This window comes from Paramisgurnus dabryanus, chromosome 10, assembly GCF_030506205.2.
Source record: "Paramisgurnus dabryanus chromosome 10, PD_genome_1.1, whole genome shotgun sequence".
Classification (NCBI taxonomy): domain Eukaryota; kingdom Metazoa; phylum Chordata; class Actinopteri; order Cypriniformes; family Cobitidae; genus Paramisgurnus; species Paramisgurnus dabryanus.
This window is the reverse complement of record NC_133346.1, coordinates 37,682,387-37,754,475: the sequence shown is the minus strand read 5'-3', so window position 1 is coordinate 37,754,475 and position 72,089 is coordinate 37,682,387.

The window sequence follows — 72,089 nt, the reverse complement described above, 5'->3', positions numbered from 1 at the left end:
CGGAGATATTCGCGCGTGCTTTTTAAGTGCTGTTTTGCTGCGCAGGGCTAACCGTAAGGCGAAATCTGGCATGTTTGGTATCGTTGGACTCGGCGACTATTCAGGACTCCTAAAAATCAAGTCCCGTCAAAATACGTTGATCACAGCCAAAGTTATAGGTGTAAAAAACATCTGTCTGGCCACTAGGTGGCGCTGCGACGAAACTGTGCATGCACACTCAGTTCCTGACTGGCATCACAAGTACCAAGTGTCGTGTCAATAGGCCTAAGTTTGACGAAGATACAGCCTAAAATCTGTTTTTTTGCGCTCTACGTAAAATTCGTTAAGGTGGTATTTGACAACGGATTGCTGTATCGAAATTCTTTTGATAACTTTTTGCCATGAGTGTCTCAAGATAATACATACCAATTTTCGTGGCAATCGGACAAAATCTCTAGGACGAGTTCGAAAAAGTAGGTTTTACGAATAATTCAAAATAGCGGAAAAAATTTTCATGAGTCCAGTCGAATTGTCTTGAGCCAAGGAATCAGAGGAAGCAAGAATTTTGTTTCTAGGACCTGCGGATCAGAACTTATAAGCAAAAACATAAGTGCAACTTTGGACTGTTGGTGGCGCTAGCGGGTTAGAGATAGAGACTCCAAATTTGCTGTGGGGACACATTGGACGGTCCTCTATCAGTGTGCCAAATTTCATAACTTTCCTACGTACGGTTCTATGGGCTGCCATAGACCGCAATGGCGGAAGAAGAAAAATTTACTAACAGAAACAATTGCCAATATAGCTGCAAGCAGCAATGCCGGGGTCAAGCCAAAAAGGGCACAGAAGAAAGTAAAGTTGAATTCAAATGAGCAGTTTAAAGAACCTAGGAAAATCTCTTGATTTCAGACTAAATAATATAACAGTTATCAGCAAAAAAGCTGTGTTTTCATTCAGTGTAATCTCTTCCTCTCCTCTCGAGGAGCATTGACAACTAGAACACTGAAGAAAATGGGAGTGGTGCTTGCAGTGGCAATTCTCAGCTCACAAAATGTTACAGTGGTGTTAATGAGTCAAAAGAGACCACCCCCATGTCTCTACGATGTTCTGATGCAGAGATATAGCTCTTGTAAAAAGGGTTGATAAGGTATCCTAATTGGTTGCTAAGGAGTTAATTGGCATGCACCAATGATCTCCAAGCCATGAAAGGAATAATACATGATGACCCAAGATTTTAGATGTACTGTTGGAGTAGTTTTAGGCAAAAATACTATATTTCTATCTCAAAACCATTAGGTGGCGCAATGACAAAGTTGTGCATGTAATCTCAGGTCATAACTGTGTTACATCTAGCTAGTTTTATGACTATACACTTTAGTTTAGTGAAGAAACAGTTGTATGACCATAGGGTGGCTTGATTTCAAAGGTTTTGTTCAATTATAGGGCCACCTACTGGTGCAGGTATACCATTTTTTTTGTGTGGCTTCGGACTCTGCTCATACATCAGTGTATCAAATCTGGTGAAAAAATCTCTTTTCGTTGCGAAGTTATAACCATTTATGTGTAAAAATACAAAATTTCAAGGTAATTTTTCGTTTTTTGCATTTTTCGGCCATTTCTGATAAAAATTTTAATATAACGCCAATAGAACTTTTTGTTCAGAAGGTAACGCAATATTCTTCCTATGGTGTTTTCGAGTCGATCGGAATAACGCTCGCCGAGATATTCGCGCGTGTTTTTTAAGTGCTCTTTTGCTGCGCAGGGTTAACCGTAAGGCGAAATCTGGCATGTTTGGTATCGTTGGACTCGGCAACTATTCAGAACTCCAAAGAAACAAGTCCAGTGAAAATACGTCAATTGGAGCCAAAGTTATAGGCGTTTAAAGCATAAGTCTGACCACTAGGTGGCGCTGTGACGAAACTCTGCATGCACCCATAGTTCCTGACTGGCATCACAAGTACCAAGTATCGTCAATAGGCTTAGGCAATAGGCTTAAGTTTGGCGAAGATACAGCCTCAAATCCGTTTTTTTGTGCTCTACTTAAAATTCGTTGACGCGGTTTACGGAAACGGATGGACGAATTGACATGAATTCCATAACTTTTTGCCGTGAGGGTCTGTAGATCCTACATACCGATTTTCGTGGAAATCGGGCAAAAGCTCTAGGAAGAGTTCGCAAAAGTAGGTTTTACGAATAACTCAAAATGGCGGAAAAATTTTCATGACGGAAAATGACGTCATAGGGTCCAATCGAATCGGCTTGAGCCAAGGATTCAGAGGATACAAGAATTTCGTTTCTAAGACTTACGGATCAAAAGTTATAAGCAAAAACGTAAGTGCAACTTTGGACTGTTGGTGGCGCTAGAGGGTTGGAGTTAGAGACTCCAAATTTGCTGTGGGGACACATTGGACTGTCCTTTATCAGTGTGCCAAATTTCATAACTTTCCTACGTACGGTTCTATGGGCTGCCATAGACCGCAATGGCGGAAGAAGAACCAGAATAATAATTATTATAATAAGAAAACTAACAAATACAATAGGGGTCTTCGCCCCTTCGGGGCTTGACCCCTAATAAATATAGCTGCAAGCAGCGATACCGGGGTCAAGCCGAAAAGGGCACAGAAGGGTGTAAAGTTGAGTTTGGATAAGCAGACCAAAGAACCTAGGTAAACCTAATGATTTCAGATGAAAAAACGCAAAAGTAATCAACAAAAATAATCTATGTTCTAATCCACTGCAATCGTCCTTCTGTTATTGCCAGTCATGGAACATTAGAGCACAGAAGGATATGTGAGTGATGTTTGCAGTGGCATAACATGGGTCACAACATGTTACAACAAGTTAAATCAGTCAAAAGAGACCATCCCCATGTCTCTACGATGTTCTGATGCAGAGAAAAAGCTCTTTCAAAAACGGTTGATAAGGTATTCTCATTGGTTGCTAGAGAGTAAATTCACATCCACCAGTAATTACAGACCAAGCCATATGAAATGAAGAATCCATGATGATTCATGGTTTTAGATGTGTTGTTGCAGTAGTTTTAGGCAAATATAGCTATTTTCTATCTCCAAACCACTAGGTCGCGCTATGACAGAATCGTGCATGCAACCTCGGGTCATATCTGCCTTACATCTAGCTAGTTTCATGACTATACACTTTAGTTCAGCAAAGAAATAGTTGTATGACCATAGGGCTTGCTTGATATGAAAGATTTTGTTCAATTATAGGGCCACCTAGTGGTTCAGGCATACCAATTTTTTTGTGTGGCCTCAGACTCTGCTCATACATCAGCGTATCAAATCTGGTGGAAAAATCTCTTTTCGTTACGAAGTTATAACCATTTATGTGTAAAAAACACAAAATGTAAAGGTAATTTTTCGTTTTTTGCAATTTTCGGCCATTTCTGATGAAAATTTTAATATAACGCTAATAGAGTTTTTTGTTCAGAAGGTAATGCAATGTTCTTCCTATGGCATTTTCGAGTCGATCGGAATAACGCTCGCGGAGATATTCGCGCATGTTTTTTAAGTGCTATTTTGCCGCGCAGGGTTAACCGTAAGTCGAATTCTGGCATGTTTGGTATCGTTGGACTCGGCAACTATTCAGAACTCCAAAGAAACAAGTCCCGTGAAAATACGTCAATCGGAGCCAAAGTTATAGGCGTGTAAAGCATAAGTCTGACCACTAGGTGGCACTGTGACGAAACTCTGCATGCACTCGTAGTTCCTGACTGGCATCACAAGTACCAAGTATCGTGTCAATAGGCTTAAGTTTGCCGAAGATACAGCCTCAAATCCGTTTTTTTACGCTCTACGTAAAATTTGTTGACGCGGCTTACGAAAACAAATTGACGAATTGACATGAATTCCATAACTTTTTGCCGTGAGGGTCTGTAGATGCTACATACCGATTTTCGTGGAAATCGGGCAAAAGCTCTAGGACGAGTTCGCAAAAGTAGGTTTTACGAATAAATCAAAATGACGGAAAAATTTTCATGACGGAAAATGACGTCATATGGTCCAATCGAATCGTCTTGAGCCAAGGAATCATAGGAAGCAAGAATTTTGTTTCTAGGACTTACGAATCAGAAGTTATAAGCAAAAACATAAGTGCAACTTTGGACTGTTGGTGGCGCTAGCGGGTTAGAGATAGAGACTCCAAATTTGCTATGGGGACACATTGGACTGTCCTCTATCAGTGTGCCAAATTTCATAACTTTCCTACGTACGGTTCTATGGGCTGCCATAGACCGCAATGGCGGAAGAAGAAGCAGAATAATAATAATAATAAATATAGCTGCAAGCAGCAATACCGGGGTCAAGCCGAAAAGGGCACAGAAGGATGTAAAGTTGCGTTTGGATAAGCAGACTGAAGAACCTAGGTAAACCTAATGATTTCAGATGAAAAAATGCAAAGGTAATCAACAAAAATAATCTATATTCTTGTCTACTGCAACTGTCCTTCGGTTATTGACAATCATGGAACATTAGAGCACTGAAGGACATGTATGTGATGCTTACAGTGGGCAAACATGGGTCACAACATGTTACAACAAGTTAAAAGAGTCAAAAGAGACCATCCCCATGTCTCTGTGATGTTCTGATACAGAGAAAAAGCTCTTGTAAAAACAGTTGATAACGTATTCTCATTGGTTGCTAGAGAGTAAATGGACATCCTCTAGTGATTATAGTCAAAGCCATGAAAGGAATAATCCATGATGACTCATGGTTTTAGATGTGTTGTTGCAGTAGTTTTAGGCAAAAAATGCCATATTCTATCTCAAAACCAGTAGGTGGCGCAATGACAAAATTCGTGCATGCAACCTCAGGTCATAAATGTGTTACATCTAGCTAGTTTTATGACTATACACTTTAGTTTAGTGAAGAAACAGTTGTATGACCATAGGGTGGCTTGATTTCAAAGGTTTTGTTCAATTATAAGGCCAACTAGTGGTGCAACCATACAATTTTTTTTGTGTAGCCTCAGACTGTGGTCGTACATCAGCGTATCAAATATGGTGAAAAAATCTCTTTGCGTTACGAAGTTATAACCAATTTTGTTATTAAAACACAAAATTTTAAGGTAATTTTTCGTTTTTTGCAATTTTCGGCCATTTCTGATGAAAATTTTAATATAGTGCCAATAGAACTTTTTGTTCAGAAGGTAATGCAATATTCTTCCTATGATGTTTTCGAGTCGATCAGAATAACGCTCGCGAAGATATTCGGGCGTGTTTTTTAAGTGCTGTTTTGCTGCACAGGGCTAACCTTAAGGCGAAATCTGGCATGTTTGGTATCGTTGGACTCGGCGACTATTCAGGACTCCTAAAAATCAAGTCCCGTCAAAATACGTTGATCACAGCCAAAGTTATAGGTGTAAAAAACATCTGTCTGGCCACTAGGTGGCGCTGCGACGAAACTGTGCATGCACACTCAGTTCCTGACTGGCATCACAAGTACCAAGTGTCGTGTCAATAGGCCTAAGTTTGACGAAGATACAGCCTAAAATCTGTTTTTTTGCGCTCTACGTAAAATTTGTTAACGCGCTATACGACAACGGATTGGTTTATCGAAATTCTTTTGATAACTTTTTGCCGAGAGGGTCTCTAGATGCTACATACCAAATTTCGCGACAATCGGGTAAAAACTCTAGGACGAGTTCGCAAAAGTAGGTTTTACGAATAATTCAAAATGGCGGAAAAATTTTCATGACGGAAAATGACGTCATAGGGTCCAGTCGAATCGTCTTGAGCCAAGGAATCAGAGGAAACAAGAATTTCGTTTCTAGGACTTACGGATCAGAAGTTATAAGCAAAAACATAAGTTCAACTTTGGACTGTTGGTGGCGCTAGCGGGTTAGAGATAGAGACTCCAAATTTGCTGTGGGGACACATTGGACTGTCCTTTATCAGTGTGCCAAATTTCATAACTTTCCTACATACGGTTCTATGGGCTGCCATAGACCGCAATGGCGGAAGAAGAATAATAATAATAAATATAGCTGCAAGCAGCAATACCGGGGTCAAGCCGAAAAGGGCACAGAAGGATGTAAAGTTGCGTTTGGATAAGCAGACTGAAGAACCTAGGTAAACCTAATGATTTCAGATGAAAAAATGCAAAGGTAATCAACAAAAATAATCTATATTCTTGTCTACTGCAACTGTCCTTCGGTTATTGACAATCATGGAACATTAGAGCACTGAAGGACATGTATGTGATGCTTACAGTGGGCAAACATGGGTCACAACATGTTACAACAAGTTAAAAGAGTCAAAAGAGACCATCCCCATGTCTCTGTGATGTTCTGATACAGAGAAAAAGCTCTTGCAAAAACAGTTGATAACGTATTCTCATTGGTTGCTAGAGAGTAAATGGACATCCTCTAGTGATTATAGTCAAAGCCATGAAAGGAATAATCCATGATGACTCATGGTTTTAGATGTGTTGTTGCAGTAGTTTTAGGCAAAAAATGCCATATTCTATCTCATAACCAGTAGGTGGCGCAATGACAAAATTCGTGCATGCAACCTCAGGTCATAAATGTGTTACATCTAGCTAGTTTTATGACTATACACTTTAGTTTAGTGAAGAAACAGTTGTATGACCATAGGGTGGCTTGATTTCAAAGGTTTTGTTCAAATATAAGGCCAACTAGTGGTGCAACCATACAATTTTTTTTGTGTAGCCTCAGACTGTGGTCGTACATCAGCGTATCAAATATGGTGAATAAATCTTTTTGCGTTACGAAGTTATAACCATTTATGTGTAAAAACACAAAATTTAAAGGTAATTTTTCGTTTTTTGCAATTTTCGGCCATTTCTGATGAAAATTTTAATATAGTGCCAATAGAACTTTTTGTTCAGAAGGTAATGCAATATTCTTCCTATGATGTTTTCGAGTCGATCAGAATTACGCTCGCGGAGATATTCGCGCGTGTTTAGTAAGTGCTGTTTTGCTGCGCAGGGCTAACCGTAAGGCGAAATCTGGCATGTTTGGTATCGTTGGACTCGGCGACTATTCAGGACTCCTAAAAATCAAGTCCCGTCAAAATACGTTGATCACAGCCAAAGTTATAGGTGTAAAAAACATCTGTCTGGCCACTAGGTGGCGCTGCGACGAAACTGTGCATGCACACTCAGTTCCTGACTGGCATCACAAGTACCAAGTGTCGTGTCAATAGGCCTAAGTTTGACGAAGATACAGCCTAAAATCTGTTTTTTTGCGCTCTACGTAAAATTTGTTAACGCGCTATACGACAACGGATTGGTTTATCGAAATTCTTTTGATAACTTTTTGCCGTGAGGGTCTCTAGATGCTACATACCAAATTTCGCGACAATCGGGTAAAAACTCTAGGACGAGTTCGCAAAAGTAGGTTTTACGAATAATTCAAAATGGCGGAAAAATTTTCATGACGGAAAATGACGTCATATGGTCCAGTCGAATCGTCTTGAGCCAAGGAATCAGAGGAAACAAGAATTTCGTTTCTAGGACTTACGGATCAGAAGTTATAAGCAAAAACATAAGTTCAACTTTGGACTGTTGGTGGCGCTAGCGGGTTAGAGATAGAGACTCCAAATTTGCTGTGGGGACACATTGGACTGTCCTTTATCAGTGTGCCAAATTTCATAACTTTCCTACGTACGGTTCTATGGGCTGCCATAGACCGCAATGGCGGAAGAAGAATAACTAATAATAATAATAATAATAATAATAATAATAATAATAATAATAAAAAGAAAACTAACGGATACAATAGGGGTCTTCGCCCCTTCGGGGCTTGACCCCTAATAAAAAGAAAACTAACGGATACAATAGGGGTCTTCGCCCCTTCGGGGCTTGACCCCTAATAAGAAAACTAACAAATACAATAGGGGTCTTCGCCCCTTCGGGGCTTGACCCCTAATAATAAGAAAACTAACAAATACAATAGGGGTCTTCGCCCCTTCGGGGCTTGACCCCTAATTATAAGAAAACTAACGGATACAATAGGGGTCTTCGCCCCTTCGGGGCTTGACCCCTAAATATAGCTGCAAGCAGCAATCACCGGGGTCAAGCCAAAAAGGGCACAGCAGAAAGTAAAGTTGACTTCGGATGAGCAGTTTAAAGTACCTAGGAAAATCTCTTGATTTCAGACAAAACAATCTAACAGTTATCAGCAAAAAAGCTGTTCTCATTTAGTGAAATCTCTCCCTCTCTTTCGTCGAGCATTGATAACTAGAACACTGACGTAAAAATGAGTGGTGCTTCTAGTGGCAATACTCAGCTCACAAAATGTTACAGTGGTGTTAACGAGTCAAAAGAGCCCACCCCCATGTCTCTGCGATGTTCTGATGCAGAGAAAAAGCTCTTGCAAAAACAGTTGATAACGTATTCTCATTGGTTGCTAGAGAGTAAATGTACATCCACTAGTGATTATAGTCAAAGCCATGAAAGGAATAATCCATGATGACTCATGGTTTTAGATGTGTTGTTGCAGTAGTTTTAGGCAAAAAAATGCCATATTCTATCTCAAAACCAGTAGGTGGCGCAATGACAAAATTGTGCATGCAACCTCAGGTCATAACTGTGTTACATCTAGCTAGTTTTATGACTATACACTTTAGTTTAGTGAAGAAACAGTTGTATGACCATAGGGTGGCTTGATTTCAAAGGTTTTTTTCAATTATAAGGCCAACTAGTGGTGCAAGCATACATTTTTTTTTGTGTAACCTCAGACTGTGGTCTTACATCAGCGTATCAAATCTGGTGAAAAAATCTCTTTTCGTTGCGAAGTTATAACCATTTATGTGTAAAAAATGCAAAATTTAAAGGTAATTTTTCGTTTTTTGCATTTTTCGGCCATTTCTGATAAAAATTTTAATATAACGCCAATAGAACTTTTTGTTCAGAAGGTAACGCAATGTTCTTCCTATGGTGTTTTCGAGTCGATCGGAATAACGCTCGGCGAGATATTCGTGCATGTTTTTTAAGTGCTATTTTGCTGCACAGGGTTAACCGTATGACGAATCCTGGCATGTTTGGTATCGTTGGACTCGGCGACTACTCAGGACTCCAAAAAATCAAGTCCCGTGAAAATACTTTTATCGCAGTCAAAGTTATAGGCGTATAGAACATTCGTCTGGCCACTAGGTGGCGCTGCAACGAAACTGTGCATGCACCCTCAATTCCTGACTGGCATCTCAAGTACCAAGTGTCGTGTCAATAGGCTTAAGTATGGCGAAGATACAGCCTAAACTCTGTTTTTTTGCGCTCTATGTAAAATTCGTTGACGCGCTATACGAGAACGGATTGGTTTATCGAAATTCTTTTAATAACTTTTTGCCTTGAGTGTCTCTAGATGCTGCATACCGATTTCCGTGGCAATCGGGTAAAAACTCTAGGACGAGTTCGCAAAAGTAGGTTTTACGAATAATTCAAAATGGCGGAAAAATTTTAATGACGGAAAATAACGTCATAGGGTCTAATCGAATCGTCTTGAGCCAAGGAATCAGAGGAAACAAGAATTTCGTTTCTAGGACTTACGGATCAGAAGTTATAAGCAAAAACGTAAGTGCAACTTTGGACTGTTGGTGGCGCTAGCGGGTTTGAGATAGAGACTCCAAAATTGCTATGGATATTATTTAGACTGTCCTCTGTCAGTGTGCCAAATTTCATAACTTTCCTACGTACGGTTCTATGGGCTGCCATAGACCGCAATGGAACAGGAAGAAGAATAATATGTAAGAAAAAGAAAAAGAAGAAAACTAACAGATACAATAGGGGTCTTCGCCCATTCTGGGCTTGACCCCTAAATATAGCTGCAAGCAGCAATACCGGGGTCAAGCCGAAAAGGGCACAGAAGGATGTAAAGTTGCGTTTGGATAAGCAGACTGAAGAACCTAGGTAAACCTAATGATTTCAGATGAAAAAATGCAAAGGTAATCAACAAAAATAATCTATATTCTTGTCTACTGCAACTGTCCTTCGGTTATTGACAATCATGGAACATTAGAGCACTGAAGGACATGTATGTGATGCTTACAGTGGGCAAACATGGGTCACAACATGTTACAACAAGTTAAAAGAGTCAAAAGAGACCATCCCCATGTCTCTGTGATGTTCTGATACAGAGAAAAAGCTCTTGCAAAAACAGTTGATAACGTATTCTCATTGGTTGCTAGAGAGTAAATGGACATCCTCTAGTGATTATAGTCAAAGCCATGAAAGGAATAATCCATGATGACTCATGGTTTTAGATGTGTTGTTGCAGTAGTTTTAGGCAAAAAATGCCATATTCTATCTCAAAACCAGTAGGTGGCGCAATGACAAAATTCGTGCATGCAACCTCAGGTCATAAATGTGTTACATCTAGCTAGTTTTATGACTATACACTTTAGTTTAGTGAAGAAACAGTTGTATGACCATAGGGTGGCTTGATTTCAAAGGTTTTGTTCAATTATAAGGCCAACTAGTGGTGCAACCATACAATTTTTTTTGTGTAGCCTCAGACTGTGGTCGTACATCAGCGTATCAAATATGGTGAAAAAATCTCTTTGCGTTACGAAGTTATAACCAATTTTGTTATTAAAACACAAAATTTAAAGGTAATTTTTCGTTTTTTGCAATTTTCGGCCATTTCTGATGAAAATTTTAATATAGTGCCAATAGAACTTTTTGTTCAGAAGGTAATGCAATATTTTTCCTATGATGTTTTCGAGTCGATCAGAATAACGCTCGCGGAGATATTCGCGCGTGTTTTTTAAGTGCTGTTTTGCTGCACAGGGCTAACCTTAAGGCGAAATCTGGCATGTTTGGTATCGTTGGACTCGGCGACTATTCAGGACTCCTAAAAATCAAGTCCCGTCAAAATACGTTGATCACAGCCAAAGTTATAGGTGTAAAAAACATCTGTCTGGCCACTAGGTGGCGCTGCGACGAAACTGTGCATGCACACTCAGTTCCTGACTGGCATCACAAGTACCAAGTGTCGTGTCAATAGGCCTAAGTTTGACGAAGATACAGCCTAAAATCTGTTTTTTTGCGCTCTACGTAAAATTTGTTAACGAGCTATACGACAACGGATTGATTTATCGAAATTCTTTTGATAACTTTTTGCCGAGAGGGTCTCTAGATGCTACATACCAAATTTCGCGACAATCGGGTAAAAACTCTAGGACGAGTTCGCAAAAGTAGGTTTTACGAATAATTCAAAATGGCGGAAAAATTTTCATGACGGAAAATGACGTCATAGGGTCCAGTCGAATCGTCTTGAGCCAAGGAATCAGAGGAAACAAGAATTTCGTTTCTAGGACTTACGGATCAGAAGTTATAAGCAAAAACATAAGTTCAACTTTGGACTGTTGGTGGCGCTAGCGGGTTAGAGATAGAGACTCCAAATTTGCTGTGGGGACACATTGGACTGTCCTTTATCAGTGTGCCAAATTTCATAACTTTCCTACATACGGTTCTATGGGCTGCCATAGACCGCAATGGCGGAAGAAGAATAATAATAATAAATATAGCTGCTAGCAGCGATTATCGGGGTTCAAGCCATTTAGATCACAAGACGTTTAAGGACATGGCCATATAGATATTCTGCATTGTATATTGTACACACACACATTTACCTGAGAAAGGAGAAACAAGACTGTTAAAGAACAAGACTTAATATTGACATGGTTATACACTCATTTGGTATGTAGTTTTTTTTATAAAAAACAATAAATATATAATTCTTATATATTTATAAGAAGTAGTCTTTCACTAAATGTGATTTTAATATTATAACAGTAAAATCATGAAGTTAAAGGTGCAGTGTGTACATTTTAGCGGCACCTAGTGGTGAGGTCACGAATTGCAACCAATGGCTTAGTCCACTGCTCACCCCTCGCTTTTGAAACACATAGAGAAGCTACAGTAGCCGCCACCAGACAAACATGTCATCGTCTGAGACAACTTAGTAAAAAAAAATTGTCCATTAAGGGCTTCTGTAGAAAAATGGCGGCACAAAATGGTGACTTATATGTAAGGGGACCCTTAGTGTATGTAGATAAAAAGGTCTCGTTCTAAGGTAATAAACACATACCGGTTCATTATGAAAGGTCTTTATACACCCCTGATAATATAGTTTTGTATATCATTTTGCATTTTCGTCAAGAGATCCTTCTAAAAATTACACACTGCACCTTTAAATGTGTACAGAGTTCTATTAATAGTAGACTTAGTTAAAGAGTAATCATCTTCTGTGTTTTCTGTGAGTGCAAATGTCAGCCAGTGATTGATCCTCTACAGCCGTCTAGTGGACATAACGGAAAATTGCACCTAAAAACCACAATAAGGAATTTGAGTATATTGTCTGATCTCAATAATACTTGTATGCTTTGTCATAAGCTTTAGGGGCCGTTCGTCAGGGCTGTTTTCAAAATGACTGTGTGATAGCTATACTTCTGCAAAGTTGTTTTTGTATTTATATTATACAGTGTAGAGAAAATTGTACTGCACTGGCTTTACTGTTGTTGAGTGTAAGAACTGAAACAATTTAATAAAACAAAACCAGATACGTTATCTGAATGGTGGATGGTGTTATTAAATTGTGTCAATAACAAATATCATTTCATTTAGCAGATTCATGTTCATGTCCTTTAATCGAGTACCATGAAGGCTTTCTGTTTTAATTAGGTAAATAAAGTGAGGTATGCAAGTTATTAAACCGTATATATCTTTGTGGACAAAAGGAACATATACACAAACATGCTCTGCACATTTTGTATGTTTCTCTCATCTGAAACAGTCATTTTAATTCATAGAGATCTAGGTCTTACTAAATGGTTGCTTGTTTAAATCTTTTAGACTATTTTTTTAAACAAAAGTAATTGTTCTTATAGAACATATATATTCTTTGACATAGATATGATGTGCAAACATACAAGTTTTTCAGATGACAGCCTCTGTCATATTATAGTAGGCCTAAAAATAGTACTAAAGCTGTACATTTTTTATATTTAACAACTGGCTATGTCCATACATAACTGATCCAGATGTGTTGTTTATATCAAATGGAGTTAATAACAAATATGATGTCATTAAGCAAATGTCAGTCAGATTTGCTATTAAGCACTTATTTGTAAATAGAAAATAGATTAGAATACTAACTTTTAAATCTAGATTAAAAACACATCTGTTTAACTCTGCATTTACTGAATGAGCACTGTGCTGCTTTACACTGACTGCACCTTTAACTCAAGCCACTATTACTCCTGTTTTATTCTGTTTAACATTTTAAACTGTTTTTATTAAAATCACATTCATTTTCTTTAATTGTTATTCAAAATTCTCATGTATCTTTTTTTATTGTGATTTTATTGTGTATCTATTATTTTTAAATTTTCTTTTTTCTCTTTTATATATTGTTTTCTCATTTCTATGTAAAGCACTTTGAATGACCTCTGTGTATGAAATGTGCTATACAAATAAACTTGCCTTGCCTTGCCTTGCCTTGTGTTCACACACGTGCTGTGCTAGAGTAAGTTTTCAGTAAACATTTATATTTAAAATAACCAAGTGTATCATAACATTACAATTTCATTGCAATAATTCTATAAACAATTATTGAAAACTTTATAAGACACAGCATGACGTGTTTATGTTATGGAAAATAGATTAGAATACTAAAGCTACTGATAACCAAATATTTATTCTCTTTATGTGTGATTATTAGTTATTATTTCTAATGTTGGCCTATTATTGTTCTTTAAGGATCCACATATTTACAGCAATCTTTTTCATACCTTTAAGGCCAGTTCACACTGGTCAGACAACTACCAACTCCAACAGACACCAACAGACACCAACAGACAACCACATTCTAAAGTCTCATTTACTTTGATCCAACAACTTCCAACAGGGGTTTCACACTGGTCAGACAGACTCCAACAGACGCGTCTGTTGGAGTCTGTCTGACCGGTGTGAAGTGACCTTTAGGATTTGAAGAATTCTAAGACAACATTTGAAGCTTTATAACTTCATAGGGTTGTTTCCCACAGGTTTAAATTGATGCATGACTAGCCATTAGTTATGTAAAAACATTTAGGTACTTTTTACAAACAAACCTTATAAAAAACATTACTGGTGTACATCTTAAGACAAAACTATGGCCCAGATATATTTAAAGGTAGGCCAGTGTAAGCTATTTTCAAGTAAGATAACTAAAACTTAAGCCTTAATTTTAGTCTGTAACTACACTTAAACCAATGGTAAGTAACATGAATCTCTAAGACTAGTATTCAAAGTTAGTCATACATTTTTGTCTTCATGATTAAACATAACTGCTTTAAGTATCATATGAAAAAAATATTTAAATTATTTAAATTATATTTAAATCCAAATAGTAAGACTGATTAGCCCTAACTAACTACTAGTTCTTCAGACTAGTCCTTAAAACACAGTCTTTACTTAATGGCTACTGTATGTTTATTCAACCAGCCCTAGTCTTGGAAAGACATATATTGTCTGATCTTAATAAAACTGTTAATATTTTGTCATAAGCTTCACATTACTAGTTAATTAGTTAGATATACTTAGTCTGGCCCATTTTGAAAATGTCACATTTCAAAATGCTTGAATTGATTACCTCAAGTCTTTTAGTTTTAATGAGGTAAATGACTGCAAATCATTAAATCTTATAATAATTTTCATGCAGATGCAAACCCATGGACAAAAGGAACATAACAGCAGCTACAAATGAAATAAAGAATACAGGTTACAAATGGTGCCCACCTCACTATGTGACATCACATCAAATCCAGTAATACAACGACAAAATTTTATTTTATGTTTCATATTGATATTTGCCCAGATAGTACAGCAAATTCATAAAATTGTTTTTCATATAAACATAAACATCTAGAGCAGTACTTTCAACTCAGTGAACCGCATTGGTTTCTCAAGACCCAATGCTCGGAACATTTTGTATGTTTCTCTCATCTGACACAATCAGTTCAGTTCATACAAATCTCTACTGATGATTAAAGTAGATTTGTTTAAAATAGAAGACTTTCGTATATGTGCAGAGCAGTGGGCCTCCAGGAATAATTTTGAGAACCATTGATCTAGGGCACAGTTAACGTAACTCCCGTTGTTCTAGATGCAAATATTTCCGGAATGATGAGCCAAAAATCATCAAAGACACTTGAGAACATAAGACAAACAGGCCCATCAGTTTAGTTGTAATGGCACACCATTACGCTGGACTCGTACATGGTTAATGCTGGCTGGCTGTTGGTCGGCATGTTTTCTAAGATATGTAATTATCCTAAAAGACCCTTATAAGAATCTGAAAGCAGATGTTATGTGCAAAATAAAAAGTAGGTCAGACAAATATTTATGTGTTGTATACATATGCTATAGTTATCGTTATTTTTTCTTAGGTTATAGCGCCACCTAGTGGACAATCTCTGCAATTTTTTGCATGTGACCTTGGCCTGGGTCTATACATATGTGTACCAAGTTTCGTGTTGATATCTCATTCCTATCATAAATGATAGCCATTGTAGTATTTGTGGCACCGCCTCTTCGTACTTTTGACCGTGGTGTTGCGACAATGAGTGCAAAGTTCAACTTTTTTTTGATAGTTATTGATAATCAGTGTCTAAGGACTATTCCAGCACTGGATCGGTTCAGATCGGTCAAAAAACCTAGGACTAGTTCGCAAAAGTAGGTTTCAAAGAAAATGATGAATATCTAACAAACGATTCGACTGAGACAAGTGCTGCTTGAGGAAAAGTTGTTCATTTTAAGTACCTCTATTAAATGATATGAGGATCTTGTTGATATCTGAAACACTGCATAATACACAATCACTTAAACACTGAAAAAACGTGATAGCGCCCTCCGGAGTCCGAATTTTTTCTTACTCTGCACAGACCTTCATGGCCAAGAGACAAACAGGCCCACCGCGTTTCATTTCGATCGGCCTCCGTTAACCCTGTCTAATAGCTGCTTTTTCTTGATTGGCCGATGGCGGCCATGTTTTTTGAGTTACGCAAAATTCCTTTTAAACATAGATAGTACCCCAGACCAGGAGCACACCTGTCAAATGTCAAGTTGATCGGTCCCATATTTCCGTAGTTACAGCCCTTCAAAGTTGAGGTGGTGTTATAGCGACAACTAGTGGTCAAGCGGCGCAATTTTTTGCACCTGACCTCAGAATAGTCGTGTACTACGTGTAATATATGTGTACCAAATTTGGTGTCGATACCTCCTTCCCTTCCTAAGTTATAGCCGTTTAAGGTCAAGAGGCTCCGCTCATTGGGGGCGTTTGGGCGTGGCTTGACGACGGCGAGTCGAAAGTTCAACTTTTTTTTGATAACTTTTGATATTCACACTCCAAGGAATATTACGGCACTGGAACGGTTCCGATCGGACGAAAAACCTAGGACGAGTTCGTTTTTATTTTTTTTTACAAAATCGAAAATAGCGAAAAAAAATTCATGACGGAAATGAAATCGGAGATATACGTTTTGTTCGCCTTGACGCAAGGAATCCAGGGATATAAGACACTTGACATTTGGATAAGATTTGTGGAAGTTATGACCATCAACGCGTTTGTTATCGCTATAGCGCCACCTATGGGCCAATCGGGTTGATACTCTATCAACCTCTCCCCAAATTGGGTCCTACCATTTGGCCAAGTTTCAAGTCTCTAGGCCTTACGGTTTGGTCTGCACGTTCCGTTTTACGGCAGAATAATAATAACTAATAATAATAATAATAATAATAATAAAAACCTTGGCAATTACAATAGGGTTTCAGCACTTCGTGCTTGAACCCTAAATATAGCTGCAAGCAGCAATACCGGGGTCAAGCCGAAAAGGGCACAGAAGGATGTAAAGTTGCGTTTGGATAAGCAGACTGAAGAACCTAGGTAAACCTAATGATTTCAGATGAAAAAATGCAAAGGTAATCAACAAAAATAATCTATATTCTTGTCTACTGCAACTGTCCTTCGGTTATTGACAATCATGGAACATTAGAGCACTGAAGGACATGTATGTGATGCTTACAGTGGGCAAACATGGGTCACAACATGTTACAACAAGTTAAAAGAGTCAAAAGAGACCATCCCCATGTCTCTGTGATGTTCTGATACAGAGAAAAAGCTCTTGCAAAAACAGTTGATAACGTATTCTCATTGGTTGCTAGAGAGTAAATGGACATCCTCTAGTGATTATAGTCAAAGCCATGAAAGGAATAATCCATGATGACTCATGGTTTTAGATGTGTTGTTGCAGTAGTTTTAGGCAAAAAATGCCATATTCTATCTCAAAACCAGTAGGTGGCGCAATGACAAAATTCGTGCATGCAACCTCAGGTCATAAATGTGTTACATCTAGCTAGTTTTATGACTATACACTTTAGTTTAGTGAAGAAACAGTTGTATGACCATAGGGTGGCTTGATTTCAAAGGTTTTGTTCAATTATAAGGCCAACTAGTGGTGCAACCATACAATTTTTTTTGTGTAGCCTCAGACTGTGGTCGTACATCAGCGTATCAAATATGGTGAAAAGATCTCTTTGCGTTACGAAGTTATAACCAATTTTGTTATTAAAACACAAAATTTAAAGGTAATTTTTCGTTTTTTGCAATTTTCGGCCATTTCTGATGAAAATTTTAATATAGTGCCAATAGAACTTTTTGTTCAGAAGGTAATGCAATATTCTTCCTATGATGTTTTCGAGTCGATCAGAATAACGCTCGCGGAGATATTCGCGCGTGTTTTTTAAGTGCTGTTTTGCTGCACAGGGCTAACCTTAAGGCGAAATCTGGCATGTTTGGTATCGTTGGACTCGGCGACTATTCAGGACTCCTAAAAATCAAGTCCCGTCAAAATACGTTGATCACAGCCAAAGTTATAGGTGTAAAAAACATCTGTCTGGCCACTAGGTGGCGCTGCGACGAAACTGTGCATGCACACTCAGTTCCTGACTGGCATCACAAGTACCAAGTGTCGTGTCAATAGGCCTAAGTTTGACGAAGATACAGCCTAAAATCTGTTTTTTTGCGCTCTACGTAAAATTTGTTAACGCGCTATACGACAACGGATTGGTTTATCGAAATTCTTTTGATAACTTTTTGCCGAGAGGGTCTCTAGATGCTACATACCAAATTTCGCGACAATCGGGTAAAAACTCTAGGACGAGTTCGCAAAAGTAGGTTTTACGAATAATTCAAAATGGCGGAAAAATTTTCATGACGGAAAATGACGTCATAGGGTCCAGTCGAATCGTCTTGAGCCAAGGAATCAGAGGAAACAAGAATTTCGTTTCTAGGACTTACGGATCAGAAGTTATAAGCAAAAACATAAGTTCAACTTTGGACTGTTGGTGGCGCTAGCGGGTTAGAGATAGAGACTCCAAATTTGCTGTGGGGACACATTGGACTGTCCTTTATCAGTGTGCCAAATTTCATAACTTTCCTACATACGGTTCTATGGGCTGCCATAGACCGCAATGGCGGAAGAAGAATAATAATAATAATAATAAAAAGAAAAAGAAAACTAACGGATACAATAGGGGTCTTCGCCCCTTCAGGGCTTGACCCCTAATAAAAAGAAAAAGAAAACTAACGGATACAATAGGGGTCTTCGCCCCTTCGGGGCTTGACCCCTAATAATAATAATTATAATAATATAGCTGCAAGCAGCAATTGCGGGGTCAAGCAGCTTCAGCGCAATGAGCACCCAAAGCACAGCAAAAACCACACGACGCAGAAAATGCGCAAAGCGCAGAAAGCGCGCAATACAGAGCCCAAACCCGAAGCAAAGCAAATGCAGAGCAGAACCACTGCAGTGCGGAGCAACAACAGTAAAGATGGCAAAAATATAACACGTGTGGAAAACCAGACAGGTCGAGAAGAACGTGTTAAAGGGAACACAAAAGGAAATCTCAATAAGTGAAAGTAAGAGCTGGGATTCGAACCCATGACCTCAGGTTCCCAAAGCAACGCACTTACCGCATGCGCCACTGAGTAAACGATTAAACCACTGAGTTGGTGTGTCCAAGCTATAGAATAGAGATTTAGAGCTGTAAACATTGATATCCAGCAATTACCAAAAGTGCAGAAATGACAACAGAGAGCACAAATAACTGAAATACAATGTATAGTATGAAAATCACAAAACTTAAGTGAGATAAAAGTTAAGACAAAATATCACTGCACATGGGATTTGAACCCATGACCTCAGAATCTCATGGCATGTGGTTAACCAGATGCGCAACTCAGCTAACACAGCTCAAAGGGCAGCAAAAAACAGCTTAGGTGCTGCAAGGATTGACATATGCCAATCACCAAAGATGCAGAACTGACAGTGCAGCGCAGAACTAACAGAAATACAATGTATATGAGAATCAAAAAGCTCAAGTGAGATTAAAGACAAGAAGATCATTCTGTATAGTAATGCTATACAATGTAATATACAGTCACATTAATTTACTATGACAAATAGACAACGTCACAGGCACGGTCAACTTTGGAGTGGTATTTCTTAGAAAGAGAACAGAATATCAAAAATCTGTTCAGTCATTTCTGTGCGGATTGCTCCAAACATTATACAAGCAGAACCTGGCATAAAATAAACAAAATTTCTAAAAGGAGTAGCGAAAAAATCATTTACCATATGCTTTACAATAATACATGAACAGAATGTTGGAAAATGACAAACGAGGTATCGTTGCAATCGGCATAAACCAGTGAATACAATTTCACAAAGAAATTAATATCAGACAAAGTATTCAGAAGTTATAAGCAGTTCCATAAGAACTGTTATAGTTTATAACCCCAAGGTGGCGCTGTACTCTGACTTCCCAGGTACCTTCAGGACATCATGTCGAAGCTCCTTACTAATTTTTGCGCGGATATGTCCAATAGTTCAAAAAATATAACAAATTATGTGAAATTTCAAAATGGCGGACAGGCGGTTCGGTCAAACCCGGCATAATACACATCGACAGATGCGGCATGAGGTAAGCAATCCATAGACATTAAGATCATAATTTTCTGACAAACAGTTCAGAAGTTATGGGCAAAAATAGCCTATTTTATTATCTCATGACCCATAGGTGGCGCTGTCACCAAATTTGGCATGGACCCCAAGTTCATGGTCCACATGAAGTGTACCAAATTTCATTTCAATTGATCAAAGAATGACTGAGCTACAGCTTCAGAACCATTTTTGCGTCAACCTGGTTAAGTTTGCGCATTTATTACTTTTGAACAAAGATAAATATCAAAATTCTGTTCAGTCATTTCTATGCGGCTTACTCCAAAGATCATCTGTGCCAAATCTCATAAGAATTGAACAACATTTGAAGGAGGAGTAGCGAAAAAATGGAATACTGTACATTTCAAAATGGCCGCTACTGTAATGGGTGGAGTTTTACTGTAAGGTATTAAAAGCAACAAGCATGAGGAGTGCAATCACGTGTACTAAGTAGAATTTTCATAGATCAAGCGGATCAGAAGTTATAACCCTTTGAACATTGAATTTTTGCACTGCTGGTGGCGCTATAGAGTTAGTACTAGAGACCCCATTTTTGGTCACATGACTTTTTAAGACCACCACTACAACGGTGCCAAATTTCATCATTTTCCTATGTACGGTTCATAGGGCTGCCATAGACACCTATGGCTAAGAAGAAGAAGAAGCAGAATAATAATAATAATAAATATAGCTGCAAGCAGCAACTCGGGGCCAAGCACCTTCAGCGCAAAAATTAGCACCAAAAGCATGCACACAAAACACAGCAAGCTCACAAATCACAGCAAGCTCACAAAGCACAGCAAGCACACAAAGCACAGCAAGCTCACCAAGCACACAAAGCACAGCCAGCACACAAAGCACAGCAGGCACACAAAGCACAGCAAGCACACAAAGCACAGCAAGCTCACAAAGCACAGCAAGCTCACAAAGCACAGCAAGCATTCAAAGCACAGCAAGCTCACAGAGCACAGCAAGCTCACAAAGCACAGCAAGCTCACAAAGCATAGCAAGCACACAAAGCACAGTAAGCTCACAAAACACAGCAAGCACACAAAGCATATCAAACACACAAAGCACAGCAAGCTCAAAAAGCACAACAAGCTCATAAAGCACAGCAAGCTCACCAAGCACAGCCAGCACACAAAGCACAGCCAGTACACAAAGCACAGCAAGCTCACATAGCACAGCAAGCACACAAAGCACAGCAAGCACACAAAGCACAGCAAGCACACAATGCACAGGAAGCTCACAAAGCACAGCAAGCACACAAAGCACAGCAAGCACACAAAGCACAGCAAGCACACAATGCACAGGAAGCACACAAAGCACAGCAAGCTCACATAGCACAGCAAGCACACAAAGCACAGCAAGCACACAAAGCACAGCAAGCACACAAAGCACAGGAAGCTCACAAAGCACAGCAAGCACACAAAGCACAGCAAGCACCATAAAGTGCATCAAACACGCAAGGCTCAGGAATCACAGAGCAGAACCACCACAATGAAGCGCAACAACAGTAAACATGGAAAAATAGAACATATGTGAACTACAGACAGGTTGAGAAGAATTGATGAGGAAGAACAAAACATTAATAGAAAAACCTAATACATGACTCATGTGGGATTCGAACCCAAGAACTCAGAATCTCAATGCAGGTAATTAACTGGATGCGCCACTCAGTTGACACAGTTCATGGGGCAGCAGAAAAAGATTAGATATCTGCAAGGATTGACATATGTCAATCACCAAAAATGCAGAAAAGACACAGCAGAAGCAGAAATAACAGAAATACAATGAACATGAGCTCAAGTGAAATTGAAGACAAGCAGATCATTATGTATAGTAATGCTATACAATGTAATATACAGTCACATTAATTTGCTGTGACAAATAGACAACGTCACAGGCACGGTCACCTTTGGAGTGGTTTTTCTAAGAAAGAGAACATAATATGAAAAATCTGTTCAGTCATTTCTGTGCGGATTTCTTCAAACATTATACGAGCAGAACCTGGCAAAAAATAAACAAAATTTGTAAAAGGAGTAGCGAAAAAATCATATACCATATGCTTTACAATAACACATGAACAGAATGTTGGAAAATGACAAATGAGGTATCGTTGCAACCGGCATAAACCAGTGAATACAATTTCACAAAGAAATTAATATCAGACAAAGTATTCCGAAGTTATAAGCAGTTCCATAAGAACTGTTATAGTTTATTACCCCTAGGTGGCGCTGTACTCTGACTTCCCAGGTACCTTCAGGACATCATGTCAAAGCTCCTTACCAATTTTTGCGCGGATATCTCGAATAGTTCAAAAAATATAACAATTTATGTGAAATTTCAAAATGGCGGACAGGCGGTTTGGTCAAACCCGGCATAATACACATCGAAAGATGCGGCATGAGGTAAGCAATCAAAAGACATCAAGATCATAATTTTCTGACAAACAGTTCAGAAGTTATGGGCAAAAACAGCCTTTTTTCATATCTCATGACCCATAGGTGGCGCTGTCACCAAATTTGATATGGACCCCCAGTTCATGGTCCACATTAAGTGTACCAAATTTAATTTCAATTGATCAAAGAATGACTGAGGTACAGCTTCAGAACCATTTTTGCATCAACCTCGTTAAGTTCATGCATTTCTTTCTTTTGAACAAAGATAAATATCAAAATTCTGTTCAGTCATTTCTATGCGGCTCACTCCAAAGATCACCTGTGCCACATCTCATAACATTTTAATCAAATTTGAAGGAGGAGTAGCGAATAAACAAAATACTGTACATTTCAAAATGGCCGCTACTGTAATGGGAGGAGTCTTACTGTAAGCTAATAAAAGCAATAAATGTGAGAAGGGCAATCACGTGTACTAAGTAGTTTTTTCATAGTTCAAATGTATCACCAGTTATAACAGTTCGAACATTGAATTTTTGATCTGCTGGTGGCGCTATAGAGTTACTGCTAAAGACCCTATTTTTGGTCACATGACTTTTTAGGACCACCACTACAACTGTGCCAAATTTCATCATTCTACTACTTACGGTTCATAGGGCTGCCATAGACTCCCATTGGACAAGAGTAAGAATAATAATAATAATACTAACAATAGCAATAGGTGTCTCAGCACCTTCGGTGCTTGACCCCTAAATATAGCTGCAAGCAGCAACACGGGGTCAAGCACCTTCGGCGCAATGCACACACAGCACAGCAAGCACACACAGCACAGCAAGCACACAAAGCACAGCAAGCACACAAAGCACAGCAATTACACAAATCACAGCAGGCACACAAAGCACAGCAAGCACACAAAGCACAGCAAGCACACAAAGCACAGCAAGCACACAAAGCACAGCAAGCACACAAAGCACAGCAAGCTCACAATGCACAGCAAGCACACAAAGCACAGCAAGCTCACAATGCACAGCAAGCACACAAAGCACAGCAATTACACAAAGCACAGCAAGCTCACAAAGCACAGCAAGCACACAAAGCACCGCAAGCACACAAAGCACAGCAAGCACACAAAGCACAGCAAGCTCACAATGCACAGCAAGCACACAAAGCACAGCAAGCTCACAATGCACAGCAAGCACACAAAGCACAGCAATTACACAAAGCACAGCAAACTCACAAAGCACAGCAAGCACACAAAGCACAGCAAGCTCACAAAGCACAGCAAGCTCACAAAGCACAGCAAACTCACAAAGCAAAGCAAACACACAAAACACAGCAAGCTCACAAAGCACAGCAAGCACCCAAGGCACAGTAAGCACACAAACAACAGCAAACTCACAAACAACAGCAAACTCACAAAGCACAGCAAGCTCACAAAGCACAGCAAGCTCACAAAGCACAGCAAGCTCACAAAGCACAGCAAGCTCACAAAGCACAGCAAGCTCACAAAGCACAGCAAGCACACAAAGCACAGTAAGCACACAAAGCACAGCAAGCACACAAAGCATAGCAACAAAAAAGCACTGCAAGCACACAAAGCACAGCAAGCACAGCAAACTCACAAAGCACAGCAATCTCACAAAGCACAACCAGCACACAAAGCACAGCAAACTCCCAAAGCACAGCAAGCACACAAAGCACAGAAAGCACAGCAAGAACCCCCACAATGCAGAGCAACAACAGCAAACATGGAAAAATAGAACACATTTGAACTACAGACAGGTTGAGAAGAACTGATGAGGAAGAACAAAATACCTGACTCAGGTGGGATTCAAACCCAGGAACTCAGAGTCTCAATACATATGATTAACTTGATGCGCCACTCAGATGACACAGCTCATGAGGTAGCAGAAAAAAGATTAGAAAGCTACAAGGATTAACATATGTCAAATTAGTTTATAAACCCTAGGTGGCGCTGTACTCTGACTTCTCAGGTACCTTCAGGATATCATGTCAAAGCTCCTTATCAATTTTTGCGCAGATATGTCCAATAGTTCAAAAAATATAACAATTTATGTCAAATTTCAAAATGGCGGACAGGCGGTTCAGTCAAACCTGGCATAATACACATTGACAGATGCGGCATGAGGCAAGGTATCCATAGACAGCAAGTTCATAATTTTCTGACAAACAGTTCAGTAGTTATGGGCAAAAATATAATTTTTTTAAATCTCATGACCCATAGGTGGCGCTGTCACCAAATTTGGCATGGACCCCAGGTTCATGGTCAACATTAAGTGTACCAAATTTTATTTAAATTGATCAAAGAATGACCGAGCTACAGCTTCAGAACCATTTTTGCGACAACCTTGTTAAGTTTGTGCATTTATTACTTTTGAACAAAAATAATTATAAAAATTCTATTCGGTCATTTCTGTGCGGATCACTCCAAAGATCATCTGTGCCAAATCTCATAAAAATTGAACCACGTTTGAAGAAGGAGTAGCGAAAAAACGAAATACTGTACATTTCAAAATGGCCGCTACTGTAATGGGTGGAGTCTTACTGTAAAGTATCAAATTCAATAAGCGGGATGAGAGCAATCACGTGTACTAAGTAGAATTTTCATAGATCAAATGGTTCACCAGTTATAACAGTTTGAACATTGAATTTTTGGACTACTGGTGGCGCTATAGAGTTACTGCTAAAGACCCCATTTTTGGTCACATGACTATTTATGACCACCTCTACAACTGTGCCAAATTTCATCATTTTCCTATGTACGGTTCATAGGGCTGCCATAGACTCCCATTGGGGAAAAATAATAATAATAATAATAATACTAACAATTACAATAGGTGTCTCAGCACCTTCGGTGCTTGACCCCTAAATATAGCTGCAAGCAGCGATTCGGGGCCAAGCACCTTTAGCGCAATGAGCACCCAAAGCACAGCAAGCAACCTAGAAGGTATCAATAACCCAATGCTCACTAACCACCCAAGGTGCATCAAGAACACAAAGCGCAGCAAGTACCCAAAGCGTTGCAATGACAGAGCAGAACCACCGCAGTGCAGAGCAGCAACAGAAAACATGGCAAAAATAGAACATATGTGAACTACAGACAGGTCAAGAAGAATAGGTGGGAAAGAACAAAACTTTAATAGAAGAAACTAACACCTGCCTCAGGCTGGATTCAAACCCATGAACTCAGGATCTCTATGCATACGACTTAGACAGATGTGCCACTCAGTAGACACAGCTCAAGGAGCAGCAGAAAAGAGCTTACATGCCATACAAAGAATTCAGAAGTTATAAGCAGTTCTATAAGAACTGTTATAGTTTATAACCCCTAGGTGGCACTATTCTCTGATTTCCTCAGGACATCATGCCGAAGCTCCCTACCGATTATTGCCCCGATATATCCGATACTTCAAAAGTTATAGCAAATTATCACAAATTTCAAAATGGCGGACAGGCGATTCTGTCAAAGCCGGCATAATACATATCGACAGATGCGGCATGAGCCAAGGAATCCGTAGACACCACGATCATAATTTTCTGACAAACGATTCAGTAGATATGGGCAAAAACAGCCTTTTTTCATATCTCATGACCCATAGGTGGTGCTGTCACCAAATTTGACATGGACCCATAGTTCATGGTCGACATGAAGTGTACCAAATTTCATCTCGATTGATCAAAGAATGACCGAGCTACAGCTTCAGAACCATTTTTCTGTCAATCTCGTTAAGTTCACGCATTAATAACTTTTGAATAAAAAAAAATATCAAAATTCTGTTCAGTCATTTCTATGTGGCTGACTCCAAAGATCACCTGTGCCAAATCTCATAAGAATTGAACCACATTTGAAGGAGGAGTAGCGAAAAAACAAAATACTGTACATTTCAAAATGGCCGCTACTGTAATGGGTGGAGTCTTAATGTAAAGTATCAAATTCAATAAGCGGGATGAGAGCAATCACATGCACTAAGTAGAATTTTCATAGATCTAATGGATCATGAGTTATAACCATTTGAATATTGAATTTTTGAGATAATGGTGGCGCTATAGAGTTACTGCTAGAGACCCCATTTTTGGCCACATGACTATTTATGACCACCACTACAACTATGCCAAATTTCATCATTTTCCTACATACGCTTCATAGGGCTGCCATAGACTTCCATTGGGGAAGAAGAAAAATTTACTAACAGAAACAATGACCAATATAGCTGCAAGCAGCAACTCGGGGCCAAGCACCTTCAGCGCAAAAATTAGCACCAAAAGCATGCACACAAAACACAGCAAGCTCACAAATCACAGCAAGCTCACAAAGCACAGCAAGCACACAAAGCACAGCAAACTCACCAAGCACACAAAGCACAGCCAGCACACAAAGCACAGCAGGCACACAAAGCACAGCAAGCACACAAAGCACAGCAAGCTCACAAAGCACAGCAAGCTCACAAAGCACAGCAAGCTCACAGAGCACAGCAAGCTCACAAAGCACAGCAAGCTCACAAAGCATAGCAAGCACACAAAGCACAGTAAGCTCACAAAACACAGCAAGCACACAAAGCATATCAAACACACAAAGCACAGCAAGCTCAAAAAGCACAACAAGCTCATAAAGCACAGCAAGCTCACCAAGCACAGCCAGCACACAAAGCACAGCCAGTACACAAAGCACAGCAAGCTCACATAGCACAGCAAGCACACAAAGCACAGCAAGCACACAAAGCACAGCAAGCACACAATGCACAGGAAGCTCACAAAGCACAGCAAGCACACAAAGCACAGCAAGCACACAAAGCACAGCAAGCACACAATGCACAGGAAGCACACAAAGCACAGCAAGCTCACATAGCACAGCAAGCACAGCAAGCACACAAAGCACAGCAAGCACACAAAGCACAGGAAGCTCACAAAGCACAGCAAGCACACAAAGCACAGCAAGCACCATAAAGTGCATCAAACACGCAAGGCTCAGGAATCACAGAGCAGAACCACCACAATGAAGCGCAACAACAGTAAACATGGAAAAATAGAACATATGTGAACTACAGACAGGTTGAGAAGAATTGATGAGGAAGAACAAAACATTAATAGAAAAACCTAATACATGACTCATGTGGGATTCGAACCCAAGAACTCAGAATCTCAATGCAGGTAATTAACTGGATGCGCCACTCAGTTGACACAGTTCATGGGGCAGCAGAAAAAGATTAGATATCTGCAAGGATTGACATATGTCAATCACCAAAAATGCAGAAAAGACACAGCAGAAGCAGAAATAACAGAAATACAATGAACATGAGCTCAAGTGAAATTGAAGACAAGCAGATCATTATGTATAGTAATGCTATACAATGTAATATACAGTCACATTAATTTGCTGTGACAAATAGACAACGTCACAGGCACAGTCACCTTTGGAGTGGTTTTTCTAAGAAAGAGAACATAATATCAAAAATCTGTTCAGTCATTTCTGTGCGGATTTCTTCAAACATTATACGAGCAGAACCTGGCAAAAAATAAACAAAATTTGTAAAAGGAGTAGCGAAAAAATCATATACCATATGCTTTACAATAACACATGAACAGAATGTTGGAAAATGACAAATGAGGTATCGTTGCAACCGGCATAAACCAGTGAATACAATTTCACAAAGAAATTAATATCAGACAAAGTATTCCGAAGTTATAAGCAGTTCCATAAGAACTGTTATAGTTTATTACCCCTAGGTGGCGCTGTACTCTGACTTCCCAGGTACCTTCAGGACATCATGTCAAAGCTCCTTACCAAATTTTGCGCGGATATCTCGAATAGTTCAAAAAATATAACAATTTATGTGAAATTTCAAAATGGCGGACAGGCGGTTTGGTCAAACCCGGCATAATACACATCGAAAGATGCGGCATGAGGTAAGCAATCCAAAGACATCAAGATCATAATTTTCTGACAAACAGTTCAGAAGTTATGGGCAAAAATAGCCTTTTTTCATATCTCATGACCCATAGGTGGCGCTGTCACCAAATTTGATATGGACCCCCAGTTCATGGTCCACATTAAGTGTACCAAATTTAATTTCAATTGATCAAAGAATGACTGAGGTACAGCTTCAGAACCATTTTTGCATCAACCTCGTTAAGTTCATGCATTTCTTTCTTTTGAACAAAGATAAATATCAAAATTCTGTTCAGTCATTTCTATGCGGCTCACTCCAAAGATCACCTGTGCCACATCTCATAACATTTTAATCAAATTTGAAGGAGGAGTAGCGAATAAACAAAATACTGTACATTTCAAAATGGCCGCTACTGTAATGGGAGGAGTCTTACTGTAAGCTATTAAAAGCAATAAATGTGAGAAGGGCAATCACGTGTACTAAGTAGTTTTTTCATAGTTCAAATGTATCACCAGTTATAACAGTTCGAACATTGAATTTTTGATCTGCTGGTGGCGCTATAGAGTTACTGCTAAAGACCCTATTTTTGGTCACATGACTTTTTAGGACCACCACTACAACTGTGCCAAATTTCATCATTCTACTACTTACGGTTCATAGGGCTGCCATAGACTCCCATTGGACAAGAGTAAGAATAATAATAATAATACTAACAATAGCAATAGGTGTCTCAGCACCTTCGGTGCTTGACCCCTAAATATAGCTGCAAGCAGCAACTCGGGGCCAAGCACCTTCAGCGCAAAAATTAGCACCAAAAGCATGCACACAAAACACAGCAAGCTCACAAATCACAGCAAGCTCACAAAGCACAGCAAGCACACAAAGCACAGCAAGCTCACCAAGCACACAAAGCACAGCCAGCACACAAAGCACAGCAGGCACACAAAGCACAGCAAGCACACAAAGCACAGCAAGCTCACAAAGCACAGCAAGCTCACAAAGCACAGCAAGCATTCAAAGCACAGCAAGCTCACAGAGCACAGCAAGCTCACAAAGCACAGCAAGCTCACAAAGCATAGCAAGCACACAAAGCACAGTAAGCTCACAAAACACAGCAAGCACACAAAGCATATCAAACACACAAAGCACAGCAAGCTCAAAAAGCACAACAAGCTCATAAAGCACAGCAAGCTCACCAAGCACAGCCAGCACACAAAGCACAGCCAGTACACAAAGCACAGCAAGCTCACATAGCACAGCAAGCACACAAAGCACAGCAAGCACACAAAGCACAGCAAGCACACAATGCACAGGAAGCTCACAAAGCACAGCAAGCACACAAAGCACAGCAAGCACACAAAGCACAGCAAGCACACAATGCACAGGAAGCACACAAAGCACAGCAAGCTCACATAGCACAGCAAGCACACAAAGCACAGCAAGCACACAAAGCACAGCAAGCACACAAAGCACAGGAAGCTCACAAAGCACAGCAAGCACACAAAGCACAGCAAGCACCATAAAGTGCATCAAACACGCAAGGCTCAGGAATCACAGAGCAGAACCACCACAATGAAGCGCAACAACAGTAAACATGGAAAAATAGAACATATGTGAACTACAGACAGGTTGAGAAGAATTGATGAGGAAGAACAAAACATTAATAGAAAAACCTAATACATGACTCATGTGGGATTCGAACCCAAGAACTCAGAATCTCAATGCAGGTAATTAACTGGATGCGCCACTCAGTTGACACAGTTCATGGGGCAGCAGAAAAAGATTAGATATCTGCAAGGATTGACATATGTCAATCACCAAAAATGCAGAAAAGACACAGCAGAAGCAGAAATAACAGAAATACAATGAACATGAGCTCAAGTGAAATTGAAGACAAGCAGATCATTATGTATAGTAATGCTATACAATGTAATATACAGTCACATTAATTTGCTGTGACAAATAGACAACGTCACAGGCACGGTCACCTTTGGAGTGGTTTTTCTAAGAAAGAGAACATAATATCAAAAATCTGTTCAGTCATTTCTGTGCGGATTTCTTCAAACATTATACGAGCAGAACCTGGCAAAAAATAAACAAAATTTGTAAAAGGAGTAGCGAAAAAATCATATACCATATGCTTTACAATAACACATGAACAGAATGTTGGAAAATGACAAATGAGGTATCGTTGCAACCGGCATAAACCAGTGAATACAATTTCACAAAGAAATTAATATCAGACAAAGTATTCCGAAGTTATAAGCAGTTCCATAAGAACTGTTATAGTTTATTACCCCTAGGTGGCGCTGTACTCTGACTTCCCAGGTACCTTCAGGACATCATGTCAAAGCTCCTTACCAATTTTTGCGCGGATATCTCGAATAGTTCAAAAAATATAACAATTTATGTGAAATTTCAAAATGGCGGACAGGCGGTTTGGTCAAACCCGGCATAATACACATCGAAAGATGCGGCATGAGGTAAGCAATCAAAAGACATCAAGATCATAATTTTCTGACAAACAGTTCAGAAGTTATGGGCAAAAACAGCCTTTTTTCATATCTCATGACCCATAGGTGGCGCTGTCACCAAATTTGATATGGACCCCCAGTTCATGGTCCACATTAAGTGTACCAAATTTAATTTCAATTGATCAAAGAATGACTGAGGTACAGCTTCAGAACCATTTTTGCATCAACCTCGTTAAGTTCATGCATTTCTTTCTTTTGAACAAAGATAAATATCAAAATTCTGTTCAGTCATTTCTATGCGGCTCACTCCAAAGATCACCTGTGCCACATCTCATAACATTTTAATCAAATTTGAAGGAGGAGTAGCGAATAAACAAAATACTGTACATTTCAAAATGGCCGCTACTGTAATGGGAGGAGTCTTACTGTAAGCTAATAAAAGCAATAAATGTGAGAAGGGCAATCACGTGTACTAAGTAGTTTTTTCATAGTTCAAATGTATCACCAGTTATAACAGTTCGAACATTGAATTTTTGATCTGCTGGTGGCGCTATAGAGTTACTGCTAAAGACCCTATTTTTGGTCACATGACTTTTTAGGACCACCACTACAACTGTGCCAAATTTCATCATTCTACTACTTACGGTTCATAGGGCTGCCATAGACTCCCATTGGACAAGAGTAAGAATAATAATAATAATACTAACAATAGCAATAGGTGTCTCAGCACCTTCGGTGCTTGACCCCTAAATATAGCTGCAAGCAGCGATTCGGGGCCAAGCACCATCAGCGCAATGAGCACCCGAAGCACAGCAAGAAACATACAACCTATCAATCAACCAGGGCGAATTGACCACCCAAGGTGCATCAAGAACACAAAGCGCAGCAAGTACCCAAAGCGTTGCAATGACAGAGCAGAACCACCACAGTGCAGAGCAGCAACAGAAAACATGGCAAGAATAGAACAAATGTGAACTACAGACAGGTCAAGAAGAATAGGTGGGAAAGAACAAAACTTTAATAGAAGAAATTAACACCTGCCTCAGGTGGGATTCGAACCCAAGAACTCAAGATCTCTATGCATACGACTTAACAGATGCGCCACTCAGTAGACACAGCTCAAGGGGCAGCAGAAAAGAGCTTACATGCCAAAGAATTCAGAAGTTATAAGCAATTCGATAAGAACTGTTATAGTTTATAACCCGTGGTGGCGCTGTACTCTGGTTTCCCAGGTACCCTCAGTACATCACCCCGAAGCTCCCTACCGATTTTTGCGCCGATATATCCGATACTTCAAAAGTTATAGCAATTTATCACAAATTTCAAATTGGCAGACAGACGGTTAGGTCAATCACGGCATAATACACATCGACAGATGCGGCATGAGGCGAGGAATCCGTAGACACCAAGATCATAATTTTCTGACAAACGATTCAGAAGTTATGCACAAAAATAGCATTTTTTCATATCTCATGACCCATAGGTGGCGCTGTCACCAAATTTGGCATGGACCCACAGTTCATGGTCGACATGAAGTGTACCAAATTTCATCTCGATTGATTAAAGAATGACCGAGATACAGCTTCAGAACCAATTTTGCGTAAATCTCGTTAGGTTCACGCATTAATTACTTTTGAATAAAGAAAAATAACAAAATTCTGTTTGGTCATTTCTATGCGGCTCACTCCAAAGATCATCTGTGCCAAATCTCATAAGAATTGAACAAAATTTAAAGGAGGAGTAGCGAAAAAAAGAAATACTGTACATTTCAAAATGGCCGCTACTGTAATGGGAGGAGTCTTACTGTAAAGTATCAAATTCAATAAGCGGGAAGAGAGCAATCAGGTGTACTAAGTAGAATTTTCATAGATCTAATGGATCACCAGTTATAACCATTTGAAAATTGAATTTTTTAGCTGATGGTGGCGCTATAGAGTTACTGCTAGAGACCCCATTTTTGGCCACATGACTATTTATGACAACCACTACAAATGTGCCAAATTTCATCATTTTCCTACATAAGGTTCATAGGGCTGCCATAGACTCCCATTGGGGAAGAAGAAAAATTTACTAACAGAAACAATGACCAATATAGCTGCAAGCAGCAACTCGGGGCCAAGCACCTTCAGCGCAAAAATTAGCACCAAAAGCATGCACACAAAACACAGCAAGCTCACAAATCACAGCAAGCTCACAAAGCACAGCAAGCACACAAAGCACAGCAAGCTCACCAAGCACACAAAGCACAGCCAGCACACAAAGCACAGCAGGCACACAAAGCACAGCAAGCACACAAAGCACAGCAAGCTCACAAAGCACAGCAAGCTCACAAAGCACAGCAAGCATACAAAGCACAGCAAGCTCACAGAGCACAGCAAGCTCACAAAGCACAGCAAGCTCACAAAGCATAGCAAGCACACAAAGCACAGTAAGCTCACAAAACACAGCAAGCACACAAAGCATATCAAACACACAAAGCACAGCAAGCTCAAAAAGCACAACAAGCTCATAAAGCACAGCAAGCTCACCAAGCACAGCCAGCACACAAAGCACAGCCAGTACACAAAGCACAGCAAGCTCACATAGCACAGCAAGCACACAAAGCACAGCAAGCACACAAAGCACAGCAAGCACACAATGCACAGGAAGCTCACAAAGCACAGCAAGCACACAAAGCACAGCAAGCACACAAAGCACAGCAAGCACACAATGCACAGGAAGCACACAAAGCACAGCAAGCTCACATAGCACAGCAAGCACACAAAGCACAGCAAGCACACAAAGCACAGCAAGCACACAAAGCACAGGAAGCTCACAAAGCACAGCAAGCACACAAAGCACAGCAAGCACCATAAAGTGCATCAAACACGCAAGGCTCAGGAATCACAGAGCAGAACCACCACAATGAAGCGCAACAACAGTAAACATGGAAAAATAGAACATATGTGAACTACAGACAGGTTGAGAAGAATTGATGAGGAAGAACAAAACATTAATAGAAAAACCTAATACATGACTCATGTGGGATTCGAACCCAAGAACTCAGAATCTCAATGCAGGTAATTAACTGGATGCGCCACTCAGTTGACACAGTTCATGGGGCAGCAGAAAAAGATTAGATATCTGCAAGGATTGACATATGTCAATCACCAAAAATGCAGAAAAGACACAGCAGAAGCAGAAATAACAGAAATACAATGAACATGAGCTCAAGTGAAATTGAAGACAAGCAGATCATTATGTATAGTAATGCTATACAATGTAATATACAGTCACATTAATTTGCTGTGACAAATAGACAACGTCACAGGCACGGTCACCTTTGGAGTGGTTTTTCTAAGAAAGAGAACATAATATGAAAAATCTGTTCAGTCATTTCTGTGCGGATTTCTTCAAACATTATACGAGCAGAACCTGGCAAAAAATAAACAAAATTTGTAAAAGGAGTAGCGAAAAAATCATATACCATATGCTTTACAATAACACATGAACAGAATGTTGGAAAATGACAAATGAGGTATCGTTGCAACCGGCATAAACCAGTGAATACAATTTCACAAAGAAATTAATATCAGACAAAGTATTCCGAAGTTATAAGCAGTTCCATAAGAACTGTTATAGTTTATTACCCCTAGGTGGCGCTGTACTCTGACTTCCCAGGTACCTTCAGGACATCATGTCAAAGCTCCTTACCAATTTTTGCGCGGATATCTCGAATAGTTCAAAAAATATAACAATTTATGTGAAATTTCAAAATGGCGGACAGGCGGTTTGGTCAAACCCGGCATAATACACATCGAAAGATGCGGCATGAGGTAAGCAATCCAAAGACATCAAGATCATAATTTTCTGACAAACAGTTCAGAAGTTATGGGCAAAAATAGCCTTTTTTCATATCTCATGACCCATAGGTGGCGCTGTCACCAAATTTGATATGGACCCCAAGTTCATGGTCCACATTAAGTGTACCAAATTTAAATTCAATTGATCAAAGAATGACTGAGGTACAACTTCAGAACCATTTTTGCATCAACCTCGTTAAGTTCATGCATTTCTTTCTTTTGAACAAAGATAAATATCAAAATTCTGTTCAGTCATTTCTATGCGGCTCACTCCAAAGATCACCTGTGCCACATCTCATAACATTTTAATCAAATTTGAAGGAGGAGTAGCGAATAAACAAAATACTGTACATTTCAAAATGGCCGCTACTGTAATGGGAGGAGTCTTACTGTAAGCTATTAAAAGCAATAAATGTGAGAAGGGCAATCACGTGTACTAAGTAGTTTTTTCATAGTTCAAATGTATCACCAGTTATAACAGTTCGAACATTGAATTTTTGATCTGCTGGTGGCGCTATAGAGTTACTGCTAAAGACCCTATTTTTGGTCACATGACTTTTTAGGACCACCACTACAACTGTGCCAAATTTCATCATTCTACTACTTACGGTTCATAGGGCTGCCATAGACTCCCATTGGACAAGAGTAAGAATAATAATAATAATACTAACAATAGCAATAGGTGTCTCAGCACCTTCGGTGCTTGACCCCTAAATATAGCTGCAAGCAGCGATTCGGGGCCAAGCACCTTTAGCGCAATGAGCACCCAAAGCACAGCAAGCAACATAGAAGGTATCAATAACCCAATGCTCACTGACCACCCAAGAGGCATCAAGAACACAAAGCGCAGCAAGTACCCAAAGCGTTGCAATGACAGAGCAGAACCACCGCAGTGCAGAGCAGCAACAGAAAATATGGCAAAAATAGAACATATGTGAACTACAGACAGGTCAAGAAGAAAAGGTGGGAAAGAACAAAACTTTAATAGAAGAAACTAACACCTGCCTCAGGCTGGATTCAAACCCATGAACTCAGGATCTCTATGCATACGACTTAGACAGATGTGCAACTCAGTAGACACAGCTCAAGGAGCAGCAGAAAAGAGTGTACATGCCATACAAAGAATTCAGAAGTTATAAGCAGTTCTTTAAGAACTGTTATAGTTTATAACCCCTAGGTGGCGCTATTCTCTGATTTCCTTAGGACATCATGCCGAAGCTCCCTACCGATTTTTGCCCCGATATATCCGATACTTCAAAAGTTATAGCAAATTATCACAAATTTCAAAATGGCGGACAGGCGATTCGGTCAAAGCCGGCATAATACATATTGACAGATGCGGCATGAGCCAAGGAATCCGTAGACACCACGATCACAATTTTCTGACAAACAGTTCAGAAGTTATGGGCAAAAATAGCCTATTTTATTATCTCATGACCCATAGGTGGCGCTGTCACCAAATTTGGCATGGACCCCAAGTTCATGGTCCACATGAAGTGTACCAAATTTCATTTCAATTGATCAAAGAATGACTGAGCTACAGCTTCAGAACCATTTTTGCGTCAACCTCGTTAAGTTTGCGCATTTATTACTTTTGAACAAAGATAAATATCAAAATTCTGTTCAGTCATTTCTATGCGGCTTACTCCAAAGATCATCTGTGCCAAATCTCATAAGAATTGAACAACATTTGAAGGAGGAGTAGCGAAAAAATGGAATACTGTACATTTCAAAATGGCCGCTACTGTAATGGGTGGAGTTTTACTGTAAGGTATTAAAACCAACAAGCATGAGGAGAGCAATTACGTGTACTAAGTAGAATTTTCATAGATCAAGCGGATCAGAAGTTATAACCCTTTGAACATTGAATTTTTGCACTGCTGGTGGCGCTATAGAGTTAGTACTAGAGACCCCATTTTTGGTCACATGACTTTTTAAGACCACCACTACAACTGTGCCAAATTTCATCATTTTCCTATGTACGGTTCATAGGGCTGCCATAGACGCCTATGGCTAAGAAGAAGAAGCAGAATAATAATAATAATAAATATAGCTGCAAGCAGCAACTCGGGGCCAAGCACCTTCAGCGCAAAAATTAGCACCAAAAGCATGCACACAAAACACAGCAAGCTCACAAATCACAGCAAGCTCACAAAGCACAGCAAGCACACAAAGCACAGCAAGCTCACCAAGCACACAAAGCACAGCCAGCACACAAAGCACAGCAGGCACACAAAGCACAGCAAGCACACAAAGCACAGCAAGCTCACAAAGCACAGCAAGCTCACAAAGCACAGCAAGCATACAAAGCACAGCAAGCTCACAGAGCACAGCAAGCTCACAAAGCACAGCAAGCTCACAAAGCATAGCAAGCACACAAAGCACAGTAAGCTCACAAAACACAGCAAGCACACAAAGCATATCAAACACACAAAGCACAGCAAGCTCAAAAAGCACAACAAGCTCATAAAGCACAGCAAGCTCACCAAGCACAGCCAGCACACAAAGCACAGCCAGTACACAAAGCACAGCAAGCTCACATAGCACAGCAAGCACACAAAGCACAGCAAGCACACAAAGCACAGCAAGCACACAATGCACAGGAAGCTCACAAAGCACAGCAAGCACACAAAGCACAGCAAGCACACAAAGCACAGCAAGCACACAATGCACAGGAAGCACACAAAGCACAGCAAGCTCACATAGCACAGCAAGCACACAAAGCACAGCAAGCACACAAAGCACAGCAAGCACACAAAGCACAGGAAGCTCACAAAGCACAGCAAGCACACAAAGCACAGCAAGCACCATAAAGTGCATCAAACACGCAAGGCTCAGGAATCACAGAGCAGAACCACCACAATGAAGCGCAACAACAGTAAACATGGAAAAATAGAACATATGTGAACTACAGACAGGTTGAGAAGAATTGATGAGGAAGAACAAAACATTAATAGAAAAACCTAATACATGACTCATGTGGGATTCGAACCCAAGAACTCAGAATCTCAATGCAGGTAATTAACTGGATGCGCCACTCAGTTGACACAGTTCATGGGGCAGCAGAAAAAGATTAGATATCTGCAAGGATTGACATATGTCAATCACCAAAAATGCAGAAAAGACACAGCAGAAGCAGAAATAACAGAAATACAATGAACATGAGCTCAAGTGAAATTGAAGACAAGCAGATCATTATGTATAGTAATGCTATACAATGTAATATACAGTCACATTAATTTGCTGTGACAAATAGACAACGTCACAGGCACGGTCACCTTTGGAGTGGTTTTTCTAAGAAAGAGAACATAATATGAAAAATCTGTTCAGTCATTTCTGTGCGGATTTCTTCAAACATTATACGAGCAGAACCTGGCAAAAAATAAACAAAATTTGTAAAAGGAGTAGCGAAAAAATCATATACCATATGCTTTACAATAACACATGAACAGAATGTTGGAAAATGACAAATGAGGTATCGTTGCAACCGGCATAAACCAGTGAATACAATTTCACAAAGAAATTAATATCAGACAAAGTATTCCGAAGTTATAAGCAGTTCCATAAGAACTGTTATAGTTTATTACCCCTAGGTGGCGCTGTACTCTGACTTCCCAGGTACCTTCAGGACATCATGTCAAAGCTCCTTACCAATTTTTGCGCGGATATCTCGAATAGTTCAAAAAATATAACAATTTATGTGAAATTTCAAAATGGCGGACAGGCGGTTTGGTCAAACCCGGCATAATACACATCGAAAGATGCGGCATGAGGTAAGCAATCCAAAGACATCAAGATCATAATTTTCTGACAAACAGTTCAGAAGTTATGGGCAAAAATAGCCTTTTTTCATATCTCATGACCCATAGGTGGCGCTGTCACCAAATTTGATATGGACCCCAAGTTCATGGTCCACATTAAGTGTACCAAATTTAAATTCAATTGATCAAAGAATGACTGAGGTACAGCTTCAGAACCATTTTTGCATCAACCTCGTTAAGTTCATGCATTTCTTTCTTTTTTTTTTTTTTTCAATTATCTTTTTATTGATTTTTAACATTTTGTTAACATAACAGACAGAAATAAAAGGAATACAATTACAAGAAATAAAAATGAATAAATAATAGTAATAAACAAAAACAAAACAAAACAAAAAAATATATAAAGCAAATTAAATCAAGTCAGTCCATGGTCACAAATCACGATTCATTACAAGTTATGTAAACATGCCAAACCCTGTTATGACATGGTAGCGTCAGAGGTCCATAAGCGGTTCCCATATCCTTCGGAAGGCGTCTCCCTTATTTTTTAGGGTGTATGTGCGTTGTTCCAGTCTTAAAGTTTCATTTAGGATTCGTTTGAACAGTTTAAATGATGGGGGTCTTTGTTGGTTCCAATTGAGCAGAATGCATTTCTTTGCTATATAGGAAATTATGATAATCCTTTTCCTGCATGTGGTATCCAGTGTCTTGTCCAATTCCGTACCAAATAGGTACAGTGTTGGTGCAATGTCCAGGGGGGTTTCCACAATCTTAACAGTTAGATCATGTACCGCCTTCCAGAAATGTTTTAATTTCCTGCATTCCCAAAAAACATGCATATTTGAACCTTTACACGTTTTACAACGATGACATCTGGGGGAAGAGTTAGGAAACATTTTACTTAATCGGAGTGGAGTAAGGTACATCCTGTGCATGAATTTGTAATTTTGTTCGATTATCTTATTACAGGACAGTGAGGAAAAAACATTCTGGCATATCGTGTCCCACTGATCTTCATCAAAAGTACGCCCCATATCCTTTTGCCATATGTTCTTAAGTGAGGTCAAGGAAGAACTGCAGTGGTCCAACAAAGCACTATAAATTTCAGAGATTTTTCCTTTTAATGATGTTGATTTTACCAGAATCTCCTCAAGATTTGTTAGCCCTAAGGACAAACGTTTCTCCCCTTTTAGGGTATTTATTAAATGGCGGATTTGTAGGTATTTATAAAAGTCCTGTTTCGGAATTTCGTATTCTAACATTAGAACTTCAAATGACTTTAGTGTGTCCCCATCAAATAATTGTTGGAATTGATGTACACCCCTTCCTTTCCACTTCGCTAACAGGGAACCACCAATAGATGGTGGCAGATCTGGATTTAAAGATAGAGGGGAGAGCCTGGAGATTTTGCCAAAGTTTCCACAGAACTTATTTACATCTTGCCAAACCCGAAGAGTATTGTAAACTACATATGTTTTTGTTATATGATGCATTGCTTTTATGTTGTTAATAAATGGTAGCAAGTTTATAGAAATAGGAGTACAAAGTTCTTCTTCTATGTCTATCCAATGTGCATTATCACGTCTTTGCACCCAACTAATCAGGCCCTTTGTCTGGGCGGCCCAGTAGTACATCTGTAAATCTGGTAACGCCAGTCCCCCTTTCTCTCTAGATTTAGTTAAAGTTTTAAAAGCTATTCTTGGTAAAGAGTTTTTCCAGATGAAAGAGGTTAACATTTTGTTTACAGATTTAAAGAATGTTTTATCCAAATAGCAGGGCAGTGACTGAAATAAGTAGCTGAAGCGGGGAAGAACATTCATTTTAATTACATTAATTCGTCCAAGAAACGAGATTGGGAGCATTTTCCAATGTTCTAGTTCCTCCTTAATCTTTGTAAGCAATGGAATGTAATTTATGAGGTAAAGATCTTTGAGTTTCGGAGCCACATTCACCCCAAGATACCTAAAGCTGCTTTGGGCCCAGGTGAAAGGTGAGATTGTTCTGAGTCTATTAGAAACTGACGAATTAAGTAATAGAGCATTGGATTTTGTCATATTGATTTTATAGCCTGATATTGTTCCAAATTTAGTAAGGAGGTCTACTACGGCTAGGATTGATTGCTCGGGGCTGGTTAAGTATAGGATTATATCATCCGCATATAGTGAAATTTTATTCTGTGTTTTCCCGATGTTGATGCCCGCAATCTCATCATCAGCACGTATGGCTTCTGCAAGTGGTTCGATTGCAAAGTTAAATAAGAACGGAGATAGAGGGCATCCCTGTCGGCAGCCTCTAAACAAATCAAATTTTTCAGTGAGGGTACCATTTATGCAAATTTGGGCTTGTGGGTTACTATACATACTTCTGATCCATCCAATGCATTTTTCACCAAGATTGAACTTCTTCAGAACGGCAAACAAATATGGCCACTCCACCCTATCAAACGCTTTTTCTGCGTCGAGTGAGAGTAGTAGGGCTTTTCTGTTGTGTAGGGTGGAGTGGTCGATTACATTTAATAGCCTCCGGATATTATCAGATGCATAGCGTGCCTTCACAAAACCGGATTGATCAGGATTAATAATCTGGGGCAACAGGTCTTCCAGCCTACGTGCAATTAATTTTGATAATATCTTAAAGTCAACTGGAAGTAATGAAATTGGCCGAAATGATGAGCATTCAGAGGCATCCTTGTCCTTCTTATGTATTAAAGATATTATTGCTGTTCTCATAGTGTCAGGAAGAACGCCATTTTCAAAAAAATCAGTGATCATGGGCATGAAAAGTGGCTCGATTTGCACCCAAAAAAACTTATAAAATTCTACAGAATATCCGTCCAGACCCGGAGTTTTTCCAGAGGGCATTGATTTAATTGCTTGTAACACCTCCTCTGAGGTGAATGGAGCACTCAACTGCTCCTTCTCATCTTCTGAGATAGAGGGTAAGGATATTTTTTCCAAAAATCTGTGGATATCTGTTGTGGAGGGATTTTCTGACGTGTACAGCTGTTTATAAAACTCGAGAAATGAGGACTTAATTGATTTTGTGTCGTATTTCAACTGGCCTGCCGCATTACGTGTACATTTTATTATATTTTCTGCATGTTCTTTTTTGAGTTGATAGGCTAAAAGTCTACTTGGCTTATTACCGTATTCATGATATTGCTGCTTGGTGAAGAATATAAGTTTTTTTATATGTTCTGTTTGAATAAGATTAAGATTGGTTCTGGCTGCATTTAATTTTCTCAAGTTTTCCTCTGTAGGAGAGCGTTTATGGCATTGTTCCAAATTAATTAACTCTTTCTTAAATTGCTCTGTTCGTTTAGTGATAGATTTTTTTTTTGCAGATGTGTAAGAGATCACCTGGCCCCTAATTACAGCTTTAGCTGCATCCCACATCACTGCCGGAGTAACAGGGGAGAGCGCATTATCCTGTCTATACTGCTCCAACCATTTTCTAATATTATTACAAGCCTCAGAGTCTGTGAGGAGGGAGGCATTAAATCTCCATTGTTTAGTTTGATTTGTCTGCTGGGGGAGGTATAACCGCAGGTAGACTGGTGAGTGATCTGATATAAGGATGGGCCCTATATCGCATGAAACTATGGATGAAAGATGACCCTGAGGTAAAAAAAATAAGTCTAATCGGGAGTATGATTTGTGTCTAGCCGAATAGAAAGTGTAGTCTTTTCTTGTAGGATTAAGTTCTCTCCAAACATCGACCAGGCCTACGTCAGCCGAGGCTAAACTCAGAGTCTTAGAAGCGTTGGGGTTAGACAGTGTGGTTGAAGATTTGTCTAAGCTGCTATCCATATGACAATTAAAATCTCCGGCAACTATTCCAAAGTCTTTATTATATTGATTAAATAGGGTAATCGTATCCATCATGAATTTAGGGTTATCTTCGTTTGGTGCATATATGTTTAGTAATGTCAGTTCTTGTCCATACAATGTCCCTCTGATTAGTATTTGTCTGCCCTCATAGTCACTATATTGCTCGTTCAATATGAAAGGTAATTTTTTATGAATAAGTATTGCTGTTCCTCTTTTATTGCTAGTAAAGCTAGAGAAGTAAACTTGCCCGACCCAGTCCCTCTTAAGTTTTTTGTGCTCCTCGTTGGACAAATGAGTTTCCTGAAGGAAAGCTATATCTGCTTTTTCTTTTTTTAAGAATGTAAGAACTTTCTTTCGCTTGATTGGGTGGCCAAGGCCTCTGACGTTAAATGTTATTACATTGAGTATATCAGACATAAAAAGTTTTGCCTGTTACATTGGTTTTGTGTGACCATGATGAAATGCAAGGAAAAATAATATAAAACTAACAAACTAATAAAAGAGAAAAAATATATAACATAGGTAGAGCATGAAGGGCCCCCTCTACCTCCCCCCTCCCCACCTCCCCAAGACCCTAGCCAAGTCCCCAAACGACAAGGCAACCCCATTAGAACAGGTAACACCCTCAAGTTGACCGGCAAGTAACAGCTGTCAACAACGCACATCTTGTTTATAAAAGGGCAGTAGCTCTGTGCAGGAGAAGAGGCACAAAAGAAAGAGAGAAAAAAAAAAAAAAAAAAAGAGAACTATCAGAAATAAGTTCAAGCTTAGCTTAACAAGTATGCAGGTATGTATATAAAAAAAAACAAATACACAAAAGGTAAAATTCCTATGTGTAAATACACACATGTACAATATTTTTTTCTTATATAAATATATATAGGAAAATCAAAGTGTCATTAATATTATTTAAAACCCATATTTGAAGCCCATCAAACAGATTTGGATTAGTGTCCAGGTTCATAAAGCCTACACACCTGCTGTTCCCATTCCGTCTTAATATTATTGTTATCTACTATTTACCATGCTAGAAAAGTATAACATATCCGAAATAAGGTGAAAGACATAACTTAAACCGAAGGCTGCAAGTGTTCGCAGGGAAGAACTAAATAAAATAGAATAAAATAAAGCAAGTCTTGTACTATCTGTTTAAACCATTGCGTGCCTTCTGTGTATTGTTCATATTTCCCAATACTTTGGAGTCACCCGGCTGAAGTGCTCACTGTCAGGCCCGGTGTTTAGTCCATCTCCTGCACATACGTTAATGTACAAGCCCCTCTTAATGTATAGAAAACGATTCAATTCAAACCTGGTCGTCTGTAGGCTATTTAGCGGATATTTTGCGGTAGAATTCCTCAGCTTCTTGTGGGGAGGAAAACAGCTGGATTTTCCCATTGTGAAGTACTCTTAGCCTGCACGGTTGGAGGTGAAATCCTCGAAACATCCCGATGTCAACAAACAGCTTTTTTACAGCGTTGAACTCCCGTCTTCGTCGGATCGTCTCCGCCGAGAAATCCTGGACGAATGCGAGTTTGGATCCGTCGTGTGTAATGCTCCGTTGTCTTGCAGAACGCATGACGAATTCTTTATCCTGGAAGTTGAGAAAGCGCAGTAGGACGGCTCGGTTCTGGTTGGGAACTGCTGGTGCCAGGGTACGGTGAGCTCTTTCCAGTATAAATACTCTGTTGGGTTCGGAGCCCAGCCACTGGGGTAACATATCGGTTAAAAAGTCTAGAAGAGGACGCTTACCCTCGGCTCCCTCCTTAAGACCAAACAGCCGGATGTTTTTCCTCCTCCCGCGGTTTTCTAGGTCCTCGGTTTTTTCCTCCAGGTATGTGATCCGCTTTGTTGCTATAACGAGAGCCCTCTCGGCCTTATCCAGCGCGTCCTCTGTAGCGGATATGCGGGCTTCAGCCTCCTCGATTCGCTGTTCGTTTGCTGTTATATCTCGTTTAATTTCACCTAAATTGCTCTCCATCACCGAGACAGAGTTCGTCAGCTCTCCCAGTTGGTTATTTATTCCGTCCAGTTTCGAGCTGAACTCGGAGCGAAGTGATTTAAGCTCGGTTAGCACGTCAGCTACACTAGCCATGCTAACTTCGGCACTCTCGACCGGAGATGATGTTTTCGCGTTTCGTGAGCTTGTTTTTCGAGCGTTCGAAAAGATTTCACACTCCTTTGCCACTGGGGGTTTAGGCATTATTTGTATCGTGTAATTGACCAGGTTTGCCAAGGTCTGGGCTATTAAATATGCGTTGTTATAGGGAGCCGTCAAACTATGCTGCCATCTTGTTCGGGCTCTCTAGCGCCCCCCCTCGCATTTCTTTCTTTTGAACAAAGATAAATATCAAAATTCTGTTCAGTCATTTCTATGCGGCTCACTCCAAAGATCACCTGTGCCACATCTCATAACATTTTAATCAAATTTGAAGGAGGAGTAGCGAATAAACAAAATACTGTACATTTCAAAATGGCCGCTACTGTAATGGGAGGAGTCTTACTGTAAGCTATTAAAAGCAATAAATGTGAGAAGGGCAATCACGTGTACTAAGTAGTTTTTTCATAGTTCAAATGTATCACCAGTTATAACAGTTCGAACATTGAATTTTTGATCTGCTGGTGGCGCTATAGAGTTACTGCTAAAGACCCTATTTTTGGTCACATGACTTTTTAGGACCACCACTACAACTGTGCCAAATTTCATCATTCTACTACTTACGGTTCATAGGGCTGCCATAGACTCCCATTGGACAAGAGTAAGAATAATAATAATAATACTAACAATAGCAATAGGTGTCTCAGCACCTTCGGTGCTTGACCCCTAAATATAGCTGCAAGCAGCGATTCGGGGCCAAGCACCTTCAGCGCAATAAGCACCCAAAGCACAGCAAGCACACAAAGCACAGCAAGCTCACAAAGCACAGCAAGCACATAAAGCACAGCAAGCTCACAAAGCACAGCCATCACACAAAGCACTCAAGCTCACAAAGCACAGCAAGCACACAAAGCACAGTAAGCTCACAAAGCACAGCAAGCTCACAAAGCACAGCAAGCACACAAAGCACAGCAAGCTCACAAAGCACAGCAAGCACCATTAAGCGCATCAAACACGCAAAGCGCAGGAATCACAGAGCAGAACCACCAAAATGCAGAACAACAACAGCAAACATGGCAAAAATAGAACATATGTGAACTACAGACACGTTGAGAAGAATTGATGAGGAAGAACAAAACAATTATAGAAAAACCTAGTACATGACTCAGGTGGGATTCGAACCCAAGAAATCAGAATCTCAATGCATGTGATTATCTGGATGCGCCACTCAGTTGACAGAGTTCATAAGGCAGCAGAAAAAGATTAGATATCTGCAATGATTGACATATGTCAATCACCAAAGATGCAGAAATGACACAGCAGAAGCAGAAATAACAGAAATACAATGTACATGAGCTCAAGTGAAATTGAAGACAAGCAGATCATTGTGTATAGTAATGCTATACAATGTAATATACAGTCACATCAATTTACTGTGACAAATAGACAACGTCACAGGCACGGTCACCTTTGGAGTGGTATTTCTAAGAAAGAGAACAGAATATCAAAAATCTGTTCGGTCATTTCTGTGCGGATTGCTCCAAACATTATACGAGCAGTACCTGGCATAAAATAAACAAAATTTGTAAAAGGAGTAGCGAAAAAATAATTTACCATATGCCTTACAATAACACATGAACATAATGTTGGAAAATGACAAACGAGGTATCGTTGCGATCGGCATAAAACAGTGAATCCAATTTCACAAAAAAAATGTATATCAGACAAAGTATTCAGAAGTTATAAGCAGTTCAATAAGAACTGTTATAGTTTATAACCCCTAGGTGGCGCTGTACTCTGACTTCCCAGGTACCTTCAGGGCATCATGTCGAAGCTCCTTACCATTTTTTGTGCGGATATGTCCAATAGTTCTAAAAATATAACAAATTATGTGAAATTTCAAAATGGCGGACAGGCGGTTCGGTCAAACCCGGCATAATACACATCGACAGATGCGGCATGAGATAAGCAATCCATAGACATCAAGATCATAATTTTCTGACAAACAGTTCAGAAGTTATGGGCAAAAATAGCCTATTTTCATATCTCATGACCCATAGGTGGCGCTGTCACCAAATTTGATATGGACCCCCAGTTCATGGTCAACATGAAGGGTACCAAATTTCATTTCAATTGATCAAAGAATGACCGAGGTACAGCTTCAGAACCATTATTGCATCAACCTCGTTAAGTTCACGCATTTATTACTTTTGCATAAAGATAAATATCAAAATTCTGTTCAGTCATTTCTATGCAGCTCACTACAAAGATCATCTGTGACAAACTTCATAACAATTGAACCAAATTTGAATGAGGAGTAGCGAAAAAACAAACAACTGTACATTTCAAAATGGCCACTACTGTAATGGGAGGAGTCTTACTGTAAGGTATTAAAATCAATTAATGTGAGAAGGGCAATCACGTGTACTAAGTAGAATTTTCATAGTTCAAATGTATCATTAGTTATAACAGTTCGAACATTGAATTTTTGATCTGCTGGTGGCGCTATAGAGTTACTGCTAGAGACCCCATTATTGGTCACATGACTATTTAGGACCACCACTACAATTGTGCCAAATTTCATCATTCTACTACTTATGGTTCATAGGGCTGCCATAGACTCCCATTGGACAAGAGTAAGAATAATAATAATAAATATAGCTGCAAGCAGCGATTCGGGGCCAAGCACCTTTAGCGCAATGAGCACCCAAAGCACAGCAAGCAACATAGAAGGTATCAATAACCCAATGCTCACAGACCACCCAAGGTGCATCAAGAACACAAAGCGCAGCAAGTACCCAAAGCATTGCAATGACAGAGCAGAACCACCGCAGTGCAGAGCAGCAACATAAAACATGGCAAAAATAGAACATATGTGAACTACAGACAGGTCAAGAAGAATAGGTGGGAAAGAACAAAACTTTAATAGAAGAAACTAACACCTGCCTCAGGCTGGATTCAAACCCATGAATTCAGGATCTCTATGCATACGACTTAGACAGATATGCCACTCAGTAGACACAGCTCAAGGAGCAGCAGAAAAGAGCTTACATGCCATACAAAGAATTCAGAAGTTATAAGCAGTTCTATAAGAACTGTTATAGTTTATAACCCCTAGGTGGCGCTATTCTCTGATTTCCTCAGGACATCATGCCGAAGCTCCCTACCGATTTTTGCCCCGATATATCCGATACTTCAAAAGTTATAGCAAATCATCACAAATTTCAAAATGGCGAACAGGTGAATCGGTCAAAGCCGGCATAATACATATCGACAGATGCGACATAAGCCAAGGAATCCGTAGACACCACGATCATAATTTTCTGACAAACGATTCAGTAGATATGGGCAAAAATAGCTTTTTTTCATATCTCATGACCCATAGGTGGCGCTGTCACCAAATTTGGCATGGACCCACAGTTCATGGTCGACATGAAGTGTACCAAATTTCATCTCGATTGATCAAAGAATGACTGAGCTACAGCTTCAGAACCATTTTTGCGTCAACCTCATTAAGTTTGCGCATTTATTACTTTTGAACAAAGATAAATATCAAAATTCTGTTCAGTCATTTCTATGCGGCTTACTCCAAAGATCATCTGTGCCAAATCTCATAAGAATTGAAAAACATTTGAAGGAGGAGTAGCAAAAAAATGGAATACTGTACATTTCAAAATGGCCGCTACTGTAATGGGTGGAGTTTTACTGTAAGGTATGAAAAGCAACAAGCATGAGGAGAGCAATCACGTGTACTAAGTAGAATTTTCATAGATCAAGCGGATCAGAAGTTATAACCCTTTAAACATTGAATTTTTGCACTGCTGGTGGCGCTATAGAGTTAGTACTAGAGACCCCATTTTTGGTCACATGACTTTTTAAGACCACCACTACAACTGTGCCAAATTTCATCATTTTCCTATGTACGGTTCATAGGGCTGCCATAGACGCCTATGGCTAAGAAGAAGAAGAAGCAGAATAATAATAATAATAAATATAGCTGCAAGCAGCGATACGGGGTCAAGCACCTTCAGCGCAATGAGCACCCAAAGCACAGCAAAAACGGCACGACGCAGCAAATGCGCAAAGCGCAGAAAGCGCGCAATACAGAGCCCGAACCCGAAGCAAAGCAAATGCAGAGCAGAACCACTGCAGTGCGGAGCAACAACAGTAAAGATGGCAAAAATATAATATCAGACAAAGTATTCAGAAGTTATAAGCAGTTCCATAAGAACTGTTATAGTTTATAACCCCTAGGTGGCGCTGTACTCTGACTTCCCAGGTACCTTCAGGACATCATGTCGAAGCTCCTTACTAATTTTTGCGCGGATATGTCCAATATTTCCAAAAATATAACAAATTATGTGAAATTTCAAAATGGCGGACAGGCGGTTCGGTCAAACCCGGCATAATACACATCGACAGATGCGGCATGAGGTAAGCAATCCATAGACATCAAGATCATAATTTTCTGACAAACAGTTCAGAAGTTATGGGCAAAAATAGCCTATTTTATTATCTCATGACCCATAGGTGGCGCTGTCACCAAATTTGGCATGGACCCCAAGTTCATGGTCCACATGAAGTGTACCAAATTTCATTTCAATTGATCAAAGAATGACTGAGCTACAGCTTCAGAACCATTTTTGCGTCAACCTCGTTAAGTTTGCGCATTTATTACTTTTGAACAAAGATAAATATCAAAATTCTGTTCAGTCATTTCTATGCGGCTTACTCCAAAGATCATCTGTGGCAAATCTCATAAGAATTGAACAAAATTTGAAGGAGGAGTAGCGAAAAAATGGAATACTGTACATTTCAAAATGGCCGCTACTGTAATGGGTGGAGTTTTACTGTAAGGTATTAAAAGCAACAAGCATGAGGAGAGCAATCACGTGTACTAAGTAGAATTTTCATAGATCAAGCGGATCAGAAGTTATAACCCTTTAAACATTGAATTTTTGCACTGCTGGTGGCGCTATAGAGTTAGTACTAGAGACCCCATTTTTGGTCACATGACTTTTTAAGACCACCACTACAACTGTGCCAAATTTCATCATTTTCCTATGTACGGTTCATAGGGCTGCCATAGACGCCTATGGCTAAGAAGAAGAAGCAGAATAATAATAATAATAAATATAGCTGCAAGCAGCGATACGGGGTCAAGCACCTTCAGCGCAATGAGCACCCAAAGCACAGCAAAAACCACACGACGCAGCAAATGCGCAAAGCGCAGAAAGCACGCAATACAGAGCCCGAACCCGAAGCAAAGCAAATGCAGAGCAGAACCACTGCAGTGCGGAGCAACAACAGTAAAGATGGCAAAAATATAACACGTGTGGAAAACCAGACAGGTCGAGAAGAACGTGTTAAAGGGAACACAAAAGGAAATCTCAATAAGTGAAAGTAAGAGCTGGGATTCGAACCCATGACCTCAGGTTCCCAAAGCAACGCACTAACCGCATGCGCCACTGAGTAAACGATTAAACCACCGAGTTGGTGTGTCCAAGCTATAGAATAGAGATTTAGAGCTGTAAACATTGATATCCAGCAATTACCAAACGTGCAGAAATGACAACAGAGAGCACAAATAACTGAAATACAATGTATTGTATGAAAATCACAAAACTTAAGTGAGAAAAAAAGTTAAGACAAAAACCACTGCACATGGGATTCGAACCCATGAACTCGGTTTCCCAAAGCACAGCAGTTACCGCATGCGCCACTGAGTAAACGATTAAACCACTGAGTTGGTGTGTCCAAGCTATAGAATAGAGATTTAGAGCTGTAAACATTGATATTCAGCAATTACCAAAAGTGCAGAAATGACAACAGAGAGCACAAATAACTGAAATACAATGTATAGTATGAGATTCACAAAACTTATGTGAGAAAAAAGTTAAGACAAAATATCACTGCACATGGGATTCGAACCCATGACCTCAGAATCTCATGGCATATGGTTAACTTGATGCACAACTCAGTTAACACAGCTCAAAGGGCAGCAAAAAAAAGCTTAGGTGCTGCAAGGATTGACATGTGCCAATCAACACAGATGCAGAACTGACAGTGCAGAGCAGAACTAACAGAAATACAATGTATATGAGAATCAAAAAGCTCAAGTGAGATTGAAGACAAGAAGATCATTCTGTATAGTAATGCTATACAATGTAATATACCATCACATTAATTTACTATGACAAATAGACAATGTCACAGGCACGGTCAACTTTGGAGTGGTATTTCTAAGAAAGAGAACAGAATATCAAAAATCTGTTCAGTCATTTCTGTGTGGATTGCTCCAAACATTTTACGAGCAGTACCTGGCATAAAATAAACAAAATTTGTAAAAGGAGTAGCGAAAAAATCATCTACCATATGCTTTACAATAACACATGAACAGAATGTTGGAAAATGACAAACGAGGTATCGTTGCAATCGGCATAAACCAGTGAATACAATTTCACAAAGAAATTAATATCAGACAAAGTATTCAGAAGTTATAAGCAGTTCCATAAGAACTGTTATAGTTTATAACCCCTAGGTGGCGCTGTACTCTGACTTCCCAGGTACCTTCAGGACATCATGTCGAAGCTCCTTACTAATTTTTGCGCGGATATGTCCAATAGTTCAAAAAATATAACAAACTATGTGAAATTTCCAAATGGCGGACAGGCGGTTCGGTCAAACCCGGCCTAATACACATCGGCAGATGCGGCATGAGGTAAGCAATCCATAGACATCAAGATCATAATTTTCTGACAAACAGTTCAGAAGTTATGGGCAAAAATAGCCTATTTTCATATCTCATGACCCATAGGTGGCGCTGTCACCAAATTTGGCATGAACCCCAAGTTCATGGTCCACGTGAAGTGTACCAAATTTCATTTCAATTGATCAAAGAATGACCGAGCTACAGCTTCAGAACCATTTTTGCGTCAACCTCGTTAAGTTTGTGCATTTATTACTTTTGAACAAAGATAAATATCAAAATTCTGTTCGGTCATTTCTGTGCGGCTCACTCCAAAGATCACCTGTGCCACAATTCATAACAATTGAACCAAATTTGAAGGAGGAGTAGCGAATAAACGGAATACTGTACATTTCAAAATGGCCGCTACTGTAATGGGTGGAGTTTTACTGTAAGGTATTAAAAACAACAAGCATGAGGAGAGCAATCACGTGTACTAAGTAGAATTTTCATAGATCAAGCGGATCAGCAGTTATAACCATTTGAACATTGAATTTTTGCACTGCTGGTGGCGCTATAGAGTTAGGACTAGAGACCCCATTTTTGGTCACATGACTTTTTAAGACCACCACTACAACTGTGCCAAATTTCATCATTTTCCTACGTACGGTTCATAGGGCGGCCATAGACTCCCATTGGGGAAGAAGAAGAATAATAATACTGACAGTTCCAATAGGTGCCTCAGCACCTTCGGTGCTTGGCCCCTAATAATAATACTAACAATTACAATAGGTGTCTCAGCACCTTCGGTGCTTGACCCCTAATAATACTAACAAAAACAATAGGTGTCTCAGCACCTTCGGTGCTTGACCCCTAATAATACTAACAATTGCAATAGGTGTCTCAGCACCTTCGGTGCTTGACCCCTAAATATAGCTGCAAGCAGCGATTCGGGGCCAAGCACCTTTAGCGCAATGAGCACCCAAAGCACAGCAAGCAACATAGAAGGTATCAATCACCCAATGCTCACTGACCACCCAAGGTGCATCAAGAACACAAAGCGCAGCAAGTACCCAAAGCGTTGCAATGACAGAGCAGAACCACCGCAGTGCAGAGCAGCAACAGAAAACATGGCAAAAATAGAACATATGTGAACTACAGACAGGTCAAGAAGAATAGGTGGGAAAGAACAAAACTTTAATAGAAGAAATTAACACCTGCCTCAGGTGGGATTCGAACCCATGAACTCAGGATCTCTATGCATACGACTTAGTGGATGCGCCACTCAGCAGACACAGCTCAAGGGGCAGCAGGAAAGAGATTACAGAAATGCAAGCATTGACATATGCCAATCACCAAAGATGTAGAAATGACACCGCAGAGCAGAAATCACAGAAATACAATGTATATGAGAATCAAAAAGCTCAAGTGAGATTGAAGACAAGAAGAACATTCCGTAGAGTAACGCTATAAAATGTAATATAAAGTAATTAACTATGACAAATAGACAACATCACAGGGACGATCAACTTTACAGAGGTTTTTCTCAAAAAATTCCTAGGTGCAAGAAAAATCTGTTCAGTCATTTCTGTGCGGATTGCTCCAAACATTATACGAGCAGAACCTGGCATAAAATAAACAAAATTTGTAAAAGGAGTAGCGAAAAAATCATTTACCATATGCCTTACAATAACACATGAACAGAATGATGGAAAATGACAAACGAGGTATCGTTGCAATCGGCATAAACCAGTGAATACAATTTCACAAAGAAAATTAATATCCGACAAAGTATTCAGAAGTTATGAGCAGTTCTATAAGAACTGTTATAGTTTATAACCCCTAGGTGGCGCTGTATTCTGACTTCCCAGATACAATCAGGACATCATGCCAAAGCTTCCTACCGATTTTTGCGCCAATATATCCAATACTTCAAAATTTATAACAATTTATGACAATTTTCAAAATGGCGGACAGGCGGTTCGGTCAAACCCGGCATAATACACATCGACAGATGCGGCATGAGGTAAGGAATCCGTAGACACCAAGATCATAATTTTCTGACAAACGATTCAGAAGTTATGCGCAAAAATAGCCTTTTTTACTATCTCATGACCCATAGGTGGCGCTGCCACCAAATTTGGCATGGACCCCCATTTCATGGTCGACATGAAGTGTACCAAATTTCATTTCAATTGATCAAAGATTGACCGAGCTACAGCTTCAGAACCATTTTTGCGTCAACCTCGTTAAGTTTGCGCATTTATTACTATTGAACAAAGATAAATATCAAAATTCTGTTCAGTCATTTCTATGCGGCTCACTCCAAAGATCACATGTGCCAAATCTCATAAGAATTGAACCAAATTTGAAGGAGGAGTAGCGAAAAAAAGAAATACTGTACATTTCAAAATGGCCGCTACTGTAATGGGTGGAGTCTTACTGTAAAGTATCAAATTCAATAAGTGGGATGAGAGCAATCACGTGTACTAAGTAGAATTTTCATAGATCAAATGGTTCACCAATTATAACAGTTTGAACATTGAATTTTTGCACTGCTGGTGGCGCTATAGAGTTACTGCTAGAGACCCCATTTTTGGTCACATGACTTTTTAGGACCACCACTACAACTGTGCCAAATTTCATCACTCTACTACTTACGGTTCATAGGGCTGCCATAGACTCCCATTGGACAAGAGTAAGAATAATAATAATAAATATAGCTGCAAGCAGCGATACGGGGCCAAGCACAATCAGCGCAATGAGCTCCCAAAGCACAGCAAGAAAGATACAACTTATCAATCACTCAGGGCGCATTGAGCACCCAAGGTGCATCAAGAACACAAGGCTCAGCAAAGAACCCAAAGCGTAGCAATGACAGAGCAGAACCACCGCAGTGCAGAGCAGCAACAGAAAACATGGCAAAAATAGAACATATGTGAACTACAGACAGGTCAAAAAGAATAGGTGAGAAAGAACAAAACTATAATAGAAGAAATTAACACCTGGCTCAGATGGGATTCGAACCCATGAACTCAGGATCTCTATGCAAACGACTTAACAAATGCGCCACTCAGTAGACACAGCTTAAGGGTCAGCAGAAAAGAGCTTACATGCCAAAGAATTCAGAAGTTATAAGCAATTCAATAAGAACTGTTATAGTTTATAACCCCTAGGTGGCGCTGTACTCTGATTTCCTCAGGACATCATGCCGAAGCTCCCTACCGATGTTTGCGCCGATATATCCGATAATTCAAAAGATATAGCAATTTATCACAGATTTCAAAATGGCGGACAGGCGGTTCGGTCAATCCCGGCATAATACATATCGGCAGATGCGGCATGAGGTAAGGAATCCGTAGACACCACAATCATAATTTTCTGACAAACGATTGAGTAGATATGGGCAAAAATAGCCTTTTTTCATATCTCATGACCCATAGGTGGCGCTGTCACCAAATTTGGCATGGACCCACAGGTCATGGTCGACATGAAGTGTACCAAATTTCATCTCGATTGATCAAATAATGACCGAGCTACAGCTTCAGAACCATTTTTCCGTCAATCTCGTTAAGTTCACGCATTAATAACTTTTGAATAAAAAAAAATATCAAAATTCTGTTCAGTCATTTCTATGCGGCTGACTCCAAAGATCACCTGTGCCAAATCTCATAAGAATTGAACCATATTTGAAGGAGGAGTAGCGAAAAAACGAAATACTGTACATTTCAAAATGGCCGCTACTGTAATGGGTGGAGTCTTAATGTAAAGTATCAAATTCAATAAGCGGGATGAGAGCAATCACATGCACTAAGTAGAATTTTCATAGATCTAATGGATCATGAGTTATAACCATTTGAATATTGAATTTTTGAGATAATGGTGGCGCTATAGAGTTACTGCTAGAGACCCCATTGTTGGCCACATGACTATTTATGACCACCACTACAACTATGCCAAATTTCATCGTTTTCCTACATACGCTTCATAGGGCTGCCATAGACTCCCATTGGGGAAGAAGAAAAATTTACTAACAGAAACAATGACCAATATAGCTGCAAGCAGCGATTTGGGGCCAAGCACCTTTAGCGCAATGAGCACCCAAAACACAGCAAGCAACATAGAAGGTATCAATAACCCAATGCTCACTGACCACCCAAGGTGCATCAAGAACACAAAGCGCAGCAAGTACCCAAAGCGTTGCAATGACAAAGCAGAACCACCGCAGTGCAGAGCAGCAACAGAAAACATGGCAAAAATAGAACATATGTGAACTACAGACAGGTCAAGAAGAAAAGGTGGGAAAGAACAAAACTTTAATAGAAGAAACTAACACCTGCCTCAGGCTGGATTCAAACCCATGAACTCAGGATCTCTATGCATACGACTTAGACAGATGTGCCACTCAGTAGACACAGCTCAAGGAGCAGCAGAAAAGAGCTTACATGCCATACAAAGAATTCAGAAGTTATAAGCAGTTCTATAAGAACTGTTATAGTTCATAACCCCTAGGTGGCGCTATTCTCTGATTTCCTCAGGACATCATGCCGAAGCTCCCTACCGATTTTTGCCCCGATATATCCGATACTTCAAAAGTTATAGCAAATTATCACAAATTTCAAAATGGCGGACAGGCGATTCGGTCAAAGCCGGCATAATACATATCGACAGATGCGGCATGAGCCAAGAAATCCGTAGACACCACGATCATAATTTTCTGACAAACGATTCAGTAGATATGGTCAAATATAGCCTTTTTTCATATCTCATGACCCATAGGTGGCGCTGTCACCAAATTGGGCATGGACCCACAGTTCATGGTCGACATGAAGTGTACCAAATTTCATCTCGATTGATCAAAGAATGACCGAGCTACAGCTTCAGAACCATTTTTCCGTCAATCTCGTTAAGTTCACGCATTAATAACTTTTGAATAAAAAAAATATCAAAATTCTGTTCAGTCATTTCTATGCGGCTGACTCCAAAGATCACCTGTGCCAAATCTCATAAGAATTGAACCATATTTGAAGGAGGAGTAGCGAAAAAACGAAATACTGTACATTTCAAAATGGCCGCTACTGTAATGGGTGGAGTCTTAATGTAAAGTATCAAATTCAATAAGCGGGATGAGAGCAATCACATGCACTAAGTAGAATTTTCATAGATCTAATGGATCATGAGTTATAACCATTTGAATATTGAATTTTTGAGATAATGGTGGCGCTATAGAGTTACTGCTAGAGACCCCATTTTTGGCCACATGACTATTTATGACCACCACTACAACTATGCCAAATTTCATCATTTTCCTACATACGCTTCATAGGGCTGCCATAGACTCCCATTGGGGAAGAAGAAAAATTTACTAACAGAAACAATGACCAATATAGCTGCAAGCAGCAACTCGGGGCCAAGCACCTTCAGCGCAAAAATTAGCACCAAAAGCATGCACACAAAACACAGCAAGCTCACAAATCACAGCAAGCTCACAAAGCACAGCAAGCACACAAAGCACAGCAAGCTCACCAAGCACACAAAGCACAGCCAGCACACAAAGCACAGCAGGCACACAAAGCACAGCAAGCACACAAAGCACAGCAAGCTCACAAAGCACAGCAAGCTCACAAAGCACAGCAAGCATACAAAGCACAGCAAGCTCACAGAGCACAGCAAGCTCACAAAGCACAGCAAGCTCACAAAGCATAGCAAGCACACAAAGCACAGTAAGCTCACAAAACACAGCAAGCACACAAAGCATATCAAACACACAAAGCACAGCAAGCTCAAAAAGCACAACAAGCTCATAAAGCACAGCAAGCTCACCAAGCACAGCCAGCACACAAAGCACAGCCAGTACACAAAGCACAGCAAGCTCACATAGCACAGCAAGCACACAAAGCACAGCAAGCACACAAAGCACAGCAAGCACACAATGCACAGGAAGCTCACAAAGCACAGCAAGCACACAAAGCACAGCAAGCACACAAAGCACAGCAAGCACACAATGCACAGGAAGCACACAAAGCACAGCAAGCTCACATAGCACAGCAAGCACACAAAGCACAGCAAGCACACAAAGCACAGCAAGCACACAAAGCACAGGAAGCTCACAAAGCACAGCAAGCACACAAAGCACAGCAAGCACCATAAAGTGCATCAAACACGCAAGGCTCAGGAATCACAGAGCAGAACCACCACAATGAAGCGCAACAACAGTAAACATGGAAAAATAGAACATATGTGAACTACAGACAGGTTGAGAAGAATTGATGAGGAAGAACAAAACATTAATAGAAAAACCTAATACATGACTCATGTGGGATTCGAACCCAAGAACTCAGAATCTCAATGCAGGTAATTAACTGGATGCGCCACTCAGTTGACACAGTTCATGGGGCAGCAGAAAAAGATTAGATATCTGCAAGGATTGACATATGTCAATCACCAAAAATGCAGAAAAGACACAGCAGAAGCAGAAATAACAGAAATACAATGAACATGAGCTCAAGTGAAATTGAAGACAAGCAGATCATTATGTATAGTAATGCTATACAATGTAATATACAGTCACATTAATTTGCTGTGACAAATAGACAACGTCACAGGCACGGTCACCTTTGGAGTGGTTTTTCTAAGAAAGAGAACATAATATGAAAAATCTGTTCAGTCATTTCTGTGCGGATTTCTTCAAACATTATACGAGCAGAACCTGGCAAAAAATAAACAAAATTTGTAAAAGGAGTAGCGAAAAAATCATATACCATATGCTTTACAATAACACATGAACAGAATGTTGGAAAATGACAAATGAGGTATCGTTGCAACCGGCATAAACCAGTGAATACAATTTCACAAAGAAATTAATATCAGACAAAGTATTCCGAAGTTATAAGCAGTTCCATAAGAACTGTTATAGTTTATTACCCCTAGGTGGCGCTGTACTCTGACTTCCCAGGTACCTTCAGGACATCATGTCAAAGCTCCTTACCAATTTTTGCGCGGATATCTCGAATAGTTCAAAAAATATAACAATTTATGTGAAATTTCAAAATGGCGGACAGGCGGTTTGGTCAAACCCGGCATAATACACATCGAAAGATGCGGCATGAGGTAAGCAATCCAAAGACATCAAGATCATAATTTTCTGACAAACAGTTCAGAAGTTATGGGCAAAAATAGCCTTTTTTCATATCTCATGACCCATAGGTGGCGCTGTCACCAAATTTGATATGGACCCCAAGTTCATGGTCCACATTAAGTGTACCAAATTTAAATTCAATTGATCAAAGAATGACTGAGGTACAGCTTCAGAACCATTTTTGCATCAACCTCGTTAAGTTCATGCATTTCTTTCTTTTGAACAAAGATAAATATCAAAATTCTGTTCAGTCATTTCTATGCGGCTCACTCCAAAGATCACCTGTGCCACATCTCATAACATTTTAATCAAATTTGAAGGAGGAGTAGCGAATAAACAAAATACTGTACATTTCAAAATGGCCGCTACTGTAATGGGAGGAGTCTTACTGTAAGCTATTAAAAGCAATAAATGTGAGAAGGGCAATCACGTGTACTAAGTAGTTTTTTCATAGTTCAAATGTATCACCAGTTATAACAGTTCGAACATTGAATTTTTGATCTGCTGGTGGCGCTATAGAGTTACTGCTAAAGACCCTATTTTTGGTCACATGACTTTTTAGGACCACCACTACAACTGTGCCAAATTTCATCATTCTACTACTTACGGTTCATAGGGCTGCCATAGACTCCCATTGGACAAGAGTAAGAATAATAATAATAATACTAACAATAGCAATAGGTGTCTCAGCACCTTCGGTGCTTGACCCCTAATAATAATACTAACAATTACAATAGGTGTCTCAGCACCTTCGGTGCTTGACCCCTAAATATAGCTGCAAGCAGCGATTCGGGGCCAAGCACCATCAGCACAATGAGCACCCGAAGCACAGCAAGAAACATACAACCTATCAATCAACCAGGGCGAATTGACCACCCAAGGTGCATCAAGAACACAAGGCTCAGCAAAGAACCCAAAGCGTAGCAATGACAGAGCAGAACCTCCGCAGTGCAGAGCAGCAACAGAAAACATGACGAAAATAGAACATATGTGAACTACAGACAGGTCAGGAAGAATAGGTGGGAAAGAACAAAACTTTAATAGAAGAAATTAACACCTGCCTCAGGCTGGATTCGAACCCATGAACTCAGGATCTCTATGCATACGACTTAACAGATGCGCCACTCAGTAGACACAGCTCAAGGGTCAGCAGAAAAGAGCTTACATGCCAAAGAATTCAGAAGTTATAAGCAATTCGATAAGAACTGTTATAGTTTATAACCCCTAGGTGGCGCTGTACTCTGATTTCCTCAGGACATCATGCCGAAGCTCCCTACCGATGTTTGCGCCGATATATCCGATACTTCAAAAGTTATAGCAAATTATCACAAATTTCAAAATGGCGGACAGACGGTTCGGTCAATCCCGGCATAATACACATCGACAGATGCGGCATGAGCCAAGAAATCCGTAGACACCACGATCATAATTTTCTGACAAACGATTCAGTAGATATGGTCAAATATAGCCTTTTTTCATATCTCATGACCCATAGGTGGCGCTGTCACCAAATTGGGCATGGACCCACAGTTCATGGTCGACATGAAGCGTACCAAATTTCATCTCGATTGATCAAAGAATGACCGAGATACAGCCTCAGAACCAATTTTGCGTCAATCTCGTTAAGTTCACGCATTAATTACTTTTGAATAAAGAAAAATATCAAAATTCTGTTCAGTCATTTCTATGCGGCTCACTCCAAAGATCACATGTGCCAAATCTCATAAGAATTGAACCAAATTTGAAGGAGGAGTAGCGAAAAAACGAAATACTGTACATTTCAAAATGGCCGATACTGTAATGGGTTGAGTCTTACTGTAAGGTATTAAAAACAATAAGCATGAGGAGAGCAATCACGTGTACTAAGTAGAATTTTCATAGAGCAAATGAATCACCAGTTATAACCATTTGAACATTGAATTTTTGAGATGATGGTGGCGCTATAGAGTTACTGCTAGAGACCCCATTTTTGGCCAAATGACTATTTATGACCACCACTACAACTGTGCCAAATTTCATCATTTTCCTATATACGGTTCATAGGGCTGCCATAGACTCCCATTGGGGAAGATTAAGATTAAGATTAAGAAGAATAATAATACTGACAGAAACAATAGGTGCCACAGCACCATAGGTGCTTGGCCCCTAATAATAATACTAACAATTGCAATAGGTGTCTCAGCACCTTCGGTGCTTGACCCCTAATAATAATACTAACAATTACAATAGGTGTCTCAGCACCTTCGGTGCTTGACCCCTAATAATAATAAAACCATCAAACGCAATAGTGGCCTGCCGCCCTGCGGGCTTGGCCCCTAATAATAATACTAACAGAAACAATAGGTGCCACAGCACCATAGGTGCTTGGCCCCTAATAATAATACTAACAATTACAATAGGTGTCTCAGCACCTTCGGTGCTTGACCCCTAAATATAGCTGCAAGCAGCAACACTGGGTCAAGCACCTTCGGCGCAATGCACACACAGCACAGCAAGCACACAAAGCACAGCAATTACACAAATCACAGCAGGCACACAAAGCACAGCAAGCTCACAAAGCACAGCAAGCACACAAAGCACAGCAAGCACACAAAGCATAGCAAGCTCACAAAGCACACAAAGCACAGCAAGCACACAAAGCACAGCAAGCTCACAATGCACAGCAAGCACACAAAGCACAGCAAGCACACAAAGCACAGAAAGCACACAAAGCAAAGCAAGCACACAAAGCACAGCAAGCACACAAAGCATAGCAAGCTCACAAAGCACAGCAAGCTCACAAAGCACAGTAAGCACACAAAGCACAGCAAGCTCACAAAGCACAGCAAGCTCACAAAGCACAACAAGAACCACCACAATGCAGAGCAACAACAGCAAACATGGAAAAATAGAACACATGTGAACTACAGACAGGTTGAGAAGAATTGATGAGGAAGAACAAAACGTCATGACTCAGGTGGGATTCGAACCCAGGAACTCAGAATCTCAATGCATACGATTAACTAGATGCGCCACTCAGTTGACACAGTTCATGAGGCAGCAGACAAGAGATTAGAGAGCTGAAAGGATTAACATATGTCAATCACCAAAGATGCAGGAAAGACACAGCTGAAGCAGAAATAACAGAAATAAAATGTACATGAGCTCAAGTGAGATTGAAGACAAGCAGATCATTCTGTATAGTGATGCTATACAATGTAATATACAGTCACATTAATTTATTACTATGACAAATAGACAACGTCACAGGCACGGTAAACTTTAGAGTGGTATTTCTAAGAAAGAGAACAGAATATCAAAAATCTGTTCGGTCACATCTGTGCGGATTGCTCCAAACATTATACGAGCAGAACCTGACATAAAATACACAAAATTTGTAAAAGGAGTAGCGAAAAAATCATTTACCATATGCCTTACAATAACACATGAACATAATGTTGGAAAATGACAAACGAGGTATCGTTGCGATCGGCATAAAACAGTGAATCCAATTTCACAAAGAAAATGTATATCAGACAAAGTATTCAGAAGTTATAAGCAGTTCAATAAGAACTGTTATAGTTTATAACCCCTAGGTGGCGCTGTACTCTGACTTCCCAGGTACCTTCAGGACATCATGTCAAAGCTCCTTACCATTTTTTGCGCGGATATGTCCAATAGTTCAAAAAATATAACAATTTATGTGAAATTTCAAAATGGCGGACAGGCGGTTCGGTCAAACCCGGCATAATTCACATCAACAGATGCGGCATGAGGTAAGCAATCCATAGACATCAAGATCATAATTTTCTGACAAACAGTTCAGAAGTTATGGGCAAAAATAGCCTATTTTATTATCTCATGACCCATAGGTGGCGCTGTCACCAAATTTGGCATGGACCCCAAGTTCATGGTCCACATGAAGTGTACCAAATTTCATTTCAATTGATCAAAGAATGACTGAGCTACCGCTTCAGAACCATTTTTGCGTCAACCTCGTTAAGTTTGCGCATTTATTACTTTTGAACAAAGATAAATATCAAAATTCTGTTCGGTCATTTCTATGCGGCTCACTCCAAAGATCATCTGTGCCAAATCTCATAAGAATTGAACCACGTTTGAAGAAGGAGTAGCGAAAAAACGAAATACTGTACATTTCAAAATGGCCGCTACTGTAATGGGTGGAGTCTTACTGTAAAGTATCAAATTCAATAAGCGGGATGAGAGCAATCACGTGTACTAAGTAGAATTTTCATAGATCAAATGGTTCACCAGTTATAACAGTTTGAACATTGAATTTTTGGACTACTGGTGGCGCTATAGAGTTACTGCTAAAGACCCCATTTTTGGTCACATGACTATTTATGACCACCTCTACAACTGTGCCAAATTTCATCATTTTCCTATGTACGGTTCATAGGGCTGCCATAGACTCCCATTGGGGAAAAATAATAATAATAATACTAACAATTACAATAGGTGTCTCAGCACCTTCGGTGCTTTACCCCTAAATATAGCTGCAAGCAGCAATTGCGGGGTCAAGCACCTTCAGCGCAATGAGCACCCAAAGCACAGCAAAAACCACACGACGCAGCAAATGCGCAAAGCGCAGAAAGCGCGCAATACAGAGCCCGAACCCGAAGCAAAGCAAATGCAGAGCAGAACCACTGCAGTGCGGAGCAACAACAGTAAAGATGGCAAAAATATAACACGTGTGGAAAACCAGACAGGTCGAGAAGAACGTGTTAAAGGGAACACAAAGGAAATCTCAATAAGTGAAAGTAAGAGCTGGGATTCGAACCCATGCCCTCAGGTTCCCAAAGCAAGGCACTAACCGCATACGCCACTGAGTAATCGATTAAACCACTGAGTTGGTGTGTCCAAGCTATAGAATAGAGATTTAGAACTGTAAACATTGATATCCAGCAATTACCAAACGTGCAGAAATGACAAAAGAGAGCACAAATAGCTGAAATACAATGTATAGTATGAAAATCACAAAACTTAAGTGAGAAAAAAGTTAAAACAAAAACCACTGCACATGGGATTCAAACCCATGAACTCAGGTTCCCAAAGCACAGCAGTTACCGCATGAGCCACTGAGTAAACGATTAAACCACTCAGTTGGTGTGTCCAAGCTATAGAATAGAGATTTAGCGCTGTAAACATTGATATCCAGCAATTACCAAACGTGCAGAAATGACAACAGAGAGCACAAATAACTGAAATACAATGTATTGTATGAAAATCACAAAACTTAAGTGAGAAAAAAAGTTAAGACAAAAACCACTGCACATGGGATTCGAACCCATGAACTCAGGTTCCCAAAGCACAGCAGTTACCGCATGCGCCACTGAGTAAACGATTAAACCACTCAGTTGGTGTGTCCAAGCTATAGAATAGAGATTTAGAGCTGTAAACATTGATATCCAGCAATTACCAAACGTGCAGAAATGACAACAGAGAGCACAAATAACTGAAATACAATGTATTGTATGAAAATCACAAAACTTAAGTGAGAAAAAAAGTTAAGACAAAAACCACTGCACATGGGATTCGAACCCATGAACTCAGGTTCTCAAAGCACAGCAGTTACCGCATGCGCCACTGAGTAAACAATTTAACCACTGAGTTGGTGTGTCCAAGCTATAGAATAGAGATTTAGAGCTGTAAACATTGATATCCAGCAATTACCAAACGTGCAGAAATGACAACAGAGAGCACAAATAACTGAAATACAATGTATTGTATGAAAAGCACAAAACTTAAGTGAGAAAAAAAGTTAAGACAAAAACCACTGCACATGGGATTCGAACCCATGAACTCAGGTTCCCAAAGCACAGCAGTTACCGCATGCCCCACTGAGTAAACGATTTAACCACTGAGTTGGTGTGTCCAAGCTATAGAATAGAGATTTAGAGCAGTAAACATTGATATCCAGCAATTACCAAACGTGCAGAAATGACAACAGAGAGCACAAATAACTGAAATACAATGTATAGTATGAAAATCACAAAACTTAAGTGAGAAAAAAGTTAAGACAGAATATCACAGCCCATGGGATTCAAACCCATGACCTCAGAATCTCATGGCACGTGGTTAACCAGATGCGCAACTCAGTTAACACAGCTCAAAGGGCAGCAAAAAACAGCTTAGGTGCTGCAAGGATTGACATATGCCAATCAACACAGATGCAGAACTGACAGTGCAGAGCAGAACTAACAGAAATACAATGTATATGAGAATCAAAAAGCTCAAGTGAGATTGAAGACAAGAAGATCATTCTGTATAGTAATGCTATACAATGTAATATACAGTCACATTAATTTACTATGACAAATAGACAACGTCACAGGCACGGTCAACTTTGGAGTGGTATTTCTAAGAAAAAGAAAACAGAATATCAAAAATCTGTTCAGTCATTTCTGTGCGGATTGCTCCAAACATTATACGAGCAGTACCTGGCATAAAATAAACAAAATTTGTAAAAAGAGTAGCGAAAAAATCATCTACCATATGCTTTACAATAACACATGAACAGAATGTTGGAAAATGACAAACGAGGTATCGTTGCAATCGGCATAAACCAGTGAATACAATTTCACAAAGAAATTAATATCAGACAAAGTATTCAGAAATTATAAGCAGTTCCATAAGAACTGTTATAGTTTATAACCCCTAGGTGGCGCTATACTCTGACTTCCAAAGTACCTTCAAGACATCATGCTGAATCTCCCTACTGATTTTTGCACGGATATGTCCAATAGTTCAAAAGATATAACAATTTATGACAAATTTCAAAATGTCGGACAGATGTGTGTGGTCAAACCCGGCATAATACACATCGACAGATGCGGCATGAGGTAAGCAATCCATAGACATCAAGATCATAATTTTCTGACAAACAGTTCAGAAGTTATGGGCAAAAATAGCCTATTTTATTATCTCATGACCCATAGGTGGCGCTGTCACCAAATTTGGCATGGACCCCAAGTTCATGGTCCACATGAAGTGTACCAAATTTCATTTCAATTGATCAAAGAATGACTGAGCTACAGCTTCAGAACCATTTTTGCGTCAACCTCGTTAAGTTTGCGCATTTATTACTTTTGAACAAAGATAAATATCAAAATTCTGTTCAGTCATTTCTATGCGGCTCACTCCAAAGATCATCTGTGCCAAATCTCATAAGAATTGAACAACATTTGAAGGAGTAGCGAAAAAATGGAATACTGTACATTTCAAAATGGCCGCTACTGTAATGGGTGGAGTTTTACTGTAAGGTATTAAAAGCAACAAGCATGAGGAGAGCAATCACGTGTACTAAGTAGAATTTTCATAGATCAAGCAGATCAGAAGTTATAACCCTTTGAACATTGAATTTTTGCACTGCTGGTGGCGCTATAGAGTTAGTACTAGAGACCCCATTTTTGGTCACATGACTTTTTAAGACCACCACTACAACTGTGCCAAATTTCATCATTTTCCTATGTACGGTTCATAGGGCTGCCATAGACGCCTATGGCTAAGAAGAAGAAGAAGCAGAATAATAATAATAAATATAGCTGCAAGCAGCAACACGGGGTCAAGCACCTTCGGCGCAATGCACACAAAGCATAGCAAGCTCACAAAGCACAGCAAGCACACAAAGCACAGCAAGCTCACAAAGCACTTCAAGCTGACAAAGCACAACCAGCACAAAGCACAGCAAACTCCCAAAGCACAGCAAGCACAAAAAGCACAGCAAGAACCACCACAATGCAGAGCAACCACAGCAAACATGGAAAAATAGAACACATGTGAACTACAGACAGGTTGAGAAGAATTGATGAGAAAGAACAAAACATTAATAGAAAAACCTAATACATGACTGAGGTGGGATTTGAACCCAAGAACTAAGAATCTCAATGTATGTTGTTTCCTAGATGCGCCACTCAGTTGACACAGCTCATAGGGCAGCAGAAAAGAGATTAGAGAGCTACAAGGATTAACAAATGTCAAATTAGTTTATAAACCCTAGGTGGCGCTGTACTCTGACTTCTCAGGTACCTTCAGGATATCATGTCAAAGCTCCTTACCAATTTTTGTGCGGATATGTCCAATAGTTCAAAAAATATAACAATTTATGTCAAATTTCTAAATGGCGGACAGGCGGTTCAGTCAAACCTGGCATAATACACATTGACAGATGTGGCATGAGGCAAGGAATCCATAGACACCAAGTTCATAATTTTCTGACAAACAGTTCAGTAGTTATGGGCAAAAAGAGCCTTTTTTATATCTCATGACCCATAGGTGGCGCTATCACCAAATTTGGCATGAACCCCAAGTTCATGGTCCACATGAAGTGTACCAAATTTCATTTCAATTGATCAAAGAATGACCGAGCTACAGCTTCAGAACCAATTTTGCGTCAATCTCGTTAAGTTCACGCATTTATTACTTTTGAACAAAGAAAAATATAAAAATTCTGTTCAGTCATTTCTATGCGGCTCACTCCAAAGATCACCTGTGCCAAATCTCATAAGAATTGAACCAAATTTGGAGGAGGAGTAGCAAAAAATCGAAATACTGTACATTTCAAAATGGACGCTACTGTAATGGGTGGAGTCTTACTGTAAAATATCAAATTTAATAAGCGAAATGAGAGCAATCACATGTACTAAATAGAATTTTCATAGATCTAATGGATCACGAGTTATAACCATTTGAATATTGAATTTTTGAGATGATGGTGGCGCTATAGAGTTACTGCTAGAGACCCCATTTTTGGCCAAATGACTATTTATGACCACCACTACAAATGTGCCAAATTTCATCATTTTCCTACATACGGTTCATAGGGCTGCCATAGACTCCCATTGGGGAAGAAGAAAAATTTACTAACAGAAACAATGACCAATATAGCTGCAAGCAGCAACACGGGGTCAAGCACCTTCGGCGCAATGCACACACAGCACAGCATGCACACCAATCACAGCAAGCTCACAATGCACAGCAAGCACACAAAGCACAGCAAGCACACAAAGCACAGCAATCTCACAAAGAACAGCAAGAACCACCACAATGCAGAGCAACAACAGCAAACATGGAAAAATAGAACACATGTGAACTACAGACAGGTTGAGAAGAATGGATGAGGAGAAACAAAACGTCATGACTCAGGTGGGTTTTGAACCCAGGAACTCAGAATCTCAATGCATATGATTAACTTGATGCGCCACTCAATTGACACAGTTCATTGGGCAGCAGAAAAGAGATAACAGTATAATATCAATAAGAATTGTTATAGTTTATAACCCATAGGTGGCGCTGTACTCTGACTTCCCAGGTAACTTCAGGACATCATGTTGAAGCTCCTTACTAATTTTTGCGCGGATATGTCCAATATTTCCAAAAATATAACAAATTATGTGAAATTTCAAAATGGCGGACAGGCGGTTCGGTCAAACCCGGCATAATACACATCGACAGATGCGGCATGAGGTAAGCAATCCATAGACATCAAGATCATAATTTTCTGACAAACAGTTCAGAAGTTATGGGCAAAAATAGCCTATTTTATTATCTCATGACCCATAGGTGGCGCTGTCACCAAATTTGGCATGGACCCCAAGTTCATGGTCCACATGAAGTGTACCAAATTTCATTTCAATTGATCAAAGAATGACTGAGCTACAGCTTCAGAACCATTTTTGCGTCAACCTCGTTAAGTTTGCGCATTTATTACTTTTGAACAAAGATAAATATCAAAATTCTGTTCGGTCATTTCTATGCGGCTTACTCCAAAGATCATCTGTGCCAAATCTCATAAGAATTGAACAACATTTGAAGGAGGAGTAGCGAAAAAATGGAATACTGTACATTTCAAAATGGCCGCTACTGTAATGGGTGGAGTTTTACTGTAAGGTATTAAAATCAACAAGCATGAGGAGAGCAATCACGTGTACTAAGTAGAATTTTCATAGATCAAGCGGATCAGAAGTTATAACCCTTTGAACATTGAATTTTTGAACTGCTGGTGGCGCTATAGAGTTAGGACTAGAGACCCCATTTTTGGTCACATGACTTTTTAAGACCACCACTACAACTGTGCCAAATTTCATCATTTTCCTATGTACGGTTCATAGGGCTGCCATAGACGCCTATGGCTAAGAAGAAGAAGAAGAAGCAGAATAATAATAATAATAAATATAGCTGCAAGCAGCGATTCGGGGCCAAGCACCTTTAGCGCAATGAGCACCCAAAGCACAGCAAGCAACATAGAAGGTATCAATAACCCAATGCTCACTGACCACCCAAGGTGCATCAAGAACACAAAGCGCAGCAAGTACCCAAAGCGTTGCAATGACAGAGCAGAACCACCGCAGTGCAGAGCAGCAACAGAAAACATGGCAAAAATAGAACATATGTGAACTACAGACAGGTCAAGAAGAATAGGTGGGAAAGAACAAAACTTTAATAGAAGAAACTAACACCTGCCTCAGGCTGGATTCAAACCCATGAACTCAGGATCTCTATGCATACAACTTAGACAGATGTGCCACTCAGTAGACACAGCTCAAGGAGCAGCAGAAAAGAGCTTAGATGCCATACAAAGAATTCAGAAGTTATAAGCAGTTCTATAAGAACTGTTATAGTTTATAACCCCTAGGTGGCGCTATTCTCTGATTTCCTCAGGACATCATGCCGAAGCTCCCTACCGATTTATGCCCCGATATATCCGATACTTCAAAAGTTATAGCAAATTATCACAAATTTCAAAATGGCGGACAGGCGATTCGGTCAAAGCCGGCATAATACATATCGGCAGATGCGGCATGAGCCAAGGAATCCGTAGACACCACGATCATAATTTTCTGACAAACGATTCAGTAGATATGGGCAAAAATAGCCTTTTTTCATATCTCATGACCCATAGGTGGCGCTGTCACCAAATTTGGCATGGACCCACAGATCATGGTCGACATGAAGTGTACCAAATTTCATCTCGATTGATCAAAGAATGACCGAGCTACAGCTTCAGAACCATTTTTCCGTCAATCTCGTTAAGTTCACACATTAATAACTTTTTGAATAAAAAAAATATCAAAATTCTGTTCAGTCATTTCTATGCGGCTGACTCCAAAGATCACCTGTGCCAAATCTCATAAGAATTGAACCACATTTGAAGGAGGAGTAGCGAAAAAACGAAATACTGTACATTTCAAAATGGCCGCTACTGTAATAGGTGGAGTCTTAATGTAAAGTATCAAATTCAATAAGCGGGATGAGAGCAATCACATGCACTAAGTAGAATTTTCATAGATCTAATGGATCATGAGTTATAACAATTTGAATATTAAATTTTTGAGATAATGGTGGCGCTATAGAGTTACTGCTAGAGACCCCATTTTTGGCCACATGACTATTTATGACCACCACTACAACTATGCCAAATTTCATCATTTTCCTACATACGCTTCATAGGGCTGCCATAGACTCCCATTGGGGAAGAAGAAAAATTTACTAACAGAAACAATGACCAATATAGCTGCAAGCAGCGATACGGGGTCAAGCACCTTCAGCGCAATGAGCACCCAAAGCACAGCAAAAACCACACGACGCAGCAAATGCGCAAAGCGCAGAAAGCACGCAATACAGAGCCCGAACCCGAAGCAAAGCAAATGCAGAGCAGAACCACTGCAGTGCGGAGCAACAACAGTAAAGATGGCAAAAATATAACACGTGTGGAAAACCAGACAGGTCGAGAAGAACGTGTTAAAGGGAACACAAAAGGAAATCTCAATAAGTGAAAGTAAGAGCTGGGATTCGAACCCATGACCTCAGGTTCCCAAAGCAACGCACTAACCGCATGCGCCACTGAGTAAACGATTAAACCACTGAGTTGGTGTGTCCAAGCTATAGAATAGAGATTTAGAGCTGTAAACATTGATATCCAGCAATTACCAAACGTGCAGAAATGACAACAGAGAGCACAAATAACTGAAATACAATGTATTGTATGAAAATCACAAAACTTAAGTGAGAAAAAAAGTTAAGACAAAAACCACTGCACATGGGATTCGAACCCATGAACTCGGTTTCCCAAAGCACAGCAGTTACCGCATGCGCCACTGAGTAAACGATTAAACCACTGAGTTGGTGTGTCCAAGCTATAGAATAGAGATTTAGAGCTGTAAACATTGATATTCAGCAATTACCAAAAGTGCAGAAATGACAACAGAGAGCACAAATAACTGAAATACAATGTATAGTATGAGATTCACAAAACTTATGTGAGAAAAAAGTTAAGACAAAATATCACTGCACATGGGATTCGAACCCATGACCTCAGAATCTCATGGCATATGGTTAACTTGATGCACAACTCAGTTAACACAGCTCAAAGGGCAGCAAAAAAAAGCTTAGGTGCTGCAAGGATTGACATGTGCCAATCAACACAGATGCAGAACTGACAGTGCAGAGCAGAACTAACAGAAATACAATGTATATGAGAATCAAAAAGCTCAAGTGAGATTGAAGACAAGAAGATCATTCTGTATAGTAATGCTATACAATGTAATATACCATCACATTAATTTACTATGACAAATAGACAATGTCACAGGCACGGTCAACTTTGGAGTGGTATTTCTAAGAAAGAGAACAGAATATCAAAAATCTGTTCAGTCATTTCTGTGTGGATTGCTCCAAACATTTTACGAGCAGTACCTGGCATAAAATAAACAAAATTTGTAAAAGGAGTAGCGAAAAAATCATCTACCATATGCTTTACAATAACACATGAACAGAATGTTGGAAAATGACAAACGAGGTATCGTTGCAATCGGCATAAACCAGTGAATACAATTTCACAAAGACATTAATATCAGACAAAGTATTCAGAAGTTATAAGCAGTTCCATAAGAACTGTTATAGTTTATAACCCCTAGGTGGCGCTGTACTCTGACTTCCCAGGTACCTTCAGGACATCATGTCGAAGCTCCTTACTAATTTTTGCGCGGATATGTCCAATAGTTCAAAAAATATAACAAACTATGTGAAATTTCCAAATGGCGGACAGGCGGTTCGGTCAAACCCGGCCTAATACACATCGGCAGATGCGGCATGAGGTAAGCAATCCATAGACATCAAGATCATAATTTTCTGACAAACAGTTCAGAAGTTATGGGCAAAAATAGCCTATTTTCATATCTCATGACCCATAGGTGGCGCTGTCACCAAATTTGGCATGAACCCCAAGTTCATGGTCCACGTGAAGTGTACCAAATTTCATTTCAATTGATCAAAGAATGACCGAGCTACAGCTTCAGAACCATTTTTGCGTCAACCTCGTTAAGTTTGTGCATTTATTACTTTTGAACAAAGATAAATATCAAAATTCTGTTCGGTCATTTCTGTGCGGCTCACTCCAAAGATCACCTGTGCCACAATTCATAACAATTGAACCAAATTTGAAGGAGGAGTAGCGAATAAACGGAATACTGTACATTTCAAAATGGCCGCTACTGTAATGGGTGGAGTTTTACTGTAAGGTATTAAAAACAACAAGCATGAGGAGAGCAATCACGTGTACTAAGTAGAATTTTCATAGATCAAGCGGATCAGCAGTTATAACCATTTGAACATTGAATATTTGCACTGCTGGTGGCGCTATAGAGTTAGGACTAGAGACCCCATTTTTGGTCACATGACTTTTTAAGACCACCACTACAACTGTGCCAAATTTCATCATTTTCCTACGTACGGTTCATAGGGCTGCCATAGACTCCCATTGGGGAAGAAGAAGAATAATAATACTGACAGTTCCAATAGGTGCCTCAGCACCTTCGGTGCTTGGCCCCTAATAATAATAATACTAACAATTACAATAGGTGTCTCAGCACCTTCGGTGCTTGACCCCTAATAATACTAACAATTACAATAGGTGTCTCAGCACCTTCGGTGCTTGACCCCTAAATATAGCTGCAAGCAGCAA